Source organism: Pelobates fuscus, chromosome 13 (genome assembly GCF_036172605.1).
Source record: "Pelobates fuscus isolate aPelFus1 chromosome 13, aPelFus1.pri, whole genome shotgun sequence".
NCBI classification, from domain to species: Eukaryota; Metazoa; Chordata; class Amphibia; order Anura; family Pelobatidae; genus Pelobates; species Pelobates fuscus.
This window is the reverse complement of record NC_086329.1, coordinates 56,590,223-56,662,311: the sequence shown is the minus strand read 5'-3', so window position 1 is coordinate 56,662,311 and position 72,089 is coordinate 56,590,223.

Below are 72,089 nucleotides of genomic sequence, written 5' to 3'. Positions count from 1 at the left end.
TAACTGCCCCCGAATAGCTCTCCACTGGATCTGTGCGAACCAGTATATCCTTGAGGCTTCTATTCTTCTTGTAGCAAATGAGTGGCCTCTCCTTGAAGATTTTCGGCAGGGTGTCGTCCGCTGAAATCATTTTCCAGTTATCTTTGACAATGGCTGATACTTGGCTAGATGAATTGTGGAAGGTCATAGGAAAGACCAACCTCTGTTCACGTTTCTTAATTGGGAGCACCGGAGCCAAACGGGCTTTCAACAGTGCATCATCCAACACATGAGAATCGTATCCTCTTTCCAGAAACTTTTGGGTCATGACCCCAAGTTGTATCTCGGCCTTGTCTTTGTCTGAATTGTTGCGGATCACTCTCTGGAATTGGGCTTTCGGGATTGACTTTATCAGGGCGGTAGGGTGAGCACTCCTAGCATGTAACAGAGTGTTACGGTCCGTTGACTTGGAGAATAGTGTGTGTTGTATGCCATTATTGCCATACGAAATTTCAAGATCCAAGTATTGGACCCGGTCTCCACTGATGTTCGCTGTAAACTGTATAGGTAGCGGGAGAGAATTAAATTCGTCAACCATAGTAACCGCTTCCTCATGTGTGCCCCGCCAAATGATCAGCAGATCGTCGATATAACGATAGTATCCAATGATTGAATGCTGGTATGGAATCAAGATATTGGTGGTCTCATAAACGTACATGTACGCGTTGGCATACATGGGAGCCATCGCCGATCCCATCGATGTACCGGCCACCTGTAAGTACCACTGGTCCTCAAAACGAAAGTAGTTGTTGTAAAGGATAAGTGACAATAACTCCAACACAAATTCAATGGGCGGTCCTAGGTAGGTGGAAGATCCATGTAGTACTTGCCTCATGGCTTCAATACCCCCTGTGTGGGGGATCACCGTATATAGACTTTTCACGTCCATCGTTATAAAAATTGGAGCTGTGTTGTTGAGGTCCAACTTCCTAATTCGATCCAGTAGCGTTTGAGTGTCTTTAATACAAGTGAAAAGCTGTTCGACTGGCCCCTTAAAAATGAAGTCGAGCCATTGGGCTATCGGTTCCAGTATGCCGTCAATCGCCGAGACAATGGGCCGTCCAGGAGGTTTGTTGGAATTTTTATGTATCTTGGGGATACTATATATGACTGGAGTGCGAGGGAATGGTTTGTTCAAAAACCTGTATAGCTCCAAACTGATGAAGTCAGCCCTCAGGCCCATCTCTAATACATCTTCAATTTTCCTTTTAATCCCCAGTGTGGGGTCACTTGCAAGGGGGCAGTACGTATTCACATCCTGGAGTTGCAGTTTCAAATCCTCCGCATAATCCTCATAATTCATAACGACTATGCCCCCTCCCTTATCCGCCTGGCGGATAATGATAGAGTGGTCCTGTGCAAGGTCTTTAAGCATAGAGCGTTCATGTTTAGAGATATTGTGTAACTTCCCCCTTGGATTCGAAAAGACCTCCTGTGCCATCTTAGATGTGGTCATCAGGAAGGTCTTAATGGATGCTCTGGTTGATTGAGGATCAAATGTAGATTTTATTCTAAATCTGTCAGACTTTGTGGGCATGTGGTGTGCTTCATCTTTATTACCGGTATGGAAAAATTCTTTAAGTCTCATGCTCCTGCCCATGGTGAACAGCTCGGTACTCCATTTAAAAGAGTTGGCATAGCTAGAAGGAACAAATGTAAGTCCTTTACTAAGGATACTGATTTCCTGGTCGCTGAGCTGTCTATGGGAGAGGTTGAACACTGGAGTTACTTGCGGAGGGGAGGCTTTCCCCTTGTTGCTACCTCTACCCTTACGTCCTCTCCTATTCCTGTAAGGTCTTTGCCTCTGACCTTGCTCCTGGTGACCGTGCCCGGGTCGGCCTGGTCTAAAAAAGGTGATGCTGCACTGGGCGTATCGGTCTCTGACATAGATTCACCAGAGGTTACATCGATTGTAGTAATCTTTGGACGAACAATCCTTTTGCGGAAGCGTCTGGGTCTAGGTGGACGGTCGCCTGAGAGCCACCGATAGACCCGATGGTCCTTGTAATCCTGCTGAACCATCTCAAATTTCTGCTTCTTGAATCTCATTAATTCATTCTTGTATTTTAGCAGCTCAATCTTAAGCTGTTGTTGTAGCTTTAAGCCCTCTGTCGACGCCAACATCACTGCCAACTCAGTCTCCATAGCAAGTATCTGTTGTTTTACTTCCACTAGGTCACTCTTGACATCCTTGATGGTAATGAGTATCAGGTCAAATGAGGCTTTATTCAATACATGGGTCCAATCCCTACAGACTGTCACTTTATGTCTCCCAATGGAAGGTATGTTCAATAGCCTGAAACCGCGTGGAATCATCTTTGCTTTGAAGTAGTCTGATAAAAACAAGCCATGTAGATCTAAATCCACGCTTTTCTTATGCAGACGTAATAGCTTAAAGTAAACATCCCTCGTGGTATTTTGATTGGGTAATTCCTGGCTAGTCTGTTCCCATAAAATCTGGGCCGCCTCCTCCGGCGTAAATTGTAAGGTTTCAGCATCCATATTCTGGTTTCCAGCTAGCATTAAAAATTCATCCATCTCAGACAATAAACCAAAAACGGATGGTACTGTATGCAGACTGTATGTGAGCTAAACGTGCTCCAATTTTAGTTTAAAGTGCAATATAAGTAGCACATGATGCTGGTGCACAAAGGGCAGGGAGGTAGAGCCCCACACTCCCTTGGGAATAATAAAAAATACAAATATCCCCTGCACTCACGCTTAAAGACAGTCCAATGCCGGGCGCACCACCAGAGCTCCAAATCATGTAGAAAAATATGAGGGAAGGCTGCTCTCCGGACTTTAAAACATCAAACTTTTATTGAGAAATAGTTAAAAAACGACCAACGTTTCGGTCCCCGCTCGGGACCTTCCTCAGGGTCAAATAGAACAGCAAAACAATACAGTACAGTGTAACAGTGACGAATATATACACAAATAGTCAATTAGTTACTCACTCAGGTGTGTTCCCGTGCGTTCCCGCCATCACCCTGTGTTCTTCCGGGTGTGCGCGCGCATACATGTGCGTAACGTCCTTTCGATTACGTGTCTACGTGTTGATTCACCCGTCACCCTGGAAACCATATCAACAAAACGGCCTGCTAATGCAAACCGGACCGTGGTCCACAGGATGAAGGATTCTACAAATATACTGACAAAAAAGTGCATCTAAGTGCTTATGATTAAAACGATGTATTGCCAGTGAAAGTGGATGTGCAAATCAATATCCATATAATTAATATTAATGACAAAAACTATGTGCATTGACCCCGTACGGGGTATGTGGGTAATTATATATACACAGAGTGTATCATATATAGAGTAGTGGAAACGCTACTTTCCTCCTATTAAAAGTGCTAGTGACAATTATAAAGTGCTGTGGCTTTACGCAAAACTGTGCAAATAGTGCAAACAAAGTGCAATGCTAATACATAAAGTAGCTTGAAGTGTGGAATACCTGTGTATAGCAGTGTATTACAATAACTCCGAAATAAAACTACAACTAATAAAAAGTACCCAATGCTTTCTATCACTAATTAAAAACATTTTTTCATTAAAAATTCCTAGCTAGCTGTGAAACTTCATATAAACGAATGATAAGTATTGTTTTCATTTAACCCCATAGGAGCCACTGTATTCAGTTGATGGATCCAAAAAGTCTCTTTTTGAAGGAGCATCTTTCCTCTATCTCCACCTCTTCGGGGGGGAGGAATGTGGTCTATACCCACAAACTTTAGTGATGCCAGTGGGTGCTTCTTTTCCAAAAAGTGCCGTGCAACCGGTTTGTCTGATTGTCCATCCCTGTAGGCTAGCCTGATACTCGACCGATGTCCTCTGATCCTTTCACATAACTGTGTCTCCGTCTTGCCCACATAGTGGAGGCCGCATGGACATACCAGTTTGTATACAACAAATTGGGTTTTACAGGTAATCGTGTGCTTAATATCGTAGGTCCTGTTCGTATGTGGGTGGTTGAATCTCTTAGCTGGAATCATGTGCCCACATGTCACACACCCAAGGCATCGCACACTCCCTCGTGTATTGTGTTTAACTGCCCCCGAATAGCTCTCCACTGGATCTGTGCGAACCAGTATATCCTTGAGGCTTCTATTCTTCTTGTAGCAAATGAGTGGCCTCTCCTTGAAGATTTTCGGCAGGGTGTCGTCCGCTGAAATCATTTTCCAGTTATCTTTGACAATGGCTGATACTTGGCTAGATGAATTGTGGAAGGTCATAGGAAAGACCAACCTCTGTTCACGTTTCTTAATTGGGAGCACCGGAGCCAAACGGGCTTTCAACAGTGCATCATCCAACACATGAGAATCGTATCCTCTTTCCAGAAACTTTTGGGTCATGACCCCAAGTTGTATCTCGGCCTTGTCTTTGTCTGAATTGTTGCGGATCACTCTCTGGAATTGGGCTTTCTTTTATGGCTATTAAGCTTACAAGACAAACATACCAAATTCTAAAATCGCTCCACATTAAAAGTTTATTTTACTCCGTGTGCTTTGTGACCTGTAACTACCAAAAAAAACTTAAAATCCCAGACACATTATATATTCTGTAAATCAGAACAACTAAATAAATATTTGTAATTACTTTCTTTAACCTGCACTAATTAGGCACACATTATGATTGCAAAAACTGTACAAAAAAACAAATTTCTCTATTTTTTTTTTTGCATTTTTCTGTATTTTTTTTAATAATAAATAAGCATTAATATATATATATATAAAGATATATGTTACATCAAATTAAAGCCCTTTATGTCCTTTAAAAAACAGTATATAATATGTGTCGGTGCAATAAACGAGAGAGATGCAAATTGCAGTTGAACGCATACAGCAAGAAAATGCTAATTGCTTGTGTCATTAAGCGTAAGACAAGCTTCTGAAGCTGTGTCCTTAAGGGGTTAATTTACACTTTAATTTGTATATACATTTCTTGTGGGCAATTTCTGCATCTACTAAACCTAGAGAAAAATATAGTATAGTTCTGGCAAATAGATTCTTAAGTAAAAATTGCACATACAAAATGTGAAAAGTTTCAAAGTACATTAACATCACCAGCCAGGATCACAGTCTCCGAACTCCAAACCCCCAGAGTACCTGAAAAAACTTCTTTCAGAACAGGTAGGGGAAATGGTTCAGTACACTGATCAATCAAAACAGTTAAAACAATTAACACAAATAAAACTTATATAGGCCCTAGGCAATTGGCCAATGGCTTGGGCCTCTTCAAAGGGCACATATTCTAAAACTGCTCAGGGAGGAAGACTGCACAAACCCCACCCTCCAACCTTGTCCTTATAAGTCCCACAAACATGCTGTCAGGTCTTACCTTCACTTCGCTCATCTATGACATCTATGACAATGTTTTTTCTCCACCGTATAGGGAAGCTGCATTAGGTGAATAATACTTAGTTAATTTCTTACCTTGTGTTGCATTGTTCCGGCTGAGCTTTCTTCTGATTGAATTACATGTGTACTGAACTCTGCTAGTTTCCTGTATTATGCTGCTTTCTCCTGCCCTCTAAACCCGGACTTCAAAATTGTTACTGCCATTTTCTCCAAACCCAAAGACCTGTACTGTTTGCCTTTTTCTTTGACCTATCCTGGCCCAAGACCCAGATTGTGTTATAACCAATCTGTCTCTGCTGAAATCTTCACCACTTAACCTTAAGTATTGACCAGTCACACTGACCCTTAAGTATTGACCAGTCCGGGAGGTCCCCCATAATATGTACGATTGTTTCCCTGATCATTTCCCAGTATGGGGTGATAGCTCCGCATTCCCACCAGATGTGTAGCACTGTGCCGCGGGATTCTTGGCACCTCCAGCATGTCTGGGGTATTGAGGGGAATATACAGTGTAGTAAGTGTCAGGGTACCTGTGGTCTCTACCTCCGAAAGAGGTAGAGACTTAGCTGTTCCTCCATCCAGACGGTCTGATGGCTCCCTTCCCCGCGGTCTATCCGGTCATGCTAGGCCGGCCGCGAGGGAGTGACTGCCTTTTACAGCATCTAGGCAGGAAGTAGTCATCAGGACACTCCCCCGGAACAACCTGTCAGTCAATGGCTGCAGGACCAATCAGGACGCCTTGGAGGCGTGGTTACTGCTCTGAACAGGGTATTTAACAGAGCTTCTTTCATTAGCTCATTGCCCTGTCGTGGTTCTAGCTTGTTCTAGTCACTCAGTGCTTGTGTATTCTATTATCCCTTTTGGTTTTGACCCGGCTTGTTTACCTTACTCTGCTTATCTCTGTTACCCTTGATTCGGCTTGTCTCTCGCTTACCTGTCTTCTGTTACCCTCGACCTCGGCTTGTCTTTGACCATTCTATACTGTACTACTTACGTTAGTCCGGCCATTCTAAGGTCCGGTATACGTATCTGGCTACTGTTTGTACTCTGCGTGTTGGATCCCTGTCCCGATCCTGACATTACGACAGGGCCAATGGATCCTGCAAGTACAAACAGTCAGCTGGCTGCTCCTGATCCTAGGTTTGAAGCCATGGATCACAGAATGGATCAGATGGCGCTTGCGCTACAGGCTCTATTAGCTTGTGCCAATAACCCACCAGAGGAGATACGTAATACCCCTGTTTCTCCTGTCGGTTCAGGTCTAGAGGTAGCCACAGTGGGTGCTTCTTCTCACATTACCCCCCCAGTACGCTATGGTGGGGCTCCTGAGAAGTGTCGTGGTTTTTTAAACCAAATTAGTATCCACTTTGAATTGCAACCTCGCTCTTATCCTACAGATAGGGCAAAAGTAGGATTTATTATCACCCTACTCATTGAGAAAGCACTGAGATGGACCAACCCACTATGGGAGAACGATAATCCATTAGTTTATAACTATAACGCATTTGTAGCTGCTTTTAGAAGAACATTTGACCCTCCAGGTAGAAAGGTTAATGCAGCCAGATTACTGTTGCGCCTGAGACAGGAGAACCAAACACTGGTGGATTATGCACTAGAGTTCAGGTCTCTGGCGGCAGAAATCAAGTGGAATGAGCAGGCGTATATGGATGTATTTTTGAATGGCCTATCTGATGTAATCCTTGATGAGGTTGCTACCAGAGAACTCCCTGAGAATTTAGAGGATTTAATTTCGTTCATCTCTCGTATAGATGAACGTCTAAGAGAGAGACAGAACACTCGAGAGAGGAACCAGAGACCTTCTTTTAGGTTTGCTCCCGCTGTTCCAAGTCCTGACTCCACGATATCTTTGCTTACTGAACCTATGCAGAAAGGGTATACCCGCCTCTCTGAGGAGGAAAGACAGCACAGGAGAAGAGAGGGTTTGTGTATGTATTGTGGAGCCAAGGGTCATTTACTCTCGAACTGTTCTAACCGCCCGGGAAACGCTCGCACCTAAGTCTCTCTAGAGGACAGGCCTTGGGTGTTTCTATTTTGTCCTCTACTCCTGATTATAAAGATCACAGGCTTCTGCTACCAGTTTCCTTAACTTGGGGGAAGGAAGTAGTAAGGGCTATGGCATTGATAGATTCCGGTGCTGCTGAGAATTTTATCGACCAAGCCTTTGCTAGTAAGAACAATTTCCCATCCCAGCTAAGGGAGACACCCTTGGCCGTTGAGGCCATAGATGGTAGACCACTACTAGACCCTGTTATCTTTCGTGAGACCATACCCATTAATTTAAATGTGGGTATCCTACACGTGGAGAATTTATCTCTTCTGCTCATTTCGTCTCCTTCCGTTCCCATAGTTCTGGGGTACCCATGGTTGAAAAAACATAACCCTATTATCGATTGGGAGTTAGGAGAGATACTCTCGTGGGGCCAGGGCTGCCAGGATCGGTGTTTGTGCAAGGTTTCTCCATTAGCTAATATTAACATACCGGAGAATCCTACTCAGTACACAAAAAGACAAATACCAGACCTTTACCTAGACTTAAGGGCAGTGTTTGACAAGAAGAATGCCGATTCTTTGCCTCCACACAGGTCATTTGACTGTAAGATTAAGCTTCTACCCGGCACTATGCCTCCGAGGGGCCATGTATATCCTTTGTCTGTTCAGGAAAACTCGGTTCTAGAGGAGTATATTCGGGAGAATTTAGAAAAGGGATTCATCAGGAGGTCTTCTTCTCCGGCCGGGGCTGGGTTCTTTTTCATTAAGAAGAAGGATGGCACGCTGAGACCTTGTATCGATTACCGAGGCTTGAATAAAATAACTGTCAGAAATGCCTATCCTATCCCACTGATTACCGAGTTATTTGATCGTCTTAAGGGCTCCAAAATCTTCACCAAGTTAGATCTCAGAGGGGCTTACAATTTGGTGAGAATCCAGCAAGGTCACGAGTGGATGACGGCATTCAATACCCGGTATGGCCATTACGAATACACTGTTATGCCATTTGGACTATGCAATGCTCCTGCAGTATTTCAAGATTTGATTAATGAGGTACTTAGGGAGTTTCAGCATGATTGTGTTATTGTTTACCTGGACGACATACTAATACACTCTAAGGAGATTGAGACTCACCATAGACAGGTCAGAAAGGTATTACACAAGCTGCTGCAACATGGTCTATATTGCAAATTGGAGAAGTGCAGTTTTGATCAGTCTCAGGTAGACTTTCTTGGATACGTGATTTCTGGGGAGGGTTTTAAAATGGATCCTGTAAAACTTCAATCTATTTTAGACTTTCCCTTGCCCAAAGGACTCAAGGCTATCCAAAGGTTTATTGGTTTTTCCAACTACTATAGGCGCTTCATTAAAGGATACTCCTCTATCATTGCGCCTATTACCAATATGACCAAACAAGGGGCTGATACTAAGTTCTGGTCTAAGGAAGCTCTGGGTGCTTTCAAGACTCTCAAGGAACTTTTTGCCTCGGCTCTCATTCTAGTTCATCCTGATACGACTCTGCCTTTCTTGCTCGAGGTCGATGCCTCTGAGACAGCAGTTGGGGCTGTTCTGTCTCAAAGGTTAGGGGTGGATAAACCGTTACACCCTTGTGGTTTCTTCTCTAAGAAATTTTCTGGGCCTGAGAGCAGATATGACATCGGGGAAAGGGAACTGTTAGCAGTCATTAAAGCCTTAAAGGAGTGGAGACATTTGTTGGAGGGGACCCTACACCCTATTACGATTTTGACGGACCACAAAAACTTGTCCTATATTGGGGAGGCTAAGCGCTTATCCTCTAGACAAGCTCGTTGGTCCTTATTCCTGACTCACTTCAATTATGTACTGACTTACAGACCTGGTTCTAAAAACTCTAAAGCCGATGCATTATCTCGCCAATATGAACCTTCTACTGTACCTGAACCAGTTCTTTCTTCTATAGTTCCGAAATGCAATATCATTGCTAATACGAATCTCAGGATTCATTCTCCATTACTGGCCGAGATCATTAAGTTGCAACATCTAGCACCTAAACAGACTCCTGCGGGCCGTCATTTCGTTCCTCCTGCTCTTCAACTGGAACTTTTACAGTGTTTACATAATAGCAAGATGGCGGGACATCCTGGTATTCGCAAAACTTACGCGTTGATCTCTAAGGACTTCTGGTGGCCTGCTTTACGGAGGGATATTGAGGAGTTCATCGCTGCATGTGAAGTTTGTACTAAAACCAAACAACCCCATACGCTTCCATGTGGATTCCTGCAACCCTTGGAGGTTCCAGAAAAACCATGGTCCTGTTTGGCCATGGACTTTATTGTCGATCTACCCATCTCTAAAAGACAGACTGTTATCCTCACCGTGGTTGACAGGTTTACTAAGATGGCACACTTCATTCCCCTGCCTAAACTCCCGTCTTCTCCCGAATTGGCAGAGATATTCGCTAAGGAGATTTTTCGCCTACATGGGATACCCTCTCAAATTGTATCGGACAGAGGCTCCCAATTTGTTTCCCGCTTTTGGAGGTCCTTCTGCTCTCAACTTGGTATTAAATTAAACTTTTCTTCTGCCTATCATCCTCAGTCTAACGGAGCTGCTGAACGTACCAACCAGAAAATTGAACAATATTTACGATGCTTTGTTTCTGAACACCAGGATGATTGGGTCGGTTTGATTCCTTGGGCGGAGTTTGCACACAACAATCTCGTTTGCGATTCTACTCATTCAAGCCCCTTCTTCATGAATTATGGTTTTCATCCATCTATTCTTCCTTCGGATTCCCCTTCCCAGGGGGTGCCGTCGGTTGATGTTCATGTTGCCAATTTGAGGAAGTTGTGGGATCAAACTCGACAAATCCTTGTGCACAACTCTATGTTGGTCAAGAAACACGCTGATAAACGTAGAAGGGCGGCTCCGGTCTTTGTTCCAGGTGATAGGGTATGGCTGAGCACGAGGAACATCCGTTTAAAAGTGCCCTCCATGAAGTTCGCTCCTCGTTATATTGGACCCTACAGGGTGCTGACCCGTATCAATCCAGTTGCGTATCGTTTAGCTCTTCCTAATACATTACGCATCCCGAACTCGTTTCACGTTTCATTGCTGAAACCACTCATATGTAACAGATTTTCCTCCACAATAGCCCCTCCTCGCCCCGTTCAGGTGGAGGGTCAGGAGGAGTATGAGGTTAACTCTATTATTGATTCTCGAATCTCCCGGGGGAGAGTACAATATCTGGTTGATTGGAAGGGATATGGTCCTGAGGAAAGGAGTTGGGTACCTCAGGAGGATGTTCATGCTCCCCGTCTCCGCAGGGCGTATCACTCTCGCTTCCCATCTCGTCCCGGTTCATTCCGCCCGGTGGGCGTATCTGAGAGGGGGGGTACTGTCAGGGTACCTGTGGTCTCTACCTCCGAAAGAGGTAGAGACTTAGCTGTTCCTCCATCCAGACGGTCTGATGGCTCCCTTCCCCGCGGTCTATCCGGTCATGCTAGGCCGGCCGCGAGGGAGTGACTGCCTTTTACAGCATCTAGGCAGGAAGTAGTCATCAGGACACTCCCCCGGAACAACCTGTCAGTCAATGGCTGCAGGACCAATCAGGACGCCTTGGAGGCGTGGTTACTGCTCTGAACAGGGTATTTAACAGAGCTTCTTTCATTAGCTCATTGCCCTGTCGTGGTTCTAGCTTGTTCTAGTCACTCAGTGCTTGTGTATTCTATTATCCCTTTTGGTTTTGACCCGGCTTGTTTACCTTACTCTGCTTATCTCTGTTACCCTTGATTCGGCTTGTCTCTCGCTTACCTGTCTTCTGTTACCCTCGACCTCGGCTTGTCTTTGACCATTCTATACTGTACTACTTACGTTAGTCCGGCCATTCTAAGGTCCGGTATACGTATCTGGCTACTGTTTGTACTCTGCGTGTTGGATCCCTGTCCCGATCCTGACAGTAAGACAGGTGTCCGATACCAGAAGGAGAGCAATTTATAATTCATTTCTTGGTAGTATGAGCTCAAAGAGCTTTTATGTTGCCAGAGCAATGCCGTGTCCCATTGCTGCGTCAAAAGTGTTTTACCTAATTGGTCTTCCCATTGCCTTTTGAATGTTGTAGCCACAGGTGAGTTCCCTGTTAGGAGATGTTGATTCAGCGCGGAGATCGCGTGTTCCATGTTGGTGCCTCGGTCGCACAGACCCTCGAACCACGTGAGGTCTCTGTGCAGTCTATCTTTGTGTGATAGGGATTCGTAGAAGTGTTGCAGTTGAAGATACCTGAATCGGTGGAGGTGAGTCGGTGTTCTGTCTCCCAGTAGCGAGGGAAGGGGCTTCAGTCTCCCGCCTTCGAGAGTTTTATGTATGGGAATGTACGACCCATTTCCCTGTATAGGCAAAGCATCAGGGGGAAGTCCCCCACCTACGGCCGCATTATGTGTAATTGGCATCATCGGGCTGGGAGTGGGGGATCTGTTCTCGTACAGTCCCCCAGCTCAGCAGAGTCTGCAGGGTTAGCCCTTCCTCGGTAAGCTGAGCAGATGAGCGTCTCGAGTGTCCCCAGATCCTTGCCTCCAGCGCTGATCCGATAAGACCCCTGTCAAGTTCTACCCATTGTTTGGTCGAGTGTGTCGTGTTCCAGTCTAGGATACGTTGCATGACTGCGGCCTGATGATATTTCCTAAAATCCGGTACCGACAATCCCCCGTGAATTCTAGGTCTGCAGATGATGTCATGCCGGATTCTAGATCGTCCTCCCCGCCATATAAATTTAAGTACCGCTGTTTTCAAGGTGGAGAAGAAAGCCGGGGGCAGCGCGAGAGGTATAGTCTGCATAAGGTACAAGATCCTCGGGAGAATATTCATTTTAATTACCGCAACCCACGTTAAATGCGGGTGAGCCCATTTGGAGAGGTCCGAGAGTATAGCCTTCAGTAGGGGTGCGAAGTTGTGTTGGTACATATCATTCGGGGCCTCAGATACCCAGACGCCCAGGTATTTCATTTTATGGTGACACCAGTGAAACGCGAACTCCGATTCCAGAGACCGGTATTCCTCAGTGGGGAGCGTCAAGTTCAAGACCTCACACTTCGAGACGTTAAGCTTAAATCCGGAAATCTGTCCAAACCTGTCAAATTCCGAGAGGAGGCATGGCAGTGTGATCCTGGGGTTGCGCACAAAGAAGAGGAGATCGTCCGCATATGCAGCCACCTTGTGTTGTACCCCCTTCCAATCATATGCCTGTATGTCCGGGTTTTGGCGAATTGCCTGCAGCAGTGGTTCCAGTGTCAACGCAAACAGCAAGGGAGAGAGTGGGCAACCCTGTCGGGTTACGTTGTTAATTGCGAAGTCCGCGGTTGAGGCTCCGTTAATCCGCACTGACACACGTGGTCTGCTATATATAGCAGATATCCACCCCTATTACCAGTATCCCATCCGTGAAGTCGTCCAGCTGTTGTAGAGCGTTGCGCATGAACGGGGCCTGTCTCTTGTTAGGGACATATATAGTCGCAATCGTGTATATCTTATCCGCAATAGTGCCTTTAAGGAAAAGATATCTCCCCTGCGAGTCCTGTATACGATCCACTTCTTTAAAGTCCAGTTCCGCCGCTAGTAGTATGGCTACTCCGGATTTATGTGCAGTCGGGTGGTTACAAAAAGAATTGTTGGGGAAGTGCCTATTCCGTAGTCCGGGGTGGACCCTTCCTTAAAGTGCGTTTCTTGTAACATTGCGACCGCGACACGTTTTTTCCTCAATTCCCGCAGTAGGTGTGTCTGTCGCTCAGGGCCGTCGAGCCCCCTGCAGTTCTGTGTGAGGAACCTCAGGGGTGCGCTAGGGTAAGCCATTATCACTACATGTGACGGGTGTACGTACTAACTGGTTCGGGTCCCAGAGGGCCCACCCGCAGTCCGCAACGCCAGAGAAGCCCACGAACCCGGGGCGCAGGCAGGCCAATGCGCGTCAGCAAAGGGGGAGGCGATGGGGGGGGGGGGAAGGAAGGGGAGAGGACGGGGTAATAGCAGACGGTAAGGGTGGAGAATCCGGTGTTTGATAGCCGGGTGTCGGGGCCGAGTGTCGTGCGAGTGCAAAGAGAGTTGTGTGTCCTTGTGCGTAGGTACCTCCGGGGCTACCGGTGGGGTACCGGGTCTAGACCCCCTCTACAAAGGGATGGGATACTCGCGCGGTGACCAGTGTCAGCAGGAGTACGCTCCTAGGCTGGCCCAGGAGACGCGTGACCCGCCGCCTGGTCACCAACCACTTAGCACGAGTGTATATGGTAGGGAACGTGGTTCGAGCTCCACCCAAGTAAGGTTTCAGAGAATCTAGAGGTATGAAGTGAGGCTGCCCGCCCCGCCGTAACCCCCCAGTGCTGAGTAGATTAGGTAGTAACAATGTGCATAAGGTGCGCAATCATATTAGGGGCATACAATTTTTAACATCCAATAACACGAAGACATTTGCGTAGCCCAAGTTAGTGATCCTAAGTCCAGAGCAACCCACCATTCCCCAGATGGTCCATGTAATTAAGAGACGACCATCTCATGGCCATCCGACCCGGTCTTCCCGGGGTAGCCTCAACTCCCCATAAGTCGCCCGTCCCAGTAACCAGATGTGTAAAGGCGGTATTGGGTCAAGGGTAACAAGCTGAGAGCCCGACAGTACCTATTCTATAGTCTCCCGCGCCAAGTGCGATATCAGGTTATGCAACAATTGTGGTACATCTCCCCAACATCCTCCACGTGGGGAGGGAGAGGGGTACCAGGGGGGGGTGCGATCATAAGGGGTCATATGTCAGTGGGGCCTAAACCGTCTGGCTGCAAGCGTCAAAAGTAACCCGGGAGCTGCGTCCAAGGGTCCGTGGCCTCAATATATCGAAGCCGAGCTACTGGCGACTGTGTATGTACTCGCGGAAGGGGGTGCTAAGTCGAAAGCAATCTGTGGTGTGGGGCCCAACTAGACGGTCATAGGGGGTGAAAAGGGAGTGAAAATACTGCGAAAGCGAGATGAGTGTGTAAGTGAGGATGTCCGCCTAATGTTACCTAGGTGCAGCAGCGCGTGAAAATGGGCACCCACGTGGGGCGCATAATAGACATCATCCAATTAAATTCACATACAGTAAGGCACTCACTGGTAAAGCCCCACCACTAACCGTCCTCCCCATCAGTCCCCCACCACATAGGAAAGTCAATATGTTGAAGCTCATACAAGCCAAGTCAGGGACCCAATTTATGATGCAATGTCCGCAGCATAGCATACGTAACCAGGATTACAGGTTAAATAACAGCTACTCGCCGGTCCATTAGTGAGTCCCCTCCGTAGCCCCACCATATCCCCCACCCCAAGGCTGAGTCTACCTGCACAGGATGAGAAAATGTCTAAGAGAAGATGATATGGAGTGGTCGGTGCAAATGAGTTGGCTGTACGTCCCGTGTATAGGCCCCAGGGGCGATCAGTCCCTCCTTGCGTGCCCACATGCCCAAGCTCCCCCCCTCCCATACCCATAGACTTTAGCCCTGAGTACCTGAGGGTATTGTTATACGCCAAACCTGCTTTCCTCGGGCTCCGGGAGGTAGAAACTGGCTTTTTTATATAAATTAAGATGCTATATATATCTAGTTTTGATTTTCCTTGCCATTCTTCCCACACATGTGCACCACAATGACAGGTAAGTGGATACACAACGTGCATAGAAGAACAGAATAGGGTTAACAGGATGCCAGGTATTCCTAACATAACAGCAATTTCTCTATTCGTATACACTTTTTTATGATTAATAAGTTATTTTTTTGAAATGTTATCCTCGTGACCGCCTAAACCGCCTGTGGGCAGACTGTGTCAGGTCCTCTGACACCAGGAGGGGGCCCGGCGGCTTGCCCGGTATGCCGCCGGGTGCGAGGCCCCTCCTGGCTGCCCGGCCAGCCACCGCAGACACCGGTCTGCAGCTCCGCAGTAAGCAGATCTGCAGACCATGTGTCTCGCGAAAACCGGCCAATCCGAACGTTGCTGCGGGTTACCACGGCAACGCTCTGATGGTCTCGCGAGAATACATGGTCTGCAGCTCTGCGGAGCTGCAGACCGGGAGCAGTGGCCACCGGACCACCAGGGACTAAGGTAGGCTCTCTCACCCCCACCACACTCAGCCTCCCCACCACCCTCAGCCTCATCCCCCTCCCTACCACCCTCAGCCAGCCACCCCACCCTCCCCACCACCCTCAGCCGCACCACCCACCCCACCACCCTCAGCCTCATCACCCTCCCTACCACCCTCACCCTCCCTACCACCCTCAGCCTCACCATCCTCCCCACCACACTCAGCCTCCCTACCACCCTCAGCCTCACCATCCTCCCCACCACCCTCAGCCTCACCACCCTCAGCCTCCCTACCACCTTCAGCCTCCCCACCCTCCCCACCAGGGGTCAAGTCCTGGGGAATAAAGTGTGGGAACTCACTCGAGTTCCACCCCCACCCCACCACCAAAAAAAACCAAAACTTGTATGCATATATAAACGCGTACACACACACTCAGGTGCACACATACAGACACACACGTACACTCACAGACACACAAAGACACACACAAACACAGACACACACAGACACACACAAATTCACACATAGACACACATACACACACACTCTCAGACACATACACACACAGACACACAGACACCAACACACACAAATACACATAGATACACTCACAGACACACACACTCACTCCCAGACACACACTCACAGACATACACACTCACAGACATACACACACACTCACACACACAGACACAAACACTCCCAGACACATACACACACACACATACATACACTCACAGACACACACACACACTCCCAGACACACACTCCCAGACACATACACATACACACACCAACACACACATACACTCCCTGACACACTCACTCACAGACACACAACACACACACATATACACAAAAATTATTTGTATATATTTTTTTTAATTAAAAATGTCCACCCAGCCTCCCTACCTGGAGAGCTGGCGTGGACCTGTCCCTGGGGTCCAGTGGGGCTTCAGTGCGGCCGGCTCTTGTCTCGCTGTCAGACGCAGCGAGGGAGCTGTGTCCTCTCTGCTCCCTATTACCGCGCGGTCTGTCTGCTGATGCCGGGAACCGGAAATGGCGTCATATTCCTGCTCCTGGCATCAGCAAACGGCGCGGCGAGAGGGAGCAGAGAGGACACAGCTCCCTTGCTGCGTCTGACTGCGAGACAAGAGCCGGCTGGGGGGGTCCATCAGGTGGCCATTAGGCCACCTCTTGGGCCCCCCATGACAGGGGGACACAGGGGCATTTGCGGGCGGCATTTTTTGCCGCCCCCTGAGTGCCTGCAGGACCACAAACAGGAACTAAAAAAAGCGTTCCCACGCGTTCCTGCAGGACTCGAGCCCTGCTCCCCACCATCTTCAGCCTCACCACCCTCCCCACCAACCTCAGCCTAACAACCCTCCCCACCACCCCCACCACCCTCAGCACCCCACAACCCTCAGCCTCAGCACCCCCCACCACCCTCAGCCTCAGCACCCCCAACCACCCTCAGCCTCACCACCCCCACCACCCTTAGCCTCCCCACCCTCCCCAATACCCTCAGCCTTACCACCCTCCCCACCACCCTCAGCCTCACCCCCTCACCACCCTCAGACTCACCACCCCACCAGCCTCAGCACCCCCCACCACCCTAAGCCTCAGCACCCTCAGCCTCACCACCACCCTCAGCCTCACCACCCCCACCACACTCAGCCTCACCACCACCCCCATCCTCAGCATCACCCTCCCTCACCACCCTCAGCATAACCCCCCTCACATCCTCACCACCCTCAGCATCACCCCCCCGCCCCAACCACCCGCAGCATCACCCCCTCACCATCCTCAGCATCACCCCCCACCCCCCTCAGCCTCACCCCTCACCACCCTCAGCCTCACCCCCCACCCACCTCAGCCTCACCCCCCTCAGCCTCACCCCCTCACCACCCTCAGCCTCACCCCCTCACCACCCTCACCATCACCCCCTCCTTCTCACATCACCCCCTCCTTCTCACATCACATCAACCCCCTCACTCTCACATCACCCCCCTCACTCTCACATCACCCCCTAACTCTCACATTACCCCCCTCACTCTCACATCAACCCCCTCTCACTCTCACATCCACCCCCCTCACTCACACATCAACCCCCCTCCCTCACACATCAACCCCCCTCCTTCTCACATCACCCCCCCCTTCTCACATCACTCCCGCTCACTCTCACCATCACCCCGCTCTCCCTCTCACCATCACCCCCTTTCCCTCTCACCATCACCCCCTTTCCCTCTCACCATCACCCCCTCACAACATCACCCGCCATACACACAACACACTTCAGTCTCAGACAAAAATGCAAACATGCTCACAGAGACATACATTCTCACACACAAGGATACTCTCTGTCAGACACACTCTCATTCACATACACGTAAACTGTGCATCAATGTGTACATGTGACACTTTTTTGTTAGTGGGGCCTCATGTTTGAGTTTCGCCTAAGGCCTCATAAAGTCTAGAGCCGCCTCTGGGTATCACTGTAATTGAGGAACCAAACAGGACTCTGAAAGGTAAATAGTCGTATATAATATATGGTTTATTTGGTAAAAAAGTCTGAAATATCGGTCTTACGCGTTTCGTCCCAGCATTGGGACTTCCTCAGAGACCAAATTATGAATAAAAACCGTGACAATTACAATGCTCCCAAATGGGAGGTTGAAACTCCCATGGCCAATGGTGATTATATATAACTTGTAGCAGGACCTTAGTACTATTTATTTATTTATAAAATATTTTATATTTTATATTTCTCTTGTTTTCACTAGCACATATTTCCACGTTTAACATCATACAGGATAAAGCCAAAACATTTTTTTTGTTCATTTCTTTCAAAACAATAATAGTTTCACTAGTAATTCATTTCAAAAGGCTCATTCAATCTATTTGTCCTTTCATTAATTATTGCTTTCAATATTATAGATTGGCTTGGGTATAGATTAGTTGTTTTCCTTTCCTAAAAGGCCAAATCACTTATTCATGAGCTCAAAATCCTATATTTATTCCATTTAAGAAACCTACCTTAGTGCATACTCCACCTATTATAGTATTAATTATACATTATTTGGCTCTTATATTCTTTTCCTCCCTATTCATATTTATATCCTGTTGTTCTAGTTAACTTTTTTAAATTCTATATTCTTATTCTTTACATATTCTGAACAGTTATTCAATAATGTTCCTATATCCAACTAATCTCCATTTAACTGATATGTAAAAAGACAATATTGGTTTGTCATTGTTTTTTTTACCATTTTCTGGCAATGCTTGAACTAATCCCAGTTGATCAGTAAGAATCCCACTAATATCATTAGTTTCATCAGAATTCCTTTCACCAGGAATCATATGATTTTTGTAATTAAACACTACTAATATCTTGTGAACTTAGATTTCAGAGTCCTTAACTATTCCCCAAAATGAAGATCACTCTCTTTTCCACTCTCTAACATTGAGTACTAGGATTACAGGGCTCAATAGTATTTTTTGCAAACACTGTTCCATGTTGGCCTGGAGGAACCATGTTCTTGGAAGTCATAGGTGTTCCAAATGACAATAAAGCAAAAGAAAGAGTACTTACCCCTGTCGTTCTTGAACTATTATTAACAATGTCATTGCATAGACATGTTAAATGGAAATATACAGTATTACAATCTTTCTTAATTATGTAAACACCTTGATTACAATAATCAAAATGACTTTGTCCATAGTTTTACCTCCAGAATTTAAGAAAGTGATTATATTCTTGATCCAGAATATTAACAGGAAAAATCAGTCCCTTTTTCAAAGATTTATCAAAGAACATGAGCTATCTCCTTAGCCACCAGTACAAGGGCATTCTGTACCTTATTTTTTTGTGTGATACATTTATTTAATTTGCTGTTAGGTACTACAATTTGTTGTAGTCTGTTACTATAATTTGTAATTTAATGTTACAATATTTTGTGTATTTTCTATCTACATAATCGACCATAAAATTAAGAAATATATAAAATAATAATGATGTAACTTATTGCTTAATTAATATATATTATTTAACAAATGTATCTGTGGCGAAACCAACCTCGCCACTGGGCCCTGGAGAAGCCTGTTTGCTAGCCTCCTACCTGCTGACTATGGCCCCTGGGTTATTTGGGGCATATTGTACTGTATATTGCTGCTACTGGCCCTTTTAACAGCATCTATGGACATATTGGGACTTTTGGGACTACTGTCCCTTTAAGACTGTGATACATATTCTAGTGTACTGCCTGTAATATTATATGTGTATTAAGTTTAACCTGGGATATGTATGCAGCATTCATCTGATTGTTCGGTAGAATCACTCCATTTATTATATTGAGTGAAACTACCGAACAACCAGACCACCCAGGAATAAGTGTGCCTCCAATTACAGTTTGCAACAATGTTGCAAACGGGTAATTGGCAATCAGTGTAATGTATTCTTTGTCCTCTGGGGGGCCGCCATTCGGGAAACAAACACGTGGCGGCGGCCATCTTAAACTACCGAACAGCGGTGTTTTGCCGTCGAGTGTCTGGAACTAAAATCGGACACTTGACTAGGCAAACACCGCTGAGACCTCCATACTTCCAGAAATTCGTATGGAAACTACCGAATGACCCGCCGTTCGGTAGAAAGAACCCCATAAACAAGGGAATTCATTCAAACCCTCTCCAGGCTCTATAACACAGGCAATTCGCCTGTTTTCATTCCCTTGTTTGTGACCGACCGCAGGGCCAAAATGCATGGAACTGTTTTCGGATACTTTACCCATGCGGTCGGTCAAATCTTTGGAACCCCATATCTCACGAACCATTCATCCGAATTACTTGAATTTTGGATATGTTGTCCCCCTGAATAAGGGCTATCCAGCGATGCTGGATTTAAAGGTGTACCCCCGGGTTTTGGGGTACATCCAGAACTTGGCTGAAAAAGTGTACCGGATAATTGAGTTTAATGTTATCTGAGGGGAGGGGATGTGTGGGCTGAACCATGTATGTGATTGGTTATTTTATGCCTCCCCCTGGGTGTGGCCTGTATGTGGATTAGTGTAATAAAAGCCAGGCTGGATGAGCCAGTCCAGAGTTCCTGTTTTACCCTCAAAGTGATGTGTCGTCTCATTATTGGGGGAAGGATTTAATGTATGCTGTTCCAGTTGACTGCTAGGAGTACAAGCCTATTCGTATGGTTCCTATTCAATGGTCTACAGCATTCATATGCTTGGGAGAATTTAAAGGTTTCTCGGATTCGGTGATTGTGGTGTCTGCCAGAGTGCTTGGAGTCCTCAGGAAGCGCTAGGAGCATCCATTAACGGAGGTACCAAGTCGGGGTGCCAGGCGATCCGTTACATTGGTGGCAGCGGTGGGATGGCGTCCTAGTGCGAGGTAAAGCAGCTCGGAGACACAGTGCGTTTGGATTTACAATTGAGGGCGACGCTGGTGTGCATACAGCGTCCCTGTTTACATAAAGATTTGGGAAAATGGGGTTCGTAGACCCCTGGGCAACACACACACCTGAGGAAGAGAGTGAATTAGAATGGAGAGATAATGCCCGGATAGAATTATGGTACGATGCCCTGGAGGAAGTCCAGTATCAACGGCAGCAGCGCCTTCCTGGTGTCGCATACCGGTTGGAGGAACAAATGGCCTGGCGGATGCCGCTTCTGGGAGACCAACCTGGAGGGCAGCGGGTAAGACAACTCGAGTACCTCGTGGAAAGGGAACTGAGCTTGGACACCTCATACCGGGCACTGTGGTGGTGCACTGTCCAGCCAGAGACGTGGAGGGCAGAGGGCATCCAGCCAGAGGGGGAGAACTACACGAGCCCTGGCCTGTTGTGGAAAGCCTTAGTGGAGGATGTCGACTTCGGCAGTCCAGCAGAGTCACGGTACTGGGCTATCTTTCATTACCGAGGTGAGATGATACAGGGCCCGAGATCTATTGGACTGGGACAAGACCTCCGCCGTTTCGCTGCCATGGAACGAGAGCTGGAGATGGACTATGTAGAACTATTAAATTCCTGCCAGCCGCAGAGCAGGGACGCAGACCGGGAAAACTGGGTGGCAGACCCAGCCTACAGCTGGGAAAAGGTGGCTGAGGTACCCCCTGCTTCACTACCAGCTGCAGAAGTTGGGGACCTCATAGACTGGTCCTGGAGAGACCCACAGATGGCAGGTGAAGATGGGACCGAGATCTCTCTACCGGCCCTACAGGGATGCTGGGCAGTTGGCCCAGATCCCCAGCGGCAGTCTACGGTTCAGGGAGAGGAGCCGGTTATTACCTCTCCCCAGCGGCAGCACAGCTCACCAAGGGGAGACAGTAAGCCCCTCACCAGCGCAGATGGGACTGTGGTCTCTGCGCCCTGCCTACAGGGAGTACAGAGGGTCAGCCCTGATCCCCAGCGGCAGTCTACAGTGCAGGGAGAGGCGCCTGATACCCCCTCTCCCCACCGACAACCTAACCCACCAAGGGGAGACAGAAAACCCCTCACCAGCGCAGATGGGACCGTGGTCTCTGCGCCCAAGTTACAGGGAGCTGAAGGGACCGTCCTCCCTCCCCAGCGGCAGTGTGATTTGTTGGGAATTGGGAGCCCAGTCTCCATTCCCCAGCGGCAGGCTGAGTTACAGGGGGCAGAGGTAGTTGGTCCTTCCCCCCAGCAGCAGAGTGATATGCCGGGAAGGCAGTGTGAAGTGCAGGGAGAGGAGAGCAGCGTCCTCCCTCCCCAGCGGAAGGCTGAGTTACAGGGGGCAGAGGTAGTTGGTCCTACCCCCCAGAAGCAGCATGATTGTTTGGGAATAGAGAGCCCAGTCTCTATTCCCCAGCAGCAGGACACTGAATTGGGAGGAGAGACAGTCGGTCTCCCTCCACAAAGACTGAAAGTAGGCATGGGAGAGGAGATTGTTACCACCTCTCCCCAGCGACGGATCATCGATGGGCAGAGTGTTCTAATGGGAGAGGAGCTGGTTACCACCTCTCCCCAGCGACAGCTTAATGTACCAGGGGGAGACTGTAAGCCCCACACCTGTGCAGATGGGACCGTGGTCTCTGCACTTCCAGCACAGGGGGTAGGGACGGTCGGTCCTGCCCCCCCACAACAGGGCTGTTTAGCCAAAGGGGAGACAGTCTGTCTCCAGCAGCAGAGCTGTGTAACTAAAGGGGAGACAGTCGGTCTCCAGCAGCAGAGCTGTGTAACTCAAGGGGAGACAGTCGGTCTCCAGCAGCAGAGCTGCGCAGCTAAAGGGGAGGCAGTCGGTCTCCAGCAAGGCTCCAACCAGACTACTCCCGGGGTAGTGCTGGCACCAGGGCAGAGTACCGCTGGGCTCTGCCCACTCAGCAACCCACCAAAACAGCCTACCAGTCCCCCACACAGCCATGGGGAGGCACCTGGACCTGGACAAGTTTTTCTCTTACTCAGGTGTAGTAACCATTTATTGTGGGTGGGCTGTACTGCTGTTTCTGTTTTGTGGGTGGGCTGCTGGACTAACAAGGGCACTGACCGGCAAGAGGTCAGGTACCCTGTTAGTCTGTTTGGAAAAGGGGAGAAATGTGGCGAAACCAACCTCGCCACTGGGCCCTGGAGAAGCCTGTTTGCTAGCCTCCTACCTGCTGACTATGGCCCCTGGGTTATTTGGGGCATATTGTACTGTATATTGCTGCTACTGGCCCTTTTAACAGCATCTATGGACATATTGGGACTTTTGGGACTACTGTCCCTTTAAGACTGTGATACATATTCTAGTGTACTGCCTGTAATATTATATGTGTATTAAGTTTAACCTGGGATATGTATGCAGCATTCATCTGATTGTTCGGTAGAATCACTCCATTTATTATATTGAGTGAAACTACCGAACAACCAGACCACCCAGGAATAAGTGTGCCTCCAATTACAGTTTGCAACAATGTTGCAAACGGGTAATTGGCAATCAGTGTAATGTATTCTTTGTCCTCTGGGGGGCCGCCATTCGGGAAACAAACACGTGGCGGCGGCCATCTTAAACTACCGAACAGCGGTGTTTTGCCGTCGAGTGTCTGGAACTAAAATCGGACACTTGACTAGGCAAACACCGCTGAGACCTCCATACTTCCAGAAATTCGTATGGAAACTACCGAATGACCCGCCGTTCGGTAGAAAGAACCCCATAAACAAGGGAATTCATTCAAACCCTCTCCAGGCTCTATAACACAGGCAATTCGCCTGTTTTCATTCCCTTGTTTGTGACCGACCGCAGGGCCAAAATGCATGGAACTGTTTTCGGATACTTTACCCATGCGGTCGGTCAAATCTTTGGAACCCCATATCTCACGAACCATTCATCCGAATTACTTGAATTTTGGATATGTTGTCCCCCTGAATAAGGGCTATCCAGCGATGCTGGATTTAAAGGTGTACCCCCGGGTTTTGGGGTACATCCAGAACTTGGCTGAAAAAGTGTACCGGATAATTGAGTTTAATGTTATCTGAGGGGAGGGGATGTGTGGGCTGAACCATGTATGTGATTGGTTATTTTATGCCTCCCCCTGGGTGTGGCCTGTATGTGGATTAGTGTAATAAAAGCCAGGCTGGATGAGCCAGTCCAGAGTTCCTGTTTTACCCTCAAAGTGATGTGTCGTCTCATTATTGGGGGAAGGATTTAATGTATGCTGTTCCAGTTGACTGCTAGGAGTACAAGCCTATTCGTATGGTTCCTATTCAATGGTCTACAGCATTCATATGCTTGGGAGAATTTAAAGGTTTCTCGGATTCGGTGATTGTGGTGTCTGCCAGAGTGCTTGGAGTCCTCAGGAAGCGCTAGGAGCATCCATTAACGGAGGTACCAAGTCGGGGTGCCAGGCGATCCGTTACAGTATCTTCATATGTAAGCCTGTGGTACAACAATGACCTTATGTAATAAACATTTTGTTTGCCCATTGGGAAATACCGTAGTAAGAACAGTACACATCAAACATAACAAATCAACCAAGCCCATAGTTATTTTAATCAGCTTATTTTTTATTTTTTTTTATTGTTTTACTCTGAAGGATTTATAGTGCACTTGCTATCTGGGTACCTGTTCATCAGTGCACATAATACAAACACATTTTTCATTTGAAAACACAAAACTGACAAAGCAATTTTAAAGGGAAACTTTCAAGATTATCAATCTGTCTCAATGTTGCAATTTGCTTCTCCAGATCCCTAACATAAGCTTCCTGAGAAGCCACCCGTTCACACCTGCCACAGAGGTATGGATACTGGACGGATTCATCCAGACATGCATAAGTGTAGCAAGAGTTAAATCTACAATCTTCCCATTTTCACTGTTACCAAAAGCAACAAGTACAGACAATTAAACAATATTTACCTTGTTGGTTTAAACACCTTGTTTGTTTAACCCCTTCCCGACCTTGGACGTGTCAAGTACGTCCGACAAAAAATGGTCCTTAAGGACCACTGACGTACCTTCAAGAGCGCTGGAAGCAAGCATGATCGCTTCCAGCCCCTCTAATGGTATTGCAGCGATGCCTCAATGTCGAGGCATCCTGCAATACCCCCCTCACTGCCGGGCCGACGGTTGATCACTTCCCTGTAGCGATCAATTCCAGGTTGCCCCATGTGGCGCGGCAGTAGGCAAAGCATCAGAAGTCATCAGGCAGGCTTCTGATGCTTTGCCTGTGCTGAGTGCTACAAGGGGTCGAGGCACTCAGTGAATAAATAAATAAATATTAAAAAATAAATTAATATAGAATAAAAACTAACCACTTTCCTCCCTCTCTATCCCTCCCTCCATATGTACTTACCCGATCGCCGCCGTTCCCCCTCCAGCAATCTGTCTTCTTCTTCTATGGGGGGACTGTCTGACAGCCCTGGCAGTCCCCCTTCTGCAAATTAGGACCCTCAGAGCCCATGCGATCACTCTGAAGGAGCGCTCACATGGCCGCAACACATGGCCGCAATAAGTGTCCATAGTGCTGCCAGCAGGCGGACTGCCTGAACTGACACCCCCTGCTGGTGATAAAAAAATCTCTCTCTCTCTCTCTGCGTATATATGTGTATATATATATATATATATATATATATATATATATATCTTATCTATAACGTCATACTAAGTGTATTATTTGTAATATATGCATATATTAATATAAAAATACACTTAGAGTAAAATCACACACGTGTATATATATATATATTATTATTATAAAAAATAAATAATTAAAAATAAATTATAAAAAATTTAAAAATAATTATAAAAATAATTTATGTATTTGTTTTATTTATATTTAATAAATATATATATAATTTTATTCTAACTGTATTTTTAAATTTATTTATATATATATATATATGTAAATGTGTGTGTGTGTGTATATATATATATATATATTTATTTGAAAGTACACATAGAATGAAATTATATATATATATATACATATGTATATATAGGATATCCAACAAGTTAGCAGCACTCACGGAGTAATTAAAAAATCTAATCTTTATTGAAGCATTTTAAAATTGAGATCGACGTTTCAGTCCAACATCTAGGACTTTCCTCAGGATCAAATACATTGATACATACCATAAAACCAACTTATATAACAGAATACATTATATAATTGAGCTTACCCTCAGGTGAAGTGCATTTCCGATCGGCAACCTGTGCCACCCCGTGCGCATGTGCAAAGAGGCTCCACCCATATGACGTGATGACGTCATCGCGCCCGTTTCCATAACGACCGGATACAAACGCGGTCGCCACGGGAACGGAGCTAAAGCTGCCGAAGAGAGTGAAAAATGTCACCCAAACCATGGGGGGACAATAAACTATTGAAGGATGACTATATAATAAGTGCATAAAGTATATACAGTATATGAATTATTAAAGAGTGCTCAGATGAATGAAGCAACCTATGGTGCTAATCTGGGAGTGAATTGCTTAATAAAGTGCTGATAGCCGATGTGTGTATATATTTACATAAGTGCAAAATAAGTATTGATAAACCACATGCGCACGGGGTGGCACAGGACGCCGATCGGAAATGCACTTCACCTGAGGGTAAGCTCAATTATGTAATGTATTCTGTTATATAAGTTGGTTTTATGGTATGTATCAATGTATTTGATCCTGAGGAAAGTCCTAGATGTTGGACTGAAACGTCGATCTCAATTTTAAAATGCTTCAATAAAGATTAGATTTTTTAATTACTCCGTGAGTGCTGCTACCTTGTTGGATATCCTGGATAATCAAGCCCTGGCTATAGCACCCGGTTCTCAAGGCAACTTATAGCGTGAGTGCAAGAACTTTCTCCTTTTCTTCATATGTATGTATATATATATATATATATATATATATATATATATATATATATATATATATATATGTATATATAAATAAATAAATAAAAATGTTACGAATTATACATATTACTTATACAAATTCTATTATGTGCATATTTATGTAATATTTTTTCATAATTAAGTAATTTTATTGATTGCAATTTGGGTGACCTATCCAAAGAGTTTCATTTGCTAGCACTATATTTAACCCTATAACTTTCCAAGACACCCTAAACGCTGTACATGAGGGGTACTGTTTTACTCTGTAGACTTCCTTGAACACAAATATTAGTGTTTCAAAACAGTAAACATATCACAGCGATGATATTGTCAGTGAAAGTGACAGGGTTTTTTTTTTGCATTTTTCACACACAAACTGCGCTTTCACTAATGATATCATTGTTGTAATACATTTTACTGTTTTCAAACACTAAGAGTCAGGAAAGTCTCCCGAGTATAATAGTACCCCCTATGTTCAGGCTTTATAGTGTTTTTGAAAGTTACAGGGTCAAATATAAGACCATTTTTTCACATTGAAATTTGCCAGACTGGTAATGTTGCCTTTGAGAGCGTATGGTAGCCCAGGAATGAGAATTACCCCCATGATGGCATACCATTTGCAAAAGAAGACAACCCAATGTACTGCAAATGGGGTATGTTCACTCTTTTTTTAGTAGCCACTGTGGCTTAGTAAAGAACTAAAACAAGAGATTAAAAATAGGAAAAAGGCATTTAAATGGGACAAATCAGAGGCATCCTATATAAGATTTAAGGAAACCAATAATGCTTGCAAAAAGGCAATTAAAGTGGCTAAACTAGAAAATGAGAAATTGATAGCTAAAGAATACAAAACCAACCCCAAACATGTTTTCAAGTACATCAATTCTAAAGAAAAACAAAAAAAATTAAAGTGTAGGTACACTGGAAACAGAGATGGATTTCTTAGCTAATGAAGACCAGAAAAAGGCAGACATTTTAAATAACTATTTTTCTTCAGTATACATTAACGAGGATCCTATGGCAAGAGATATGCAAATGATTGCTGCAAAAAAACTTGCAGATAACTTGTGATTAGATGACTCGAGACAAGAAAATTTATGCAAATAAAGCTCCGTGGCCTGACGGTATTCACCAACGAGTATTTAAGGAGCTAAGTGGGGAAATAAGTGAACCTTTGTATTTAATTTTTCAAGATTCTTTTGTTTCAGGTATTATACCGGAGGATTGGAGGAAGGCAAATGTTGTTCCTATATTTAAAAGGGTTCAAAATCCTTGGAAATTATAGACCTGTGAGCTTAACTTAAGTGGCTGGGAAAGTATTTGAAACTTTATTGAGGGATAATATTCAGGAATACATTGGGAAGAACTTTGTTATTAGCAATAATCAGCATGGTTTTATGAAACATAGGTCATGTCAAACTAAACTTATTGAATTCTACGAAGAAGTAAGTAGAAGTATAGATCAGGGTGTTGTAGTGGCATTTGATACGGTTCCTCACAATAGGTTAGTCTTCAAAATAAAAGAAATTGGTCCAGATGAATATTCTTGTTCTTGGGTAGAACATTGGCTTAAGGATAGAGTACAAAAAGTTGTCATTAATAGTACATTTTCAGGCTGCACAAAAGTGGTGTCCCTCAGGGTTCTTTTTTGGGACCGCTTCTATTTAACATATTATTTAATTATCTTGAAATAGGCATTGAAAGCCATGTATCAGTGTTTGCAGATGGCACAAAAATTTGTAAAAAAATAAAATGTGAGCAGGATATTGCTTTGCTGCAGAAGGATTTGGATAGACTGGGGGACTGGGCACTAAAACGGCAGATTAAATTTAACATAGATAAATGCAAAGTTATGCACTTCGGGGTGAAGAATGCACAAGCAATTTACACCCTAAATGATAGTGAACTAGGGATAACCACACACGAGAAGGATTTGGGAATTGATAAAGACAACAAATTAGGCAGCAAAATGCAATGTCAATCTGCAGTTGCTAAGGCCAGTAAGGTCTTGTCATGTATACATAGGGGCATAATTTCTCGGGATGAAAATATAGTTTTGCCTCTTTATAAATCGCTGGTAAGACCACACCTTGCACCTTGAATATGCTGTGCAATTTTGGGCACCTGTTCTAAAGAGAGAAATCATGGCACTAGAAAAAGTGCAGAGACAAGCTACAAAATTGATAAAAGGAATGGAGCATTTTAGTTACGAAGAAAGGTTAAAACATTTAAATCTGTTTAGTTTGGGAAAACGGCACCTGAGAGGGGATATGATAAAATTATACAAATGTATTCAGGGCCAGTACAAACCTTTATCTGGAAATCTATTCATAAACATGGATATACATAGGACACAAGGTCACACATTTAGGCTGGAAGAAATGAGATTTCATCTAAGGCAAAGAAAAGGTTTTTATACAGTAAGAGCAATAAGGATATGGAAATCTCTGCCTGAAGAGGTGGTTTTGTCAGAGTCCATACAGATGCAATTAAATAAATAAATACTTGAAAAAACATAACATACAGGGATATAATTTCTAATTAGTGGGGTAAAAGATGCTTGATCCATGAAGACATCTGACTATTTTGGGGTCAAGAATGTATTTTTTCCTAGTTTGTTGCAAAATTGGAAGCGCTTTAGACTAGGTTTTTTTGCCTTCTTTTGGATCAACAGCAAAGACATATGTGAGGAAGGCTGAACTTGATGGACGCAAATCTCTTTTCAGCTATGTAACTATGTAACAAACACTGGCCAAAATTAGTGTTAATAATTGTTTTTTGCATTTTTAACACACAAACAAATATAAATGCTATCTTTGGCCAGTGTTTGTGACTAAGTGGCTACCAGAAAGGACTTGACATACCCCTTATTGAATACCTTGGGTTGTCTACTTTTCAAAAATATATGGTTTGATGGGGGTAAATTACATTGGCCGTCTTCAAAAATGTCCCAAATAGGACATGGGTGCATGATGACCAGCTGTGAAAATTCCAAGTTGGAAAACTGGAATGCGCACCCTCCAAATAACATCTTTTAGCCCCCAGAGAACCTGACACACCTATACATGGGTGGTTTCACATTACTCAGGAGATGTTGCTGAACACATATTAGGGTGTTCTTTGTCAATAACCCTTAAAGTTCTCAGTACATGTATTCTTAAATTGCTATGTGTGTCAAAAAAATCACCAATATTTTATTTTTAAATTTGGCATAGATTGGTGGTATCATAGTTGTATGAAAAGAGTCAAAATACCCCAAGTTTAATACCTTAGGATGTCTTCTTTTAAAAAATATATACACGTGAAGGGTTATTCAGGGATTCCTGACAGATATCAGTGTTACAATGTAACTTGCGTTCATTTTGAAAAAAGAATGGTTTGGAAATAGCATTTAAAATGGAGGATGGAGATGGTTGGCAATATCACTTAGTGATGTCACTTCCGCCAACCATTCACACCATTGGATATATAAAATCATGTTACCATTTAAAATGGAGGATGGAGATGGTTGGCAATTTCACTTAGTGATGTCACTTCCGCCAACCATTTACACCATTGGATATTTAAAATTATGTTACCATTTAAAATGGAGGATGGAGATGGTTGGCAATTTCACTTAGTGATGTCACTTCTGCCAACCATTCACACCATTGGATATTTAAAATCATGTCACTACCAATGAACATTACGTAACTAAACATCACTGATGATTGACAATTTTGTCAACAAATGGAAATTCTCTACCACAGATGTTTTCTCTTGTAACATATAATGTAGAGCGTAACCTGTTTTCCAATTTGTGATTAATTCCACACCATGTGACTTCAAGAGAAGGATCCACAAGGACTTTCAAACATTTAAAAAGGATTCCTGAGGCTATCATGCAGCTACTGAGGAAGCTCATAGAGTGAAACGCGTTTAGCTGATTATTCTGGACTTTTTATTGGACTTTTATTGGATCTTTATACTTTCTAAGTACCCATTTATTTTGTTTTTAATGCATTATCAATAAATGTTATTTACTATTTTATACTTTAGTCCAAAGTCCTTTCTAGCCATCAGGAACTCCATTGGGGAGAGTGCTATCCCCCTCTAAAGTAGCACATTGTTTATCAACCTCAGAGCCGGGATTTCACGGCTCTGCAGAAGGTGAGCACAACTATTTATATCTCAAAATACCATTATAGTATGTGCAATTCTACACAGTTGTTTTTCTGCTTTCTCGTTGTATACTCCTGGAGGGACACTACCTGGGATAAAGGGGTGTGTTGCTGCCCTAAAAGCATAAAGGATCCTTTTACGGAGCCAATACCATATAGGCTCCTGTCCATGTGAGTGGTTTCAGTCATTACTTACTACCAATTATCCATTTTTGGAACATCTGCACTATATTTTTGTTTTTCTTGTTTTTGTTTCCTTTTATATGTACATTCAAGTTTTTCAAGACTGTCACTGTACCAAAGGGATGAGTAAACCCCTCTACTGTTTAGAGCGCTCCACTTGTTTTGTATAATTTGTATACCTTATTTCTGTATATTTGTTTTTTATTGTGGGTAAGGGGTATTCCACTTTTAGTGTTGAGCAGCTTTTACATTTTGGGCACTGTAAAGAAACACTTTCTATCTCTTTCTTGAGGTAGTTTTCTCTATTGACAAAGTTAGAAAAAGTTTATTTTTTTAATTGTATAATTTTGTTATAGTAAATGATATAATATGATGAAAATAATGATATCTTTAGAAAGACCATTTAATTGCGATAAAAACGGTATATAATATTGTTGTAGAATTATTAAATTACCTATTATTGATTGACTATTATTGATTTTCCTAACAGTATTTAGAATATTAGAAGGAAATGCTTTTCTAGAAGGTTATGAGCAGCACCGGAACAGTCAAGTTCCTGTAATATGAAACATTGTATGCCATAGTTAGATCATGAGAACTGTACTAATAAAATGTGTATTCACTAAGCCTGAGAAACTAACCTTGAAGCTAAATGGTGCCAAGTACTCAAAATGGCTGGCTGCCAGATCCCCCCTCCCATCGAGCGAGCCTCGTGCTAAACAACAATGGCGCTTGAATCTTATGTCCACTCCCGTGTCAAAGATGACGACATCCCATGATGGGAGGATGCCTAACTGACCACTTAACCCCTAAGCCAATTAATAATATTGATGGAAGGGTATTGACTTAACCACTTAACACCTAATCCAATTAATGATGTTTATTTGTTGTTATCTTGATATTCTATGATGATGTAATATTGCTCTTATAAGGGTCTGCGAGCCCGCTTTTGATTCAGATGCCATTACATTTTCTCGAAGTTCTTTTAACCTGAACTCTGTGTGTCAGTGTGAATTTACTTCTGCGTCTACGCAATTTAATCATCTCTAATTTGGACAGGAACAGATAGTCATTCAAACTTATTTGTTTGCTTAAAAGAATCTATATCAATTTGGCGCATCCAACGTGGAGCTCTAGGTTATGACCTATCTGGCAGCCGTCCAAGAAGACGCTGGGTGGATGAATCCTGGGGGAAGGAAGGAGATTGATCACCTCTGAATACACGGTAGAGTTTGCTGCAGCACCTGGCCTGGCCGGTATGTTCCTTTTCCCTGTGATTTACCTGTCCCAGTGTCTGTGATTGGCTGCCAAGAGGACATCAAAGACAGGTAATATCTTGCCCAGAGAACCTATACCTTATTTGTTAATACGTTTTACCTGCATTTTTTGACTATCTGTTGCCTGGGTGTGTTTGTATTGGTCTGTCCTTAGCTTAGTGCCCGGGTAGAGTGCTTGCCTGTTAACCCCTTTTAGGAGCCACGTGGCTGTGGCTGTAAGGAAAAAGGGGGGTGGACCTGTGGAAGTTTTCCTGGGGGTCCTCTATTGCCTGTTTACCCCTTTTAGGAGCCACGTGGCTGTGACTGTAAGGAAAAAGGGGGGTGGACCTGTGGAAGTTTTCCTGGGGGTCTTCTTTTGCCTGTTTACCTCTTTTAGGTGCCGGGTAGCTGCGGCAGTAAGGAAAAAGGGGGGTGAGGGATTTGTGGAGGTTTGTGTAGACTCATAGCTTCCTGGGGGTTCCTTTGGTGTCACTTTGATAGCCTAGCTAGCCTCATTGTGCACATTGCTCTGCTTGCAGAGAGGTGGTACCCTCCAGCCTCGAGCGCTGAGGCTGGTGGCATTCCAATTTTATTTGTGGCGCGTGGATTCGGGCAGGCATTGCTGTCTCCATCACCACGTGGTAGTGAGACTTACGGGTGGGTCCGTAGGGGCACTACGGGAGTGAGGGAAGTGGTGGTCACGGGTACCGGTCCACTGTAACGGGGGAGGCGTACGGAACTCGGGCCGGTGTTAGCTGTTTTCCGTCGCCGCTGGTAGTGAGACTTACGAAATTCGTTCTCCGAGCGGGGACACTACGAGGTTGAGGGAGTTGGCTTTGGCCACATGAGTAAAGGAAAGGGATTACTGTTGAATTTATTTGAAGTGTGATGCATGCACTGTATTTTTTTAATTGAAATGTTGTCGTAATTGGGAGTCATTCAAACTCCTGTGTCTATCTCTACTTTCACTTTTTACTTTTACTCTACTTCCTGTGTTATTTACACTTTCCCCTCCTATTTCTCTTTGTGAGAGAAGTGATTGGTCACACACTTCTCACCTCGCTCCAATCCGTGGCTACCTCGGGTAGGCGGAATAAGTGACTAGTCTACGTTTTGGGAAGACGTATGTAGGGACCCACCCTTACGTGGCAGTCGAGCATTGTAGACACTCTGTTTCTCTATCTTCCTCTATATCTGGGATGCATTTTATAGGGGGAATGGGACAGGGGTTAGATAAGCCCAGTAAGGGCTGGTTAGCGTGTGATCTAGTTGAAGACAGAGAGGGTGAAGAGATGGTTAAGGGAGTTGAAAAGATTGCTAAAGTGTGTAGAATTGCTGTACCTTCATGTGGTAGATTACAGCCAGAGAGCTGGCGCAGATTACTGACAGAGAAGAAAGGCAAGCTTACAGACAATGATTTGCTTCGTACAGCAGAAGCCTGGTACAGAGTAGCAAGAGCTATTCAGCAGGAAGGTTGGGTTGAGGAAGAAATTGATCACAAAGGTTTAAGATTGTATGTTTATCATAATAATTGTGTTACTGGGAAGCTCTCCCAGCCAGCGCCCTGTCATGGCGTCCAGGAGGTGACCACTCCCATCATCCCGTCAGTAATGACCGAAATGTAGCTGACCACGGTCACCATCCCTGGTCCCCACCCTACCCCAATCTTAAATGCTGTGGGTTTTTTGTATTTTGTGTTAGCCATTAGATGGTAGAGGACCACCCTAGTAGAGGGTTGGGGTTTTGTATTGAGTTTCACTGAGATTATTACTATATTATGATTGACCTGACTGGATCAGGAGTGTTTTTCTGATTGTGTGCGTGGCCATGTTGCTTTCTGCTATAGTGTGGGTGGATGTTGTGTTTTTTTTGTGTCTCTTTGCTCGCAATAATTGTAATGTAACTATCCTTCTGTCTTGTTACTGTACAGCAGTGACATGGTAAATCTAATGCCTGTAGTTTCTCTCGTCTCTCTCTCTCCCCCTCCCTCCCTCTCTTGCTTCCCTCCCTCCTCCCTCCCTCTCTTGCTTCTGGTCTCCGTGCGGAGGTTCGGGGGGGAGGAGGGAGGGGGGACATGCTTGCGATTCAGATTTGTGTTCCATAGAGTTATTCATAGCTACCGATAAGAGTTAGAAATGGAATTTTTTGCTAGAAAATATTCTAATTGTGTATTTTGTTATTTCAATAGAAATTGATAGGATGGTTAAGGAGTGAATCTGATGCAAGAATAGAAGTTGTTAAGTTAGTATGTGAAGTGATTAATGGCTGGTGAATGATGGGGGAGATTGGTTGCATTCCGTGAGTTTATTTTGCATCATGTTATTTTAAAAGTATATGTTTCTAGAGACAGCTTTACGGGCTGTTAGATGCATGTTGTTTTCAACTGTCTTATTTAATCCGTCAAGTCTGTCCATAGTTTAGTATTTCATTTTGCTGAACAGAATGTTGCTTCTCTGATTTATTTTATTAGTCATAATATAGTGTAATGTTAAAAATACGTCAGCCTAGTACAAAAGGAGGTTGGCACAGCCAGTCCCGTGACCTCCACCTAATTGCCATACCACTGATGTCACTTCTGCCCTTATCATATCAGTGAAGTCATTTCCGCCCTTATATCCTGTCACTTCCTTCCCTGCCTGTCATGGCTGCCTCGATCATAAGACCTACTCCTATCATGCTCATCCTATCTTAAGACATGCTGTTCTCCTTGAATCCCACATATTATGAACAGGAAAGTTATAATTACTAAAGGGAAAAATTAGAGAGTTTCAATAATTTAATTTAATGGTAATACAATTAAAGATTGGTCTCAGAATGTTTTGATCCAATTGAAAAGGAACCGGAAAACATTGTGGGCCTAACTATTAACAAATGGAATAAGGACTTAGATACTAGCATAAACTATGGAGGTGGGAGTGTGTTCCAATCTGTCTTTATTGGAAAATGATAGCCTCCAAGATTCAATAACTGACTAACATATTTTTTGATGTAAGCCCAGATATTTTATTATTGCATATGCATATAAGTCGAGACTTTGGGCATTATAATGTATTGATTCCAGATCTGTTACTAGCAGCAAGTGCATTACATAGAAACATAGAATATGACGGCAGATAAGAACCATTCGGCCCATCTAGTCTGCCCAGTATTCTAAATACTTTCATTAGTCCCTGGCATTATCTTATAGTTAGGATAGCCTTATGCCTATCCCACGCATGCTTAAACTCCTTTACTGTGTTAACCTCTACCACTTCAGCTGGAAGGCTATTACATGCATCCACTACCCTCTCAGTAAAGTAATACTTCCTGATATTATTTTTAAACCTTTGTCCCTCTAATTTAAGACTATGTCCTCTTGTTGTGGTAGTTTTTCTTCTTTTAAATATAGTCTCCGCCTTTACTGTGTTGATTCCCTTTATGTATTTAAATGCTTCTATCATATTTCCCCTGTCTCGTCTTTCCACCAAGCTATACATGTTAAGATCCTTTAACCTTTCCTGGCAAGTTTTATCCTGCAATCCATGAACCAGTTTAGTAGCCCTTCTTTGAACTCTCTCTAAGGTATCAATATCCTTCTGAAGATATGGTCTCCAGTACTGTGTACAGTACTCCAAGTGAGGTCTCACCAGTGTTCTGTACAATGGCATGAGCACTTCCCTCTTTCTACTGCTAATACCTCTCCCTATACAACCAAGCATTCTGCTAGCATTTCCTGCTGCTCTATTACATTGTACATTGTCATTAACAGCCAGAAACTGGAAAACAAGAAAGGTAGATTAATGTATAGCTATTTATAAAGCTTAACAAAATCTCCATTATCTTTTTCATTTATTTCGTAGAAAACAATGTTATTTGTCTATTTTGTATGTTTTAATGCATAACCAGTAAAGAGTAGAATAAGTTTTATCCCTTTTGCGAGACATAAAATTGTGATAATGTATATTTGTGATGTATGTAAGAATTATATTTTGAGATATGTTAGGAATAAATAAATAAAATAAAGAATGGAGAGTCAGGGATAGCGTCTGTCTCCACGGGCACAAGTCTGGTGTGGGAGATGTAGTGGGCTAGCCACTGCGGGATACCCACAGAGTGAAGCGTTCGAGGCCTGTTCAGACAGATGAGCATGTTAGCCTTTTATTATTTTTCTATAGGGAAAGCATAGGGTCAGTTAATAGTTATTGTAAATGGGCTATTTGCGGCCTTCTACCTGGTCTTGAATTCTGATGTATCCTTATTCTTCCCCCCCATCCGTCCTATAGATCTCGTCACCCTCATCCTCTCCTTTACCACCCTCCCCCTCCAACCCATTTCTCCCGTCTGCTCTTCCTCCCTTCAAACCCATCCACAACCCTGCCCACCTCCACTGCTACATCACCTGTCTGCTCCCTTACCTGCCCACCTCCGCTTACTCCTTCCACCGATCCCTCCCCTTCATCTAAAGTCCTTCCTACTCCACCTTCTCCTCCTTCTGCTCCACCTTCTCCCCTTCTCCTCCTCCTACTCCTCCCGTCCTTCCTACTCCACCTTCTCCTCCTCCTACTCCTCCCGTCCTTCCTACTCCACCTTCTCCTCCTCCTACTCCTCCCGTCCTTCCTACTCCACCTTCTCCTCCTCCTACTCCTCCCGTCCTTCCTACTCCACCTTCTCCTCCTCCTACCCCTTCCGTCCTTCCTACTCCACCTTCAGCTCCTCCTACTCCTCCTGTCCTTCCTACTCCACCTTCTCCTCCTCCTATTCCTCCTGTCCTTCCTACTCCACCTTCTCCTCCTCCTCCCTCATCTCATGGCCTTCCTACCCCACCTTTTTCCCCTCCTACTCCACCCGCTACTCATTCCTACATCTCCCCACCACCATGTCTATATCCTTTATATGCTTCCTCTCTTCTTAATCCCTACCCATCTCCTCCGCCCTACCCGTGCCCCGCCCTGGCATCTGCCCAAATGGCCTGGCCATTCTCCTACCCTTACCATACAACTCCGCCCTATTCAGCCACTTGCCACTTCCCATGTACCTTCCATTGCCACACCCCATACCCAGATCACGCCTACCCTGCCTCAACTTGCTCAAGTCGTGCCCACATCCAATATGGCAGCCCCCAGTGGTGTGGCACCTCTAGTGCCGGTCCTAATAATTCTTGCTCCTTATGATATTAATTCTATTCTCTATTGTATCCAGCCAATGCACCTTACTTCTCTAAGACATTTCCGCCCACAGACAACTCTGCCTCTACCTGACATCATATTTTGAAGAAAAGTTGCTCCGGCCACTCTTCCGCCACTTCCCAGGGGGGAATACCACACTACGAAAAATTATTCAGATTGGTGGAGGTACACCTCATCATGACAGACCTGGTTTGGGCACTCTCAAGGAAATAGTGCGGTCCTGATCCAGATACCCATGGAAGTAAGACACATGTATCATTACTGGGAGGTGGCTGTCCCTCATGTTTTCTTCACTAAGTCCCCAGAAATCTCATGAAAGGAACCTGACTCATTAGAACAAAAACATGAAACAATAAAAATCGATATCAGCTCTCTACAGAGGGGGGTCAGCAAGAGAACTGTAAATAGAAAGACAAATACCCCCAATCTCATACAGAAATAGGTGAGGATACCTCTTCTACTACTCCTCATGGTTGCTTTGAACAGATGAAAGAAGAAACAAGACACCTCTCAACAGGGCATGCAGTAGCTTTGCCAGATCCTGACTCCACTCTGTTTGCGGATGAAGAGGAAAGGTACCATACTGGATTTGCTGTTGCCACAGAAGATCAGGTACGTCAAACATCTTCACTTTCCTCACCCACATCTGCTCAAGACGCCGAATTGACAGCCTTCTCAGTGGCATACAAAATGTCAAGCTGGAAGACAAGAAGATTTCACAGAGCGACTGGCACGCCAGTTAAGCATAGCACGGCTATTAAGAAGTTGGTGGATGCCCTACTCCTGCTGAAGAAGTGGCCATACTGAAGGTAAAGGCCCACGGAAAACTGAATTTAGAAGAAGCACCACTCAGCTGACCAAGCTGCCAACCAAGCCACAAGTGCACCAAGGGAAGTGGACAGAAGGGTGTCCGCTGAAGAAACTTCTATACTCACCATGTAGATCCTATCCACAGATCTCAAGCTCCTGAAAGAATGACAAGCAGCTGCTGACCCTGAAGAAATACAAAGCTGGAAAACAGAAAGGGGCAACCCTTGAAGACGGGCTGTACTCCAACACTCTCAAGTTCTGTTTACCCAAAAACATGTACTGGGCAGTGGGCCCATGGAGTTTTATACCTATCCAAGACCCTCATGAACTCTTTGATCTCTAAATACTCTGAAGCACCTATAATTACTCCTCTAATCAACAGTTATTACCGATCCTGTATCATTTGTGCCAAGGACAGCTCAGGCAGAAGAGGAGGAGAATCCTAAGCATCTAGCTAACTCTCGCTATCCCTTTCAAGAATTCAAGTGACTATATCCAGATGCCAGAGAGTTGCCGGTTCAAATATGCTATATTTATAATAGACATTTTGTCAGGATGACCAGAAGCCTAGCCGGTCATCAATGTGACAACCAAGACCATATACCCAATAGTGCATTGTGAAAGTTGCAGAGATCACTCAGTGGATTCACTGTTCCAGATTCAAGACTCTCTCTGCAACATGGGAAGTAACATTTGTTAATCTTGGCAAACCTTTGACTCTAAAGGAAAAATTACTTGTTAGAAGACAAAAAGATATCAACAAGTAGGTGTTTGATGGCCATAATAATGCCTGACCACCTGCCATCGATGGAAAGCCGAGGACCCCAAAAGGAGACCTCGTGAAGCTAAAGAGATTCAAACGCCAAGCTTCTTCAGGATTATCTGCCCATCCTGAGTTTGTGGTGATATTAATATTGACTAAATGATCTGAGTTCACCTACACTGATGTAGCGTGGGACAGGTTTAATACTATGATGAATAAGTAAATGTGCCCTAGCCAAGGTTATTATGTCCATACACATAATACATGACAAGGTACTCTTGACACACCACATTCATGCTTCAGAACAAAAAAAGGAGCACCCCTCTAAAGGGAAGTTTGACACATATATACATATATATTGATGCCATAGGTGTGCCAAGGGGGGTACCAGATGATTTTGCAGTTAAAGAAAAGTTTGAGTCCATTTTCCCAACCGTCACTGCTAATAATATTTTGATTTGCATTTATTATATCTATTGCAACCAACAACGTTTTGTCAACTACACCAGAGATGCCCTCCAGGGCTCGGCCAAACAGTTGCAGGCCACATCCCAGATGACCTTCCAGAACAGAATGGCCTTAGACATGATTCTAGCTGAGAAGGGGGGTGTATGTAAAATACTACCTGTCACCATGACTTGTTGTGCCTATATTCCAGATAACACAGGTCCATATGGTAATGTAAGCTTGTCTATTTTATGATGTCCCTCTGAAGAACTAAAAAGACTTTAGGAACCGTTACTTCATAGGGTTTTGTGCCTTTGGGCTAACATGTCTTCTGGAACATATATAGTTTATCTTTTAGTGACTAACATTTTATAGGGGGGACTGTTGTAGAATTATTAAATTACCTATTATTGATTGACTATTATTGATTTTCCTAACAGTATTTAGAATATTAGAAGGAAATGCTTTTCTAGAAGGTTATGAGCAGCACCGGAACAGTCAAGTTCCTGTAATATGAAACATTGTATGCCATAGTTAGATCATGAGAACTGTACTAATAAAATGTGTATTCACTAAGCCTGAGAAACTAACCTTGAAGCTAAATGGTGCCAGGTACTCAAAATGGCTGGCTGCCAGATCCCCCCTCCCATCGAGCGAGCCTCGTGCTAAACAACAATGGCGCTTGAATCTTATGTCCACTCCCGTGTCAAAGATGACGACATCCCATGATGGGAGGATGCCTAACTGACCACTTAACCCCTAAACCAATTAATAATATTGATGGGAGGGTATTGACTTAACCACTTAACACCTAATCCAATTCATGATGTTTATTTGTTGTTATCTTGATATTCTATGATGATGTAATATTGCTCTTATAAGGGTCTGCGAGACCGCTTTTGATTCAGATGCCATTAAATTTTCTCGAAGTTCTTTTAACCTGAACTCCGTGTGTCAGTGTGAATTTACTTCTGCGTATACGCAATTTAATCATCTCTAATTTGGACAGGAACAGATAGTCATTCAAACTTATTTGTTTGCTTAAAAGAATCTATATCAATATGTGTGGGTAAAGTAAATGAGTAAGAGGCAAATTACAGCTAAACATAAACACCAAAGAAATGTAAAAACAGCCCTGGTCCTTAACGGTAAGAAAATTAAAAAGCGGTCTGGTCACTAAGGGGTTAAACGCCTGGTTTTCAACTTCAATTCCAACTTTAGCAGCTGTAACGTGAAGTCATCATTTTTTGTATTACTTTATCAGTCTTAACATCATTGTAAAATTATTTTTGCCCACTCCTCTTTACAACGTTGCTTCTTTCTATGAGCCTATTTATTCTACCTCTTATAATCTCTTTTAAATATCTTTTAAAATGACCTGGCTTTAAGCTGTAATAACAAACCAAATTTCTAGGCACAGTGGGGGCTGCCTGCATTCTCCATCATTGCTAGATATATAATATAGATATATAATATATAAATATAGATCTTTTTTTTTCTGCTTCTCCTTTTTTCCTCTGTATTGGTCACCTCACACTTGATCTGTGAATAAAATCATAATTTATTGATTGGGTCTTTAATCACCTTTTTTCTCAATCAATGATCTCTTTTGTGGCACAGCAGGTAAAACTCTTAATCATTGATCAAAATGAAAATATTAGTCATTGCAATTCTACTGCTAAGAGTTTGGAAATTCAGACAATCATTTGATCACTCAAAATTCAGACAAAAACAAATCTAATTTCCCAAAAAATACATGGACAAATAGGAGACCATTTTAAAGGAGAAATCCTTTGGATTCTTTTTTTGCATATACAGAGTATTCAAGGATATAATTGATATATATATATATATATATATATATATATATATATATATATATATATATATATATATGTATGTAAAAAGGTTATTGATCCAAGAAGAAACCTGATTTTCAATATGGAGTCAAGATGGATATTTTTTCTTTTTTGTGGCATAATTGAAAAAAGCTACACTTGGGTTTTGTGCCTCCTTTTTGAGTAACAGCATAGAAAAATGGGCTTCAGGGTTCAACTTGGTGGACTTTTTTCAACCCAGATAACTATGTAACTATCACTTTTCTTTGGCACTACTGTGGGATTCAGAATATTGAATACTTCCCCCCTCCCCCAACATATTCGGCATTGTGAATTTCATTAAGTCCATACTTCAAATATATTTTGGTTCGGAATTCTGCCAAACACCCAATCTTCCCAGATTCAGTCGAACTGCAGTTCGGCCTGAAACAAATCTCCAAGACTAGCTGAGTCTAGTTGGATTTAGTGGTGCTGTTGATGGCATATCATCTCTAAACTTTTGCGTTCCTATTTTGTAGACTTTTTAATCTTGTTGAAGAAACGAACAATATGACAAATATAATGTAAATACTAAGAGCATTTAAATTTGATAACATGCTATAGCAATGTAGTAACGTAATTATGTGAGGTTAACTGTAGTAAAAAATCCTCTATTACGAAGTTGCAGACCTAAGGATTGATAAACATCTACAGAATATTGCAAAAATGTATCAATGTATTCCCTAAAGAAGAGAAGTCCCGTATATAAATCAATGTTGTGTGGCTCCAAGATTAAATATTACATGGCAAACACTATAAAATAGAATGAGAATTAAATAAAAGTTATTCACTAAACTGTGAATTGCTAGGAATGCAAAGAAGATTTCATTATTTAGGACAAAGTAGCCAGTTAGCCGACATTACATTTTTCCAACTTTGATTTTCCAACTAGTCATACTCTAGTGAATAAACCTGATTATATATAATCTTACTTTAAAAAGGCTGCTTATTTATATAGATCAGCAGTCCATAAGGAGCAACCATAAACTGATGGACAATAAGTAAATTACCTGTGAATCGATATGTAGTAAGTCTGTATTGCAATTGCATAGTGTATATCTTAGACCCTGCAATCTGCTAATGAAACTCAACCAGTGAAAAAGCACGACTCCAACGTTATTAAGCAGGTAACGGAAACCTGTCAATTCATATGTTCTTGATTTGTACTTTGACAGCCCTTATCCAATCAAACACTCATTCAACAACCGCAAGAATCTTAGGATTTCTTGCCGAGGAATGCATGTCTTTTTCATGCCTTATTATATAAATGAACATTAATAAGCAATTACTTATATACTTGTATCATTAAACCTAAATGAGCATTTATTTTCTTCAATTAGAAACATAAATCTGTAGTAATCAACTAAAACTGGGGGTTAAGTCTGTCTAGCACATTTCTAAATTGGTTTAATTGGATTAATGTACATTCTTAAAACGTGATTATTTCCACATAGTTTGTTAGTCAAACAATTATAGTGTGTTTATTTGTAACCACTCTGTTTTACCTCACCCATGTCTCGTGTCTTAGAATTTTGTATAGTTAAAAGAATATGATGCAATATATTATACTTCTATCTGTAAGCCTGGATGCTAGCACATCTTCTTTAATTTTAATTATATGTTTATTAGAAAATGGAAAATCAGGATATTAAAGCAACATTAAGTCACAAAATATTACCTGAGTTCTAATGTCTTGCCAATGCACATTATCACAGCATCTAAAACAGTAACTGCAGGAGCTTTATCCAGAACTCAGGGAGATTAGTAATCCTGAAACAAAACTCAAAACCATTACTATAGTATGCTTATGTGAGATTAGAGTCATCTGTAACCGCCACATAATTTGCAGTAGCTCCATTACTCTTTTTAATTCTGCTGTGTTTTGGATCTTGAGATTTCTTCTTCATTATTCTATTATCCAAGGCAACAACTATTGAGGATTGTTCTGTGTGCCATCACTACATCTTATAATTGAATCTGTAGAGGTCTGAGCTTACATAAGGCCTATAGAATACTCCACTTTTATCTTGCTAATCACACTATTTACTTCCAAAACAACATCAATATCTGCTTAAAATATTTCATAAATATCTAGCAAAAGTCCTTTTACATTCAACTTCATCATGGGAATAAGCTTTTCTTCACCTGAAGTAGTGTCATTTAAGCCCCCTGATGCCAGGATACAATCTAAAGCATCATGTGATGCTGATTTGTGCTGATTTGTGTATTGGCACCCACTCACACTTCAGGCACCATAGCCACCAAGGCATATTTTAGTGGTTACGGTGCACAGAAGCTATGGTTCCCAAATTAATGTGCAGAATTGTGCTAAAAGAGGCCATCAGGGAACACCATTTCCATGTATGTGTGTACGTGGTCTGCAAAGGTCTCTAGATAGTTGGTACATGGTACACGTAATATCCACATGGATGCCAGCACACAAGGCAGAACATTGCCCAGAGCATAACACTGCCTCTGCCAGCTTATCTTCTTCCCATAGTGCTCATTTTGAAGTCATGAGGTAAATGACGCATGTGCACCCTGCCATCCTCTTCGTCTAAAAAAAATAAACACATTATTAAAGAGACCTTCTACCATTGCACCATGGCCTAGTTCTGACTCTCAAGTCCCTATTGAATAGAATGTGATGGTAGATAAGAACCATTTGGCCCATCTAATCTTCCCAATACTCAAATTAGTCCCTGGCCTTATCTTATGGTTAGGATAGCCTTATGCCTATCCCACGCATGCTTAAAGGGAAACTCCAGTGCCAGGAAAACTATCCATTTTCCTGGCACTGGAGGGTCCCTCTCCCTCCCACTCCTCAATCCCCGGTTACTGAAGGGGTGAAAACCCCTTCAGTGACTTACCTGAGACAGCGGCGATGTCCCTCGCCGCTGTCTCCTCCTCCGCGACGCTCCTCCTTGTGATTGCGTCGGCCGGTGGGCGAGACTGATCTCGCCCACCGGCCGAGGAGACCTAATGCGCATGCGCGGAAATGCCGTGCATGCGCATTATGTCTCCCCATAGGAAAGTATTGAAAAATTATTTCAATGCTTTCCTATGGCGTTTTGAGTGACGCTGGAGGTCCTCACACTGCGTGAGGACGTCCAGCGACGCTCTAGCACAGGTTTCCTGTGCTAGAAACCAGGAAGTGACCTCTAGTGGCTGTCTAATAGACAGCCACTAGAGGTGGAGTTAACCCTGCAATGTAATTATTGCAGTTTATGAAAAACTGCAATAATTACACTTGCAGGGTTAAGGGTAGTGGGAGTTGGCACCCAGACCACTCCAATGAGCAGAAGTGGTCTGGGTGCCTGGAGTGTCCCTTTAAACTCCTTCACTTTGTTAACCTCTACCACTTCAGCTGAAAGGCTATTCCATGCATCTATGACTCTCTCAGTAAAGTAATACTTCCTGATATTTTTAAACTTTTGCCTCTCTAATTTAAGACTATGTTCTCTTGTGGTAGTTTTTCTTCTTTTAAATAGAGTCTCCTCCTTTACTGTGTTGATTCTTTTGCCTACCTTTAAGTCATCTGAAATAATTACCCCTAAATCCCTTTTCTTTAGATGTTGCCACATCTCTGACCATTTTTCTAGTTTACCTAAATCATTTGCCATTTGGCTTATCCCTCCTGGAACATCAACCTTGTTACATACCTTTATGCAGTAGACAGGATCACCATGGGCACTCGGACTGGTCTGCAACTGTGCAGCCCCATATGCAGTAAACTGCGTTGCACTATGTGTTATGACACATTTCTATCATGTCCAGCAATTTAAACTATGTATTTCTGTATGATTGGACTAGACCGGTTAGCCTTTAAGCATCAATGAGCCATAGGCGCCTATGATTTTGATGCCGGTTTACCGGTTGTTCTACATTGCACCGCGTTTGGTAGGTACTAGCCACAGAATACCGGAAACACCCCACAAGACTTTCATTTTTAGATACTTTGACCTAGTCATCTAGCCATCACTATTTTGTCCTTGTCAAAGTCACTCAGATCTTTTTACTTGCCCATTTTTCCTGCTTCAAACACTTGAAATTAAAGAACTGACTGTTCACTTGCTCCCTAATATATCCCACCCTTTGACAGGTGCCTTTTGTAATGATAAAATCAATGTTATTCCCTTCAACTGTCAATGGTTTTAATCTTGTGACTGACTCGAGTTTCACATGTATATATTTTTTGGAGTCCAGGCATACACTCTTGGTTTTACAACCCTCCCTTACATAGTTTCATAATTCCAGGAGCTCTATTTAACATTGAACTGCAGAGAACCCCAGAAGGAAGGATTTCCCAAATTAGAGCAGGCATCAAACTAGATCCAATTAAATCCCAATTACTATAAAATACAATTTTGTGAGATTTGAAGCTGGATTGTGCTGGGTTGTGTATGATTATATATATATATATATATATATATATATATATATATATATATATATATATATATATATATATACACACACACATATATACAATGACAAAAGCCTCTTCAAACATAGCAATCTAAACTATCTCTGTCTTAATCTTGCATTCTTATTAGGTTTTTCGGCTTGAGTTGAATAATATAACAAATTGGCCTTGTGCTGTGCATGTCTGAGCAAATTATACAATATCATCAGGCAACAGTAATTACACAAGGAAATCTCTGCGGAGTTCCAGAGCTTAATAAATAACTTTGTGCAAAGCAAAAAACTAATTATCTGCTGATAAAATCGTAGTTAGCCTGTCTCAGCCTTGCTGACTTCATCTTTAATGACCACGAACAGCTAAAAATCTTATCGAACGCCATGCAAACACTAAACCTTAATGGAGAGAAATGGCAAAGAGACAGAGACATTTTAAGCCTGTATATACTTACACACTTTGGTGAAGAATATAATATCACATTTCTGTTGTGAGAGAGAGAAGTTTCAGACTTAAATTGCTCCTAATTTTTAACTGACAAGTAGGAACTATCAACATTGATGCTGATTGTTGATGAAGCAATTGAACATTATCTACACATGCAATGGCACTGTGTTGATTATGTAGCTGTAAATAAAGACTTATTTTCACAGCAAATGGATTGTTGCATTCTGCTATCCAGTACATTTTATTTCTTAGAATTCACACTTAAAATATAATTGTGTTTAGGCATCTTTTAGAAAGTAAAAATATCCAGAAAATAAATTGAGACAGATTAATATATTGTACCACTTCTTTTTTATGATACCCAATTTTTATGCATAATAACTGAGAAATACATACTTTTGGCTTTTTATAAATGTAACACAAGACGTATCGTCCTTCACGCTAACTGGAGTTGCACATGCCATTGTTGCAAAGTACTGATTGTGAATGTGTGGGGTTTAACATATTATTTGTATACAAAAGATGTTTGCACATTTGGCTCCATCTACTGATCTTTTTTGCAAAAATGACATCAGAATAAATCTTTGACGTGTATTCTGGATATGGTTATTCTTTGCAATTTCTTTTTTGTATCTTTGGATTTCTCTTGTTCCTTTAGAGTTACCTTTGAATTCTTCATTACTTCTCTGACAAGTTCCCTTCTTATAACTGAATTTGACCTTTGTGAGTCATGTTTGTGCCATATATTTTTCTTATTTTAATAATGGACTTTCCATATGATAATAATAATAATAATAATAATAATAATAATAATATTAATAATACTAATTTAGCAATGCTTTGAGATAGGTGCACAATTTGGGGGAGGAGGTGTAATCAATCCTGATTTGTGTTCTTTGAAAAAATGTATCACATATGTTTTGATAGTTGTATGGTCATCATGATGCTATGTATTTATATTTGTTCTTTGTTAAACTCTTTGGCATTTTAAAGTCATGTGATCTTACTGTGATATCATGTAACACTTTAGTCATATACAGATGGACTCCATTCTGGTAATTATTTGAGTTATGTAGGCAGTTACTTGCACCAGAGCTTATATAGGATTTATTGGCTATATGGATGAATGCTTAAAGTGACTTTGAGACCAAAATAAAAATGTTATCCAATCTTCTACTTAGGTCCCTGTCTATAAATCTCTTTTTATGTTCAAGTGTTAATAAAATATATATGGAAAAGTAGGGACTACTTTAACACATGTATAGCAGTCCAGTTAATAAAAGTGACACTTTGCAGAGCTTAAGCTGGGTTCAGTTTCAAGTTCTAATCAAATTTACCAACAATACATCAGTAAAATTAATTTCAAAGGAGGGCAATCGGCATCCATCATTGGCAGAAGAGAATAAAATAGTAGCAAGATGCACTGGAATGAAAAAAGATAAATCAAAAGTGGTAAGAGTGAGTGTATAATCATTAAGATACAGGGGGCATAAGGAAATGTAAAACTAGTAAGACAAAAAAAAAGGTGTGCGTGTTAAGCAATTGACACGTCAGGTTTTGTTTAATTACTGTGTCTAAATAGAAAGAAACATTTTGCACCTTTAACTAGACTATAAAAATGATTTAAAAACATTGACATTCTGTATTCCTCATACTTAGGTCATCTACCAGTGACCTGGGACTCTGAGTGTTATGCACAGTATCAGAGCTGTTCCTAGATGCTGAATTGTCTCACAGGCCTCTTTGCACAGTCTGATGCTGAGTGCCTGTTCCTCTACTGCTAGAATTAATGACTCAGTGCTATTTTTCAGTCCTGCATTTTCCAGCCACTGGTAGGATTTCGTTAATGTGAGCCGCATCCACTATCTGCCGGTAGTATACCCCATACAGAGGTTTGACTTGCCAAGGTCCTCCTTCATTTCTGCATTATCTATCTGTGGTTATTTAGTTACCTAGGCTGAAAAGTTGAACCTTTCTCACATCTGTTTTTGCTGTTGATCCAAAATAAGGAAAAAAAACAGATTGAAAAGCTTTCAAATTTTGCAACAAACTAGGAAAAAAATCCTTCCTGACCCCAGAATGGCAGTCAGATCTCTCCTTGGATCAAGACGCGCATATTAAAAATTATATCCCTGAATATTATGCTTTTGCAAGTATTCAACCAGTTCCTGTTTAACCATATGTACAGACTCTGATAAACCACCTCTTCAGGCTGAAAATTCCATATCCTTACAGTACTTACTTTTAAAAATCTATTCCTTTGCCTTAGACTATATCTCCTTTCTTTCAGTCTAAATGCATGACGCCATGTCCTATGTATATGCCTGTTTTTCAATAGATTTCCATACAATGGTTTTTATTGGCCCACAATATATTTATACAATGCTATACTATCCCAAGTTAGGCGCCGTTTTTCTAAACTAAAGAGATTTAAATTTATTAACCTTTCTTCATTATCAAAATGTTTCAATCATTTTGGAGCCCATCTTTACTTTGAATGCACATTAGATTTGGGGTAAAATTCAAAATTTTCTGGGGAATTGCATTCTGGCAAATTTAATTCCGGTGATTTTCATTCGTGTGAATTAAAACTGGTGAATTAAAACTGCAAATTGAAACTGGTGAATTCACACAGATGAATATATGCAGGAGAATTTTTATTCCGGTGAATTCACAGAGGCAAATTTCATTCCTGAAAGAGGGCTTAAGAAAGAATAGACTTAACATGTAACACTAAAATTTAAATACCATCAATGTTACTATGGTATATGGCAATAAACATTTTCATTGTAGCACAATGTTGTAGAGTAATATTTTCTTGTATAAATGCGTATTACATTCGCCAGCAAAAACATTTTTCAGCTCTTAGGTTTCCAAATTGAGGTGCGCATTAGATGCAATGACGCATTAGATTTGACAAACTAACTGCATGTAACTCTAACCATTTATATATTTTTGCCAAACCTAATGGTTGACTGTAGCCCTGACCTGACACCATTATTTCTACTCAATATCTTTGCACAAAGTCAGATTAGTTAATTAGAATTCAGATCACTGACCAGTGCTTGGCTGATTGAAAGTCACTCCACATATGGAATACAATCTTACATTGATACATTTATATGTCAGTATAATATCTGATTGAATCTTGCACGTTTGCTCCTACAGATCACGCACTTATGTGTTTTATTTGCGATTGGGTTGCATGAACCCTAATGCTGGTTTTCTATGTAACATCAACAAATATGCTACATATTTTTAAACTATTTTGTAATTCAAAATTAATTGCATATCTCAGTGTGAGATGTGAGATAAAGTTCACAACAAAAAGAAGAAATTGTGGAAATGTAAGACGTTTCATCTCTAACAGGAGCAAATACATATTTTCTTATTTTGTTTAGATTTTCAGCACAAGTTTTTCAGATCTTTGGCATACTATAGATGTTTTTATTTGTTTTTGTTGATGAGCCAATAGAACATATAGCAATGTGTTCTGGGTGAGATAGGCTTGCATCTCATGTATTTGTTTTGTCCATGTATAAACACTAACTAAGAGAGTTAGTTTGCCGGTTATCTAAATGTATATCAAACCTATATCTTATAGCACAAGAATGTCTCATCTATGGGATCCTGGACCTTAATAGCACTTGCTTTAGTGTTGATATAGCACAGTTGTGTACTCAGATTCATGACACAACCTAGCTGTAACATCAGTTTGGAGAAAAATAAGTTATTGTGGTACAGTGAGTACTTCTACTTTGTAAAGAATTATACTGTTTTAGATTGGTTTCACTTCCTACCTACTGTCCACCGGGCGCCCCTCTCCACTTCCACTACATCCTATGTGGAGTTTTAAGCTCTCAGCTAATGCTTTCATCAAATGAGCTACATCAGCATTGCAATTGAACTAAATTAGGAGATTCTGACTCTGCATCCTGTATAATGGAGGTGGGTAGTGGGACCCAATGGACCCCAGGCAAGAAGTCAATCTATTCTAAAATGGTTTACTTACAAAGGGGGCGCTTATGAACACCTAGCATAATAACCACTACAGCAGCTTTAGTGGTTATGGTCCCATTACCTAATATCAGTGCCTTGGAAATTATTGTGTCCTCCCTGCAAATATATTAACTATTCCAATGTTGCTCCTGGAAAACTAATGCAATATTTTATACCAGCACTCACTCAAACGTCATGTTAACTAACTTTCATATTTTCAAAGGTTACGATCAGCACCAAGTAGTTTGCCGTGCCTTAATGTGAGCCTGCTAACTCAGGGGTGGGGGAGGTTGTTTTACTATATCTCTGCTCATGGAATGTAAAGAAGCACGCCAATATGAATAAAACAGATTTCATTACATAGATCAATAGTATCATTAAAGAATATTTACAAGAGTTAAAGAAGAATATGTCACTGATTAATGCACAACATCCACACTCTCTAGGCTGGGAAGCTCTCATCAGCCTATGCCAGTATTAACTTAATTGGGCAATTTCCTGCACAGCACAGGTGTTCACAGGTGAAGCTTTTAGCAAATCTCCCAGATTTTGTCTCCTTTATAAGATTTTTAGTAACAGCTTTCATAACTAGTGTCATGCGCAGTAGTAGGAGTAGGGACGTGCAGCTCCTCGTGGGAACATGATGCTGCTTTATCTTAAAGGATTGACCAGATACCCAAAATATAGGAGTAATGCATCACAAGACCGATGCACACAATATTAATTGCCTGAAAGTTTCTATGAGAAAATGCAAAATGAAGTTGTTATGAGAAGTTTGCAACATAAGACGCGGTGATCAATATGAAACCTTTTAATTACAGAGGGAGAACCTTTACCAAAATGTATCTGTGTGAGGTTAGCCAAGTAATTTAATTGTATTTTTCAACTTAGATATGAAACCGCACAGCGTATTGTTATTATTTAAATTGACACACTAAAAACTGAAACAACTGCATCTTAATTTAGTAGTTTTACTTAACCCCTTAAGGACACATGACATATGTGACATGCCATGATTCCCTTTTATTCCAGAAGTTTGGTCCTTAAGGGGTTAAAGGAAAACTATAGTGCCAGGAAAACAAACTCGTTTTCCTGGCACTATAGCTTCACCCTTTGTCAAGGCCCACCCCCGTGATGCAGAAGTGGTTAATAACCCCTTCTGTCACTTACCTTGGTCCATCGATCCATTCAGCTCCACCCACGCTCCGCTTCTCCCCTGGAAATGGTCGCGCTCGCCTTAGGATTTCCCCATAGGAAAGCATTATGCAATGCTTTCCAATGGGGATTCCGATGACACTGGAAGGCCTCATGCATAACGTGAGGACGTCCAGTGTCATTTAGGTGACCAAAAGTTGCCTTCAAGCCTGGAAATACCTCTAGTGACTGGTAGACAGCCACTAGAGGAGGAGTTAACCCTAGCAAGTAATTATTGCAGTTTATAAAAACTGCAATAATTACCACTCTAGGGTTAAAGATAATGGGAGTTTGCACCCAGACGACTTCAATGAGCTGAAGTGGTCTGGGTGCCTACAGTGTCCCTTTAATAGATACAGACTCTTTTTAAACTATTTAAAGCAATGCAATATCTGAAAAAGGGCAGCGTTTACATTCGCTCCAACAACATGCATTTATCTAGTGGCTGTTAGACGACAGCTATTAGAGGCACTTCTTTCTTAAGATTTTTGATTCTCGAAGCTCTTTATGTTCAGTATTATGAAGCACAGCACGATGAAGCCAATTGCCACTAATGCTTCTCTGTGAGAAGCTTTAGATTCAAAGCTTCTCTATAAGACATGTTGTATTGGCACAGTTAGTGTCACAATTGTGTCATACATCCCCAATGTTTTTTTAATGAGATCACCAGGATTGAGAGAGATGGAACTGTACTGTCACTGGAAATAAAGTAAAAATCAAATAGCTTTTTTTTTTAATTATTATTAAAAAGGAGGACCTCAATCTAAAAAGAGCAATGAATACTTTGGTATTAAAAATATTGAATTGAATTAATTTTATTAAAAATTCCATAAAGCCTTGCTAATAGCTCCAGGACTCCAAAATAAATTTCCCATTTCCTCAAACATATAAAAGGTGGAAGTAATCACATTTGGAGATTTTTGTTGCCTAAATTTTAAAAGTCAGAAATCAACGTTCCACAATTCTTTTTTCAGGTACACACCTCTTGGTTTTCTATCTTTCTGATAAACCTCCCAGGACATAATGTCAATAGGCTCAAATATTGTATCCATTTTAGAATACAAGTCTAATTACTGTAGATATGTTACAAGACTAGGCATGTATCCCATAAAAAACAACTCTGTCTTATGTTTTATACTTTCTCGTAAAACTATTGAAGATTAACCTGTATTGCTGGAGGTGTGTAATAAACACTGTGGATCCCATGCACAATGCAATACTTTTAAATCAAATGCTGTTCTCAAGAAGAATGAAAGTCAATTAAAAGAGTAAACTTGTTATCTCAAGTATAATACACACTAATAGGCCCGTAGGGAGCTAGTATAATTTTTTTTTCCACAGGCATTTGTTCTTTTTTCATATCCTGCTTGACTGCTCGCAGATTATTTGTCTGTTTCATATGAAGGAAAATGCTGTTTCAAATTTCTATAAAGGTACATCATAAAAACATTATGAATTCAGTAATTTACAGCATAGATTTCATTAGAAAATATTATATGAGAAGAACTTGGTTTACAAATCAGGACAAAACATTGAATTACAGTTTTTATAGCATTTTCTAAAATCTACTCTTGCCAGTAGCATATTTTATTTGCCCCTTAACTATTCTGAATTCATGCACATGGAATAGGGAATGCACTTTCAGTTATCAGTTCTTTCACCGAAAAGAAAAAGAGGTATGCCCCAAAGTTATTAGGCAAACCAAAATGTTTAGTTGTGCTAGAAGCACACTAGAAAATGAAATCTGTCAACACTAAAATAAGGAGAAGGTGATAACCTTATATACATATTACAAACCTCTCAGCTGCACAGTCCCAATTTTGGGGTCCTGTCGAACTGTCCTGCTTTAGTTCTCTGATGTTCTGTATTTGGAGACACTAGGGAACTGTCCATGTGCAACAGAGCACGAGTGCATCCCACCCCATCCTGACCATGTGGGTCAGGATGTTCGGAGGTATGCCTTACAAATGGATTTACAGGGACCTGTTCATTATTTAGCTAAGGTACTCAGCCTAGGAGTCACATTGTTTAAACTTCAGCAAGCACATTCTGAATTTTAGAATCCACTCCTATCTAAGAATCAATCTCAAATGTATTCTTCCCATTTCAGTTCACCTCTTCTCATCCCTGCTTCACTCATTATAAAACCCAATGTTTCCAGGGGCTTCAGCTCTCAGCAGCCTCACTCAAGTTGACACTGACAGAGCATGACGGATACTGCATTTCACAGCACTCTAGAGTAACAGAGGCAAACCTACATGTGTCACTCTTGCTCCTTGGAACCACAACTACCATCCATCCAGCCCAACCAAATACTGAATAAACACAATGATGTAGTCCACAACAGTTTGAAACTCTAACACTCTATTTATTGTGGAATATAAATCCCAGCATGCATTTCTTGCACTGGTTTAAGATAACTGGCATTGTAAACATAGGAGATGTAAAGTAATGGCGTTTTATACTTTAAAAAAAAAAAAGTTCAAATAAATGTTTCAGCTTGCTAATGTGCTTTATAGTGAAGTGTGTTCTCTCTTTTTTTTTCATTTTACAAAAACTGCAGATTTCTGAAGAATTTGCTAGGTATATAAATGCACCTTGATACACCCCCTTGTCTGTCAATCAGACTACAGGTCCTGTTACTTCCTGGTTTGGTTAGCTCAGTTGAGCTAAACTCAAGGGGCAGCAATTGCGCCAAGCACCTGCCTTGCAAAGACTTCTCATTGAGCTGCATTGGGAAGTCTGTGATTGGACAGCCACAGAAGGTCTGGGTGACGTTAGAATGTGATGGCCGGCAAAGGCTACAGGAAAGAGATCTAGTACAGTTGTTTCTGTTATAGAACTTCCATTATCCCTAAAATTTTGAAAAAAATAAAAACATCATAAGATAAATCTAACTTAGCAATGGAGTTTGCTCAAGATCATAATTAGAATAGCTGGACTCAATTGGCACTTGCTATGGGAAAATAGCAAGGGGTATGAATCAATCTGTTTGTTTAATGCAAGTTTTGATCTTCCATAATGTATCTTAAAAATTATTTTAAAATTCATTCAAAGGCTTCGAAGAAGGCAAATGAAAATATGTTTTATTAGTAAAGCACAAAACATGCATATAATATAGCTTTCAAAGCAGAAATCATAATAAATAAAGACATGATGTCCCAACAGGAAAATAAAATCAAACAAAAGTTCCACAGCTTGCTATAATGCATTTTTTACATTATACATTTTATACTTTCTCAACTGTTTAGAAAAAAATGTATCTTAGTGATTGCTTAAGTGCTAATATAAGAAAAAAGGCATTGATGGAACTCTCTGAAACTATTATGTATTTATAACATTTATAAGTATTTTATAACATTTTGTAAGTCAATTAGCATGTCGTCTTTTTCTTGTTAAAAAAAAATAAAATTTGCTAAAGATTTTGTCTGGAACCAAGCGCTTGAAAAAAAACAAAAAAAAAACAGGAGAAACCATGCTCAAGCTGGGTATTGAAGACCTGTGTCATATTATCCTGTGTCTTGTATGACGTACCTCTCTGGAACCCTTTCTTGTACCAAATGTTTTTTATTTTCATAATATTACCTGCATAGGGATGCATATTGATTTGGGATATTGCATAAGTAATTTTGGTTTTGGTTTTAGGGTATTACCTGCCTGGTTTTGTTCATGTTATTTTGAATAGCACCTATAGGAATAAGATGGCCTGCCTTTCTGATAATAAGTGCTAATCTACTCACAATGATCTAAGCTAGTCATGTGCATGCTGCTATATTTAACTCCTTAGTGACACAGCTTCGGTTTACATGTTTTGTACTTCAGGACACAAGCAATTTTCCTAACTTTGTTCACTTGCAATTTCCATCTTTCTCGTTTATTGCAGCAACATACACTGATCAACCACTACATTAAAATCACCTGTCTAATATTGTGTAGATCCCCCATGCTACCAAAACAGCTCTGATGCGTCAAGACATGGACTCCACAATACCTCTGAACATATCCTGGCACCAAGACATTAGCAGCAGATCCTATAAGTCCTTCAAGTTGTGAGATAGATACTCCATGGATTATATTTGTTGTTCCTGATGATCCCACAGACTCTCAGTCTGATTAAGATCTGGGGAATTTGGAGGCCATCGCAACACCTTGATCTCTTGTCATCTCCCTCAAACCGAGTTGCAATGAGGCAGGGTGCATTATCTTGCCGAATGAGGTCACTGCCAAAGTAATATCTTAATGAATTCAAGGACCCAAGGTTTCCGCAAGGATTCAGCAATTTGAGCTACAGTAGCTCTTTTGTGTGATTGGACCAGATGAGCTAGTCTTTACTCCCCATGTGCATCAATGAGCCTTACGCGCACTCGATTCTCACACCGGTAAACACTGCACACCGGAAACATGCCACAAGACTTGTCATTTTGGAGCTGCTCAGACCCTAGCCACCACTATTTGGTCCTTGTCAAAGTCACTCATATATCCTTTTGCTTGCCCACTTTTCCTGATTCCAACACATGCAATTCAAGTACTGACAGTTCACATGCTGCCTGAAACATCCCATCCAGTGACAGGTGCAATTGTAACACTATAATCAATGTTATTCACTTTGTCTGTCAGTGGTTTTAATGTTGTGGTTGATAAGTGTATATTATTAATGGTAATATAAGTGTTAACAGAGAGGAATTAAAAGTGCAGTCAACAGTTCTTTTTATTTTCAGAAAATGATCTGAGTATAAAAGTATGCAAATACAATGTTCCACAGCTGGGTGATGCCCAGCTCTAAAGATGTTTTGGTTTACTTCTTAAATTTACAGAATGCATAGTTTGGAAGGAAAGCATGGTGCTTTGACATGCGCAGTATATATACACATAATTACCCTTTAATAACCCTTGAACACTCAGACCACAGGGGTATTGTATGGGCCACTTATCATTCTCATATCTTTTACTTGACTGCACACAAAGTGGAAGAAGAGCACTGTTCCTTTCCTCATGTAAAAAGGGTACCGGTAACCAAATTTTAAAAAAATATTTATGTATTAGTACAAAAAGATAATCAGCTCTCCAAGTATGAGGGAGCAGATAATTTCTCTCGTATTACATGCTGGGGTTTTATAGACCCCAACAAGTATATTATTTTCTTATTGGATGCATGTAGAGTTTCCATTTGTTATCATTACTCTGTTTCTTTACACTTAACTGAGGCAGGTTTAATTTTAGTGAGATAATGGCAGCCGGTAAAATTCAGCAAGGAAACAAGTAAAGCTATGTTCTTGTTAAAAGTCTCATTAGATGGAAATTATGCATTGCTTTTTGATAAGATTTTCAAGATAATACTTTCACTAACCATACTATATTTGCTATCCATAGCAACACCTATTTTGGTGATGAAGTCAGAAAAACAAGAACATGCAAAAGGTACATAATGTCAACAATGGCCAATTAATTATCTTTCCAATAATGCTAAAGGGATATTTTTATTTAAATTATATTTTATTCTATTTGTTTATTTATCTTTGTTTATGTAGCACACTGGTATAAAAATCGTAGGAATAATTCAAGCTGAAGCAGAGAGGAAAGCTACACTTCTATTAAAGCATAAATCAAATTGGTGCCACATGGTTTAGAGCAGACAAGCTCCTCAGTAACAATACCCACAAAGGAACAGGCACCCAAGAAATGTCTAGGGTAAATTATTATTAAACTTGACAAAGGATATTCTGTAAGACGAAATGTTGCTGTGTTGCTCTAGACCTGAGGTAGTCAACCTTCGGCACACCAGATGGTGTGGACTACATCTCCCCTCACGCTGTGAACAACAAGTGGGAAAAAAACAAAAGATAACAAAAGAAAAAGTCTACCAAAAATGTATTCCTTAATAGGAGAGTATGATAAAACATAATGTTTAATCAATATCTAGAGTGTAATAAAATATATGAAAAAGTGACAAAAATAATAAAAATAAATAAAAACAAAATGGAAGATACCATCCTCTCTATTGAGGCAAATAGACAGCAGGAATATAATACAAGGATCCTAGGGTGATCAAAGTATAATGCTTTCCTAGTAGTTAGTGGCTTAAAGAGTATGGAGAGAAGGGGAATAATGTCCCAAAACTATATCTCCTTTTAAGAGTCTAATGTACCTTCCGGGGCACCCCTTAAAAAATCCTACTCTATTATACCGCCTCCCGCTGCAGCTCCTATAGTCACAGATTCAAACTGTAACCAAAATGATACAAAGTAGTTAGAGGACTGTGCGACCATGTAAAACAAGGAAGCTACTTTCTCGTATTGACGTCTATCTACAATAAGATTTGTAGTAAGTGTTAACACCAAGCTTGTATTGTCGGGTTTATGTAGTGAGATTAGTAGTAGTTAACACCAACAATATAACCTCCTGAGCCTCCTGAGCCCTGATGTGTGCATTTCGCCAGAGTGGCTCGTCAGAGGGGGAACCAGACACAGGTAAGTGACAGTTTTTTTAAACGTAAAAGTTGTCGGTGATTGGTCAAACATATTTGTTGTGTTGACCAATGGTAGGGGCAGGCGTGTCCAAAATGACGCTGTAATGAATATATTAACCCCTATTGCACCGCCTGTGTCTGAAAGAGATGTACCACAAATTATGAAATGTACCACAAATTATGACCACAGATGATACGTTTTGGTTCCAAGTAATGACTAGTTTTTTATATTGTTTTAACCATGTTTAATTATGGTTAGTATCTAGGTCAATCTGATTCATTTTATTTTTTTTAGAAATATGCCACTCATATAGCAATAGTAAGAACTCATATGCCACTCGCTTTATCTCACGTTCATTCCTGTACTTACCGTACAAGCATGTAATCTCATCTTACACTAAACAATTCCAACTATCAAATGGCAAAATAAGTATCAGTGGATATCCTCAATATAACACGTTTAGTTTGAGATTCTAAGTAAGGAATAATTGATGACAGGCTGTTGAATTATTAGAAAAATAATGCACACGAGGTGGTAATGCGGTCACAACACGAAGCGGAGTGGCCATTACACCTTGGATGTGCATTATTTTTTCAAATAATTCAACGGCCTGCAGTCAATTATTCCGCTTATACTACAGTTACCACACTTCAAAACATTGTTCAGATGATGTATTTCAAGACGTTTGTCAAGTTTTTGTCATTAAAATGCTCTTGTATGTAGGACTAATTTCTTACGCATGAATTCCCATGCCTTCGTTGCTAATTCCAAAACGTCATTTAAGAGTTAGTAACAGAGATTTGAGCCACTGATAGAAGACTAATGCAGTTATTAGTGCAGTTATTAGAGAGACAGAGAGAGGTTGCAATAATGAGACAGAAAAGCATGTGCGTCAATATTTAATTTATTTATTAATTCATTCGTTTTAATTCATTTGTTAATTTTAGTTTTCTATTATTGACAGTAAGCTGTAACAAAAACCCGTGCAGCAGTACTATCTATTTATGTATATTCAGTTCAATTTTCTATTGATTATAGAGAGGACTATATACTTTATTTATTCCAATTAAACTGCACATTTCCATTGATTGTAAAGTTAGACATTGAAAATGGCAGATCAAGCGCATGGGGCTGCATGTTAGCAGAGGTTTTTTTTCCTTGTGATCCTTGGCTTAATATTCCTTTGTACTTTTGTTTCCTGAGAGGATCAAGTTCCATTTCTTTCTTTCTGTAGCAGAAGGTGCCCAGTAGCTTCTCAGGCTTGTTTCCCACTTGTGCCCTGTGACACACATGATCTGCCTGCTCTCCAGCCATGCTTCTGACAGCATTTGAACTGCAGTGCTTCTTAGTAAATGGTTGGTGTATCTTTATCCAAAAAATACACCAACCATTCAAAACCTATTTTCTGTTATTACCGTTGACTACGCAAAGTGATATGGAACTGTAATGCGGTCAATATTGGTGTTAACATCTACTACTAAGCTCACTACAGAGAATCGACAATACAAGCTTGGTGTTAACACGTACTACAAATCTGAATATAGATAGACGTCCTCTATCTATTTTGTATCATTTTAGTTACAGTTTGAATCTGTGACTATAGGAGCTGCAGCGGGAGGCGGTATAATAGAGTAGGATTTTTTAAGGGGTGACCTCGAAAGTACATTAGACTCTTAAAAGGAGATATAGTTTTGGGACATTATTCCCCTTCTCTCCATACTCTTTAAGCCGCTAACTACTAGGAAAGCATTGTACTTTGATCACCTCTAGGATCCTAGTATTATATTCCTGCTCTCTATTTGCCTCAATAGAGAGGACGGTATCTTCCATTTTATTTTAAATTTTTTTGTCACTTTTTCATATATTTTATTAGAATCTAGACAGTGATTAAACGTTAAGTTTTATCATATTCTCCTATTAAGAAATACAGTTTTGGTAGACTTTTTCTTTTGTTTTCTTTTGTTTTTTTTTTCATACTTGTTGTTCACAGTTTAGGGGTTACCCCCTCATGTTGTGCCATCAATATGGCTGTAAGGACATCATGAGTGAGGTAGTCCACAACATCTGGAGTGTCGAAATGTTTGCCTACCCTTGCTATATATAGTACTTAAATATTCTTGTGTAGCTAAGGCAATTATTCATAGACTATCAGTTGCAGAGTATAAAAGATAAGGCATATCATTTCAAAACGGACAGTGACTTCTACCCATTTGTTTATAATATCTTACTTGTAGAGCTTTTATTTAAACACTAATCTTACAATCTGAAGGGCATACTGTTAGATGAGACAAATGGTAGTGATTATGAGTGGATGAGAATGCTGCTTTGCTTATGGAAATGTAATTATTCACCTGTATCTTCTTTAACTGTTTTTAAAATGTATTAATTGATTTTTTTTCCACATCCTTTCTTTGTAATGTGTTATCGCCATAATGAATTGGGTTCAGCTCCAGCTTTTAGTGCCCTTTTAAGTTTATCACAACCATCAACTGTGATAAAAAATGCAGTATGTATTGTTTAATAAAACATTAGTAAACTGCAGAAAAGTAATCGAAGATAAATTATTGCTTTGATATCATAAGTGATCATTTGTCTTCCTGTGAAAGATGAATGTGACAGTATTTTTTGACCTGGTTCCTTGAGCAGTTTTGCTTTTGCAACTGGATGCCACGTGGCATGTCACTGAGTTATAATGTTTACAGGTTAAGATAATCACAAGAGGAATAGAGAATTGTAAGCCAGCAATATCCTAATTTATGAGCTGAAACTGTACATACAAATTGCTTAATCCCTTAAGGACTAAATGTTACATTATGTCTTCATTCCATTCTTGTCCCAGAAGATCGTTCAACAATGCAGAATGTCCTGCTTATTTAGTTTTGAAAGTAGATCTTCAGTCAGTAATTAAGTGGGTCAATCCATATGGAAGAGATACCTTGAAGAGGTTGTTGCTATGGCATAAACTATCATTCACCATTAAATGGTAAATTAGATTAACAAAAAAATAATGGAAGTTCCTGCTATGGAGAGTTAAACCAGGGGTTTATTTTAATTACTGTTTTAATAAAGGATATTTGCTTTTTTTCCCTGTGAGTGTGCTATATACCTTATTATCCCTATTTTAACTTTTATTTTATACTTACTTTTACCTGTGGGTAATACACCGCTGCAATATCTGCTGTATGCACTTTTAAAACTTGGCCTCCTAGGGGGCGGAGCTTTGCCGCCAAGCCATGCAGAAGCGCGCCATGCAGAAGCGCACCGTGCAGGCTCCTGAATTTTATGCCACAAATATGGAGATAATCCCAGTACCCAAGCTTGAAACCACTCCTCCGCAAACCCATCACACCGGTAGGGTCCTGACGACTCGGAAGATACCCTCCCCGACTTACTCGGCTACCGGGAGCCAGCACCAAATCATTGTGGCCTACGGGCATAAGAGCTCGGGATAGGCGGCCGTTCTCCCCACTCTACAACCAAGTAGTGGACCTGTCACTCTCCTACCCCCTACCCTTCTCTGACCAGCGGGGGTTATCCCGGTCCACCCTTAGGAGGCAAACCTGAACTGTCAGAAGCAGAGAGAGACAACACGACTGCTGCTGCAAACTCTGGTCACACAACCAAACTGGCAGAAGACACATGGGTCCCCGGCACCACAAGGGGGAATCTTGATATCTTGTCCAGGCTGGATAGAATCTTCCACAATTTTTGGCTTAAGCTGGAGCTGAGGATATACCAACCTGTCCTGAGCCAACCACCTCCAGCCACCTCTAAAGCCAACACCTAACCTGCAGCAGAAACCCACAGCATCAGCAGTGGGTCGGTACATGGCAGCGGTCAAGAAAACACACATTGCTTCAACATACAGAGACAAGCAAGAAGGCACTGCTGTATCCTACCAAGGGCACTCCTACTCAGATAGGTGCACTGACAGAACCCCCATATATGTCACTTGGCTCAGTTTTCCAGCTCCCCCTGGGGCTTTGGGGCCTGCCATTTTACCCGAGATCATGGGACTCTGCTATGCCCTTGGTCGGCATAGGATAATTTGACCCCCCGGACTGCATGGGGAAGAGTTCTCCGCCCTTCATCATGCCCTCTCTCTATTGATCCTCTGGGGAACCCACTGGTTTCTATGGATGAAACACTGTCTGTTTTATAAGCACCCTGTTTTCTTGTTTATTGTCTCATACTCATTCTTTTACTACATATCCTGCTAAGGACCTCCTGGGGAATATATCTTGTTAGCACTCATGTTATTTTCCTGTCATTTCCTTAAAAAATTGTGCAGATCACTCATAATGTTTATGCTAACATGTTGGTCAGTTTCCCTCTTATTAAGCAATGTTACATATACCAATGTGATGTCTAATTCAAGCACAACAAAAGAATTATAAAAACAAATGAAAAATCAGCCTCCTGTCCCACTGTTCGAGTGAAAACCTTACAAAGAAATCCTAGATGGGGAAGATACCACCTACACTTATTCATTGAGCAGTTTAGTCCTGCTCAAACAAATGTGAGTACATCTCCTCTTAACATTTTTGGTGCGGTTCATATAGAGAGCACTATTGTTGTTTCTTTTTCTTTTTTGGCATTTGGAACGTTACGTTACTGAGACATTCGTTGCCCATACACTCACGTATATCCTAGCAGTGGAGGATCAACACCATTGCATTCGCACAGTAATAGAGCTGGTCTAAGCTCTGCTAAATGTAAGTAAGACTATCAAGATCTGCATACTACTTTTTATTACTGAACTATAACATACTATACTATTGTAATTTGTATTGTTCTTTTCCATATCCACACCTATTTAAAAGTACTGCTGATTCCTCTGATTTCATGAAGAAAATAAAGTTCTAACCAGAACCTCGCCTACTGCAAAGTATTGGACTTTTTATATCTTTATATTTTTTATATATTTATTTGCTATTTTCTTATCACTTCTTTAAAATTGTTCTCCTTTCAAATATATTCACATTTCATTTTAGGCGCTACCTAATCCATTTTTGTTTTTATTGTATCTTACTATTTCATTGGAGTCTGTAGAGGGAGTATTTCTCTCTCTATTTGGTTAATTAGCGCTGACCCTTATTGTATTCTTCAGTATTACAGTATTACAGACTAGATGTGGGAAAAAAAATTCTACTTAGGGTGGCAATGATGATTGGGTTGTCAATTGCCTTTGCCCACTTATTTTTCATTTGAAAGAGAAAGTGACCGTTCTTCAGTGTGGAAAGAAACAGTGAAGTATCAGCCTCTGCCAACTGTGTCTGTGAAGGTAGTAGGCACACCAAGACTCAGTCTGGCAAAATCACTATAAAAGGCATTTGAAAAAAAGTGGAGCAGCAGCAGGAGTTCTTCATTTTTATAACCATCACCACATTTTAGAATACTTAATTTCCCTGAAGGGACACTATAGTCACCAGTGCAACTACATGTATTCCTGACCCTATAGTGTTAACACCACCATCTAGCCCCACTGAGACCCTCATGCCTCCATAAATATAGTAAAAATCTTACTGTATTCAAGCCAGAAGCTGTAAATCTGCATGCTGTTAGGCAAAAACAAGCAGTCTGCTGACATGTGATAGCGTGATCCAATCCCAGTGCTTCCCCATAGGATTGGCTGAGACTGACAAGGAGGCAGATCAGGGGCAGAGCAAACATGATTCAAACACAGCCCTGACCAATCAGCATCTACTCATAGAGATGAATTGAATCAATGAATCTCTATGAGGAAAGTTCAGTGTGTGCATGCAGTGGGAGGAGATCCTGAATCACAGGATGCTCGTGCACAGCAGATCTGAGTGGATGGAGGCATATTATGAAGGGGTCTATTAGAAGTCCCTCTGGTTCACTCTGAGTGACTGCAACTGGAGGTGTTCCTAGCTTTCAATGTAAACACTGTATTTTCTCAGAAAATACAGTGTTTACATGAGAAATGCTGCAGGGAGCTATAGTACTCATCTGAACAACCTCATTAAGCTGAAGTTGTTCAGGTGACCCTAGTGTCCCTTTAAAAGAAAAAAAATACCACAGTGTAGGCAGAATTCACGTGTGCAGTAAGCTGCAGCAACACATGTTTATATTACTGAATAAAGATGGATTTCTAGAGGGAGGTTGCAGATATTCATTTTTGAAGGGAGGTGGATGTGTGATTCTGATAGGTGAGAATTATGACATCACATACTCCTAATCCCTAATACCTTTATGTGGACATACTTTGGACCCATTTATCCAGCATTTTTGGAAGGGATATCACATTTAATATCAAGTCTCTATGTAATTCAATGAATAAGGGAATATTTGAAACCATTACAATTAATGAACCCAAGTTATACAGTGATAAGGGAGTTAATTATTTTTTACAAGGAAGTGGGAACTCAGAGGTAAAAGGACATTAAGGGAAATGGTGCAGGTCCTTGGCTATACTTGAAATATATCTCTTTACTCACAATCGCAGTGTAACCACAGAATATGTATTGCAGATTCTCATGCTGTGTGCACCCTTCAAATTTAATATGCAGAGAAACACCTCTGGCCAGATTGGTCAGGTCTTTGATTTCCAATGGCAGAATCCAATATGAAAAATAAATTAATCTTTTAATAAGACAGAGATACTTGCAATTGTGTGTTTATAGAAAAATAAGGAGACTAGCATGAGCCTTTGAAGAAATAAAGAAACTACAGTGAGTGGGAGCATGTCTACTGAACAGCAAGCAGACAATGACTGGGCTATAGCTGCCCAGTCACTAGTCATATACACCCGTCCTGCCTCCATCTAAGGACATGGAACAAACAATACTGAAAAATGTACAAAATAGTTTATTTCATGATTCTGTCTTTGGCAGCAAAATAAAAAAAAAGATGATTGATGGTTAGAGGACAGCCACTAAATGTTGATTTTATTGACAGATCAAATGAGAAGTGACCAACAGAAGGAAAAAAAGGAATAGCAATATATATTATGTATATATTATAAATTAATTCTTTTCACTTCATCTGTGAACCAAATAGTGCAAAAATGCACCTATAGGTGTACTGAAAATATATATACATAATATTTATATTCTGCAGTATGCTGATTGGATAACTTCCAAACCCTATTGGTTCATCCTGATGGTTTTTCCTGAAAAAATTACATGGACAAAAATCATCGGAGCTAAAGTGCCACGTGGTTAAAACCCGAATCGCCTGAACCAAATGTTTTTTGGTTGAACCAATTTTTTTTGCTATGCATAAGTCTATAATTTAATATTATAGTCATGTATATCCAGCTTTTTCAAAATGCATTTTAAAATACATCTGATGAATTTGCTAAACAACTTCTCTCAACTGAGAATTTCACATCATTTTTGTTTTGACTGATTTAAAGAGTCTTAAAAAATGCTATATCTTTGTTACATTACATGGTTAGATAAAATAACAGCTTTGTAACCCAAAAACATTTTATTTTCCCTCACATTATAGAATTCCCATTAGATTTATGTGATATAAGTGTATGTTTATTCCCAGAGCATACATAAAGAGAACAAATAATTTTATACAAATTAGTTGCCTAAAGTCAAATATACAGATTGATACATTTTAATAATCACCAGGGCCGCAACGGTTGTCATGGGCCCAGCGGTCCTGGGGGGCCCGGACTGCTCAGGTCATCTGGGCCCCACATTCAGTGGGTACATACCGGGTCGCAGGGGGCCCTGCGACCCCAGTATGTACCCACTGGGCCAGCCTCTTCTCCTGGGGGGCCCAGCAGCCGGTCACCTCAGGGCCCCCCAGAGGCTGACCCTGCTGACACCCGGCGGCCGTGCGAGGGAGCACTCTCCTCTGAGTGTTTCCTCTTCAGCTCCCTCGCGCACCGTACTGATGCCGTAGCCGGAAGATGACGTCATCTTCCGGCTCCGGCATCAGTACGCGGCGCGCGAGGGAGCTGAAGAGGAAGCACTCAGCCAGGGAGAGTGCTCCCTCGCGCGCCCGCCGGGTGTCAGGAAATTTGAGTGAGTGGGGGTGGGGGAGAGGGAGGGAGGACATTTGAGTGAGTGGGGGTGGGGGGGAGAGGGAGGGAGGACATTTGAGTGAGTGGGGGTGGGGGGGAGAGGGAGGGAGGACATTTGAGTGAGTGGGGGTGAGGGAGGGAGGACATTTGAGTGAGTGGGGGTGGGGGGGGAGAGGGAGGTAGGACATTTGAGTGAGTGAGGGTGCATTTGAGTGAGTGGGGGTGGGGGGGAATTGAGTGAGTGGGGGTGGGGGGGAAATTTGAGTGAGTGGGGGTGGGGGTGGAAATTTGAGTGAGTGGGGGGTGGGGGGTGGAAATTTGAGTGAGTGGGGTTGGGGGGGGATTTGAGTGAGTGGGGGTGGGGGGGAAATTAGAGTGAGTGGGGGTGGAGGGGGGCAATTTGAGTGGGTGGGGGGGATTTGAGTGAGTGGGGGTGGGGGGGAAATTTGAATGAGTGGGGGGGAGGGAGGGAGGGAAGGGAGGAAATTTGAGGGAGTGGGGGGGAGAGGGAGGACATTTGAATGAGTGGGGGGGAGAGGGAGGGAAGGGAGGAAATTTGAGGGAGTGGGGGGAGGGAGGGAATTTGAATGAGTGGGGGGAGAGGGAGGGAAGGGAGGAAATTTGAGGGAGTGGGGGGAGAGGGAGGGAGGGAATTTGGGGGGGAGAGGAAGGGAGGAAATTTGGGGGGGAGACGAAGGGAGGAAATTTGAAGGGGGGAGAGGAAGGAAATTTGGGGGGGAGAGGAAGGTAGGAAATTTTTGGGGGGAGAGGAAGGAAATTTGAGGGAGGGGAGGGAGAGGTAGGAATTTGAGGGGGGAGAGGAAGGGAGGAAATTTGAGGGAGGGGGGAGAGGAAGGGAGGAAATTTGAGGGAGGGGGGAGAGGAAGGGAGGAAATTTGAGGGAGGGGGGAGAGGAAGGGAGGAAATTTGAGGGAGGGGGAGAGGAAGGGAGGACATTTGGGGGGGAGAGGAAGGGAGGACATTTGAGGGGGGAGGAAGGAAATTTGAGGGAGGGGGGGAGGAAGGGAGGAAATTTGAGGGGGGAGAGGAAGGAAATTTGAGGGAGGGGGGAGAGGAAGGAAATTTGAGGGAGGGGGAGAGGAAGTAAATTTGAGGGAGGGGGAGAGGAAGGAAATTTGAGGGGGGAGGGAGGAAGGAAATTTGAGGGGGGACGGAGGAAGGAAATTGGAGGGGGGAGGGAGGAAGGAAATTGGAGGGGGAGGGAGGAAGGAAATTGGAGGGGGAGGGAGGAAGGAAATTGGAGGGGGGAGAGGAAGGAAATGAGAGGGAGGGGGAGAAGAAGGAAATTGGAGAGGGGGAGAAGAAGGAAATTGACGGGGGTAGGGGGAGAGATTGACATCCATCACACACACACAATGCACCCCTTGCACACAGAAAAACACACAATGCATTACACACAGACACACATACACAAGCAATGCATCCCTTACACACAGCAACACACAATGCACCCCTTCCACACACTCAGTGCATCCCTTACAGACACACACACTGCATCCCATACATACACAAACTCACCTTGCAACCCTTACACATACAAACACAGATTCACACAATGCATTCCTTACACACATCAGGACATCCTCCCCCCTCAACCCCCCACCAACCCCCACCCCCCCACACACACACACACACCCCTGTGAACAAACTCATTGGTGGAACATGAAGGTGGACCCTGGGACCCAGACCTTGAGCTGTGTAAAGGGCCCTCAAAAAATGGAGCTGCTTCCCGTTCTCCCAGAACATTGATTTTTGTGACCACAGTTACAAACCGCCTCCAGAGAGCCTGTTCTACACCAGACCAGTGGAGCCAGACGGCAGCTGAAGCCCATCATCATCCTCATCTGGTTGTAAGTAGGCAATCTAGTATATTATTCGTGGCACTAATCTCTAATTTACCTCACATTAAAGGGACACTATAGTCCCCAGAACCACTGCAGCTTAATGTAGTGGTTCTGGTGTCTATAGCCTGTCCCTGCAGGCCTTTTATTGTAAACACGGCGGCACTGCAGCACTGTGTTAGTTAACATGGCAGATCATATGGGTGGGGCACTGTGATGTCACATGGGGGGGCGGCAAACTTTACTTTTGCCTAGGGCGGCAAAAATCCTTGCACCGGCCCTGCAGACACTGCATTCCTGTGGGCGGACTCAGGGGCGGGGGGGGGGGACTCGGGTGCAGGCGCCGGAGGGCCCAGACCTTGAGCTGTGTCAGGGGCCCCAAAATTTCTGATGGCAGCCCTGATAATCACTATTGTCAAGACATAATTTTTCCAGTCTTCCATGTAATTAAAGTACTTTTTTTGAACCGTATCCATGAAAACCTTTATGACTGTAATCTTTTTTTGGTCTGATTTGCATATATTGTAACATAAGTTTGTATGCTAACTTAGATGTTCAGTTTAATTTTATTTCTTTCAATTGATATTAAGTTTCAGATTTTATTCTGCACAGCTTGCTCTGTGATGTTCTGTTCAATGACTGTCTTTCTACTTTCTATAATTAAACATCATGAAATGTTCTATAACTCAGCTCCTGCTGTAAAAGTGAGGTTGCCCTGCATTACTATGCTGAAAAGCTTTTAAAAATTAATTTGCACTGCTTTAGAACTTGAGACTTTGTCTTTACATTAAAAGGCAAAAATATGCAACCCTGGATTTCTTTATGACCCTGAATTGAATTTTAATGGTGATGTAAGTATGGTTTGTCAGATTACCTATTATCGCCTTAGCAACAATGCCCTCCCTAGACCTCAACTGAATTGTATTGCCATAGACATTTGAATGCATTTCTCAATTATATCTCATGTTGAGAATTTTAATTTTCTTTTTCAGTGAGCTCTATTCATCTGCTATCTTTAAGATTCAGTTATAAATTATTTTGCTTAAATGAATTCTAGAACTAGGACTTATATATTCTTCACCGATGACCTTTCTGCTTCCTTGTAACAAAGATCACCTCCTTTGACCACATTAATATTTACCAGAACTTAACATTTGGCAAACCACATTCATAATGGGTGGGTTGATTTAAAATGTAAGAAACAGTCTTTTTCATTTTGAAACTGAAACTTCTTTTATAATAAAGAAATAAATGTATGATGTCATTTTTACAATGCCTGGTCTGCTTATTCCCAGCTTCTTTCTTTGAATGCTGAGAAGGCATGTGACAGACTTCATTGGGTTATCCAAGGGCACAGCTGCCATGTCTTGTATTCCTTGTACATACATATACACTAGAAAATGGAACTTCATAGCCACCTGTTAGCTGTCCTTGTGAACGGTGGTTTCTAATCAAAACAATTTAGTGTATCACACAAACCCATCAGAGTTGCCCTTATTCCCTTTATTTTACATATTAACCTTTATTAGTATTATTATTAGCATTTATATAGTGCCAACATATTCTGCCACACTTCACAATTCTAGAATGGGGATATTTGACAAAAAGTAATTCACACACAGAATATTAACATCATATATTAACATGATATTAAGACAAGAGGTGAAGAAAGCCATGTTCAAATGAGCTTACAGTCTATGAGGAAGGGGTAAAACAAACAGCATGTCAAAGAGCATTAATGGATACGATGCCTATGTCTAAATAAGCTGGTAAATGTGGTGTGTGAACTACCAAACAGGGGAAGGAAAGAGAGAGTGAGCTGTGCAAGGAAGCCAGGAAACTGAGAAAAGCAATTGTAATGAGAGAAGCATCACCCACGAAGATAATACACTGTTTTACAGAAGTGTGTTACCAGTTACTTCTTAAAGAAGTGGGTGATTTGAAAAGTCCTGCAGATAAGAGCTAGCATGCAGGAATGAGCAGATGACAGGAGAAGTTCGTTCACAGAACTAAGGTATCAAGAAGCATTGTATTTGTTGAGTAAGGTAGAGATGTATTGAGGTTTGGCTTTGTCGGTTACTGTTAACAGTTTGATTTGGATTCTAGAGGGTATATGAAGTCAATTAAATGATTGGCAAAAGTGTGGGAGTAGTGGGAAGTCAGGAAGATTAGTCTGATGGTTACATTTATTACAGACTGAATGGGAGAAATATGGGTATTTGGAAGTCTAATGAGTAGTGAGTTGCAATTGCCAAGTTGGGGAAATGATGAGTGAATGGTCAAGTATCTCAGCTTTATCTTGAGTGAAAAAACAGCGAGTGCAGGCAATATTTTTAAGGTGGATGTTACAAGATTTGGAGACAGATTGGATGTAAGAAGAAATGGTAGGACTTGAGTCAATAGTAACTTCAATACCGAGAGCTTGAGGCGTTGAGGTTATAGGTGTCCCATTGACATGCAGGGAATAAATAGAGGTGGTCTACTTGAGAGGGTAAAGATGAAGAGTTCAGTTTTAGAAAGATTATGCTTTAGAAAATGGAAAGAAATCCAGTTAGTGATAGAAGAGAGGCAGTTTGTGACACATTTGAGGAGGGCAGGAGAGAGGTCAGGGGAGGAGAGGTAAAGCTGAGTATTGGCAGCAATTTGCATTCAATAACCCAATATCAAAAGCTTATTCCCAATGCCTTCGTGGTCAAAGAGTTGAGGCTAATGTTCTGCTCCCAAATCTTTCTCCCAAATGATTTATCTTACCTATTTGAAATGCTGGAAAAAGCATTTTATCACTTTGTCACCCTTAAGACCCATTTGTCAGCTAACTTACTGTCATTCTTTGAATACACTCTCTGGGCCATCCTATAATGTATATATCTGCTCATAGAGCTGTGGGTTCCCTTGTTACCTACAATAACTTAATATACCCTTGGGTACATTATAAACAACACTTTAATGTTTAGTGTAAGTAAGATGTTTTTATATTTTGAAAAATTGATATGTTGTGAATGTATTTTTCTGTATATGTGGGACACTCTTTTTATTAAGCCAATCTTAAATGATAAATATAATTTAAAATAAGTACAGTGGGATCTCGGTTTACAAACTACTCGGTTAACATAATTTTCGGTTTACGAATGAAAATCCATTGAAAATAATGCCTTGGTTTACAATTTTTTTTCGCAATACAAAGCAAGTTTCCCCAGGATGCATAGCACCTGGAAGGTTTAAAGCACTGCCCCCTACATGCTGGAGCCTGCGGGTAGCACGTGGCATCAAGTGTGGAGGTATTGGAGCGGCTTTTGCATCAAGTTTTGGAGCCATTCTGGAAATTGTTTTCAGTTGTTTGGGGAGTTTTTGGTGCATTTCTCAAGCTGTGGAAAGGTAGGGAGCTGAGCTTAATCGTTTGCATGCCTTTTATTGTGTGTTCTGCATTGTGGGTTGGTTTCCATGCCACCTCATTTTGACTTTTTTCTGACCTCCAGAACGGATTAATTGGTTTTCAATGCATTCCTATGGGAAACCGCGTTTCGGTTAACACATTTTTCACAATAAGAAAACGAGAACGCATTAAATTCGTAAACCGAGGTTCCACTGTATATATGAAACGTATGTGTATATATATATATATATATATATATATATATATATATATATATATTTTATTGTTTTACTCTTTCTCAAAAAGTTATTTTCACAAGTGAAAGGTTTGCAATTGCACAAATTGCAGGTACCACTTTGCTACAAAAAAACAAACAAACAAAAAAAAAAAAACATTCTAAATGCATCTTTCAGAAAGTTCCAAAACATATTGAACTGTGGAATCCCAGTTCACAAGTGCTTCGTAGACACTCATTGACATACATTGTCAGGTTTTCAATGAAAAAAGATAATGCAGCTCTTCAAACTGTTTATTTTGTAATAATTTATTGTCATTAATCTTGTACAAGATAGATAGATGATAAATAGTCGCTAACTGTGTCTAAACACTCACCTGTAATTATGAATTGTCAATATTTTTCCACACATTGCTTTCAGATGGAGAATGTATACCAATGTATAACAGCAGCTATATTGTTGCTTAGTAGACCCAGTCACTTGGGTCTTATTAAATACATTATTTTCCATTTGTGAATCACCAAAGTATTATTATTATTTTATTATTTATGTAGCGCCATCAAATTCCGTAGCGCTGTACAATGGGTGGACTTACAGACATGTAATTTTAACCAGACA